We start from the raw sequence: 65,572 nt of genomic DNA, 5'->3' as shown, positions 1-65,572 counted from the left end.
GGTGCCGTTGATCGACTTCTTCAAAACGCCAAAGTGAAACTGTCCCTGTCCCGAGATGTCGTTCTCGATGGGCTGGCCCTGAGCGACAAGAGGGGCATTCCCTTGAGAGTAGTACACCTGAGTCAAGCTACGATATCAATGTCAGTAAAGCCGGCTACAGTCACAGAAGCAAAATCATGCACTCACTTCTTGCCAAAGTCCAAAGTCAGGGCAAAGTTGTGGAACACGCCCTCAGTGAACTTGGTCTTGAAGAGCTCCGGCGACGGGTTGGTGTTGGAGTTGCCAAACAGGTGGAGAACATCCGGGTCCGCCGGGTGAATGCCGATGAGATCGCCGTACTTGAGTGCGAATTGGTTCGAGCTGAAGATGGAGCTCTCCAAAAAGACCATTTGGTATTCGTGGGTTAAGTTAAGCGGCTTCTTAGGGTCCTTCATCATGCTCCAGTGGACCGTCTTGATGCCGGAGGTGGATGGGTCGGTGCCGTTATTGCTCATGGGCAGCATCTCTGCGCGGCGGAAGCCCGTTTGCACATTGGTCTCGGTGGGCGCGAAGATGGATCTGTCGTCAATGTTGACTTGGAAAGGCTTGTTTGCCGGGCCGTCGAGCTAAGGAAGATCGGTCAACTGCTGCCAGAAAGATTCATGTTGACGTGTGGCTTACCAGAGACGACAAGCCTGTCGGAATAGTGACAACGTCACTGGCCTTCAGACCCTTGCCGAAAACAAAGCCATTGTTGAAGGGACTCGCAGAGGTGTCGAAAGAGGCGGGTGTGAAGTTTGTTGGGATTCTGCCATCGAACTGGATAGGGCACTTTGCGGCATCGGCGGCACCAGCCGCGGCCACAACAAGGGCGCTAAGAGAAGAGGAAGAGAAGTGCATGGTGAGTGGAGCGAGTGTCGCGAAATAACTTGTTAAAGAATGAGTGTAACTGACTAAAAGTCTTGAACGAATGGAATAGAACTTCACGACAGACGATTTGCACAGGACTAAGCAGACTACAGTTCAGATGACAGATGCGACACTTGTAGCCGCATGCGAATCTATAAGTACTTGGGTGTTTAGTATCCCACCGGCCTACGATATTGGGTAGAGACCTCCTCTCTTCGTCAATTGGTCAGTACAACAAGGCCATGGCCATGCTGGTATGGGTTAAAGAGAGTTGTTGACGGGGGTTGTGGAGTGATTAGGGGAAGGATGCTTTATCCGGCTCGGTTTCGCTGTTGTACGAAGTTTCCGCCATTAGTCGTTACGGAACTGGCGGAGAATAAGGTGGAAGAAGAGCCTCAGCATGCTAAGTTGCGACTCGGTGGTTGCCGGTGGGATGAGTTTCCAATTTGTCTGAGACGCAATTAGAGTTTGCTTCATTCCCGAAGCTTTGGGAACTCCGCCGATCTTGAATCGTGTAAGGGGCAGGATGGAGACGGTTCATCCGTTGTCGGGCAGCCAATTTGTCGGATGGTCTGACATTGAAGTTGATGGCCGGAATCATTCGCGCCCTTCGTCACTCAAAAAGCTGCATCGCGTCGAGCTGGGGTGTATGGTTTTGTGTGCGTAACTTCATCTCGCTGCATTTCAAAGAGATCCAGGCTCAGTCTCCATGATGGAGCATTTGACTGCATACCTTACATGAAGGCACCCTCACTGTTCGAACATTGTCGAGTGCCAATGACAATGAATAGCGATAGGCTTGTTAGGTTGGCACCTAATTGACGCTATGTGTGATGACGTAGCAATTTGGAATATGTACATTGAACGCATCATGACCTGCGCATCATTCGCACTACAAAAAGCTCCATTATCTCATGGTAGCCAGAGTATCTGAGCTTACCTCGAGCAGACATACCTTGTCCGCCGCGTTGCTATCCCCTAGGCGAATTGGCAACCCAACTGCTGCGGTGTTGCTGTGACGCCAAGCGTAGCCAGAGTGTTGATAGCGTACTCGCAATGAGCCGGCGAGGTAATGTGAATCGTGTCGTGGAAAAGGTACTTGCGAGCAGTGTAGGCACAGTTGGTCGATTTGTAGTCAGGATTCGGAGGCCTGCAAGATGACAAGGCAGTCAGCGTCTTTATTCGGAAAACAACGATGTTGAACAATATTTCGGGCGTGGTGTTGGAGTTCTTCACTACTTACACGACAATGCCAATGGGCAGAGCGTCTGCGCAATAGCCGTTTCGATCAAGGTAGCCCGCGGTGGGACCGGTTGTCAGCGTGCCAGCCTTAATGGACCTCAAGCTCTGGGTGAAATCTGGTGCAAAGATGGTGATCTGCCCGCGATACGTGTTGTTATTTCTAAGTTCTGTGATGAGATTGTTCACTGCTACACGGTAGTTGTTCGCGAAGTCGGCGACCTTGTCTCTGTCTGCCTGGGGCAAAATCTGAATTCTGGGAATGAGCTCCGCCGGCAGGACAGAGAGGAAGACAAAGTTGCGAGCTCCGGCGCCATAGATCTAGGGCGAGGGGCCAAAGTCAGCCTCTAGCTCAATTGTTCTCGCGCTCTCAAGTCATGACGAAAAGTGGGTGCGTCGAAGGGGTGGACAAATGTAGCTCTTTACCTGGGCAAACTTGGTGCGGATGACTCCGATCAAATTGTTGATAGTTTGGGCTTGATTAGTGGTGGTGTTGTAGGTACCAAGAATATCATTGCCGGTGTTCGACGCCAGGAAGATAAAGAGAGAATCCCTAGCCGAAGCAGTACCTGCCGTACGAGCCGCTGTGAAAGCGGTAACGATCTCATTGATTTGATCATTCCAGTTGATGATAGGACTGAACCCGGGAAGAACTTGCGTGGGCACCGCATAGCGAGAGTCCGTTACCGCCCCGGGGTATGCAAACTTGTTGAGGACGACATTGTTTGCACCGCGTGCATTGGCGATGTAGTTTACATGGTTCGGCCCGTTTGAAGTCGTGCTGTAGCTCCTACCATCACCCTCAGTCAGCTTATTCGAGAAAATCCCAAAAGGATAAGTGAGACACGTACAAAGGACCACTTCCGATGTAGTCGTAAGATGCACCAGCTGTCCAAATGTTGCGGATTGTGTTGAAACCTCCCCAGTTAGCCCCTTGGGCATCGACTGCACCAGCGAGCAACGCGGCACACAAGGCGAGGGACGAGTTCCACTTGAGAATCATGACTGTTCCTGAATCGATTGGAGTCCGAGATCTTTATGTGAGCAGCTGAAGAGAAAAACGAATGGTGGTGACAGCTGAGCGAGTGATTGCCTGAGATGAGGCTGGTTGCGAATTGTGTAAGTGTAGATGCAGATGACATTGCTCAGAATGGGATCGCCGCCGTCCTATATATGATAATTGACCTCAAAGGCACTCCGGCATATTATCCTTGAGTAAGACGGTCTAGACCGCGATCACCGTCAAACAGGATCGCATTTTTCTGAGCCTCAAACCTCGTCCTCGGATACGGATAGGCACACAAGCCATCCATTGTGTGCTGCATGATGTGTGGGATCGCTGAATTGCCTGGGTAACAAACCTTGCCGTACTTAATGAGTTGCTGTTCGGCTTGCACAAGTGTTCCTGACTTTCATAGCCTGTTCACGCAATACCGTCCGAGGTTTTTAGCCTCCCCCGCGATCCGATGATCGGATGTTGGGAGTAAGACCCTCCTCAAGGGGCAGCAAGACGCATTGACTACGAAATTAGACAAACTTCGTCTGCCATCCGAAAACCCTAATCAGCATTATATTTTGGGAGTTGGTGTGATCCAATGTGAGCTCTGATTCGGCTTTGAGAGCATGGACGTGTTTGTGTACGATACCGAGCGAAGGAATGAGGCAGGATTTGTGTTCCTATGTGTTCACTGACTCCCCTTCTCAGACCTGAGCTGTCGCCTACGCAACCACGGGCGTGCACAGGGGCCAGTGCACGAGGCAGTTTCCAACTTGAAGAAGAGTCAACTGACCACTTACGAGTAGCCGACTGCGCGATTTTGAAAATCTTTCCAATGGTGATAAAGAACTTGTGGCTTTCTCAGACTGACCTTCCTGGGCTGCCCGACCAAAGTCGAGATGGGCGCCGTAGGAAGTTAAGGTCAATTCAACCGAGTCTTCCATCCGTGGCTGAGTTGTGACAATGGCTTTAATCAAGTCGTTATGATCATAGACCTTAGAAACCCCCTCTTTGTGCATTCTTTTATCTGACTAAAGTTCATCCTGTTTTCTTTGTGCAAATATGTCTTTCAGTCTGATAGTGAATACAGAGGAGTAGGTTCGAAACAGGCGTTGAGTCGTGAATAGAACCCTCCCCCCATAACCAAGTGGTATAATACATAAATTCGCCTGCATCATCCGTCAAGTAAATGAGACATAGTCCTCCAATCTCTTCGCAACCGAAACAACAACCAAACACAAGGGTCACCATTGTTAAAGATCCATCCACTGAGCAATCTCAACAATCACGTAGGTCAGTCCGTCTGCCATACCCAAACACAACACAACACCGAGCATACAATGTGTGAGGTCAAGCAAATCCGCGAGAGCTGTATCCGCTGCAGTGAAGTAGTTCGCCATGTCACGGATATGAAGCCTTGTGAGAACCACCTCCAAGTCAGATCCAAGAATGGGATTCTGGCTCACTGGTGCAAAGGCAAAATCACAAGAAGTATCCATGAGACATACTTTCCAACTCGCCATCCATGTAACGACGCTTCACATACCGCTGCGTTGTCGCGTTGGACTTCTCAACCAGCCAGACAACCACCGCCCTCTGGCCCCCAGCGTGTAGAGCGCCTCAGCGACCTAGGCATCCGACGTGGGAAGGTAGTAACCCAAGAGCCCCAGTGTCAGAATGAGACCTGTGATAGTCTTTGTTGTTTGGAGCATTTCGAAGCTTGGCCCGAGGCACTGCCAGAAGCTGTCAAGCAGCCCCAGACGAAGTACATTGGCCATCAACTCGATCCCGCCAAGCCCTCTCATGATTTTGACATAGTATTGGGCGTCTCGGTGGCTCGATTGGAGACACATCGAGTTTTTCGGCAGTTTAACCAGTGGCTTGATGTCCCTTCATTTCGTGTTAGACGCCTTGACGACACTGACTCTTTTTTTGATGACGATACTACTCTATAAGTAGGTGATGAGATCCAAGCGTATTGGGAGGAATTTTGTTGGTTTCAATTTGCAATCATGAGTGCGTGCTTGGATCTCGATATTGCACAGTTATGATATTGCACAGTCATGGATTGGCTCATCAAGACGATAGATTGAGGCAGACTAGGTAGGTAATAGAAGTCCTGGAAGTTGGCTTGAGGGTGCTTTAAAGTTCCAACAGTGCGTGGCGAAGGCAGATGAAGTGACCAGGGGCTCTTCTCTAAACAACCGTTGTGGTATCTCTCAGACAGAAAGTCGAATACGTAAAATTATGACCATAATCCACCTCTCAAAGTATGCAGAGGTAAGTATGATTCAAAAAAGAAATGTCGACTCATCGGATCGTTAAGAGAGCAATTGAAGACGCCGGCAAGCTGAAACTGTCGTTCAGGACTTCGTCTGCCCTTACATCGCCCTGGGGCTCCCCAGACACAGTCTCAAAACTCTGACCCGCCCACGTCCTGCTCACGACGTTCAGTAAGCTTGTAAAACAATTACAAGATGAGAAGTCCACTTACAATCCAGCATTAGCAGTCGTATTTTCCGAGAGCAGCATCTTCACCGTAGTTGATAGACCTGATCCAAGGCCCCTTAGATTGACGCTGATGCTCGGCTTCTCTTGTCCCCCGAGATGAACCTGCGTGTTCAAGACAACAATTCTGGCAAGTCGCTCTTGCTCCCATATGCCATACGCGGTAATAGTAATATTACTGGTCGGTATTTCGGCAACATACGCTTCGCTAGACTTCCCGATGGCTTCGTTGACAATCAGAAAGGCGTGATAGGATGGAAGAATGTGGGGACGAGTAATGTTTAGACCGTCATCGGAGTCGCTTGTTGGCTGTATCAGGTTGTATCTGAAACCTACCCCGTGGTGGAAATGAAGCCTTTGTATCCCGAAAGAGGCGCCGAGTAAGAGCCAATCGGTTGCCCAGAGTGCACTCTCAACAGTATTACTCAGCCCAGGTTGGCCATGGCTATAAATAAGTCCCAAAGTTAGAACATCGTCTAATTAAGACGAGTGAGACTCACTTTGCATAAGAGTTTGTCTCGCCCTATCCAGATGTCAGTAGGTAAAATGAGATGGTGTGTAAAAGACACTCATACCAATAAATAATCTAAACCCACGGATCTCACTGCTTGTATACCGGCCATCTTAGTAGTCATGTTGCCGCGCACGTATATCTTGTTCATGAGATCTCCGGGGTTGACGACACGGCGTGGGTCGAAGCCGCCAGAGTAGGCATGCTCTGTGAACTGAGTCGTCGCATTTCGAATGGTCGGGTCGTTCAGTATACCCAGCTGTAAGGGTCCTGCTGGCGTCCATTCTGGGGCGTTAGCTCCAGTAAAGGCTCCAGGCGACAGTGTGGGCCGATCTGAACCGGTGTGATCGAACTCGATCTCTCTGCTTACTGCCTCGGCATACTGTGCCCAGGTATCTGTATAGTTGGCAGTATCCCACTCAACGCCGTAGGGACCATTGTACACCGTCCGCGTCAAGCCATAAAAGTCAGGCTCATTTCCCAACTCGACGTTGACAAGTCGCACATTCTTGGTTAAGTTTGCCCGGTCCCCTTGAAAGGTCTGCGCAAGCAACCGGGCCTGGGCAACAGTCTCAGTCTGGTTCAAGGACTTGAGGTTGAGACCCCACATGAAGGGCGTTCCAGCCGGTAGATTCCCCGATAAGGCATAAAAGTCTCGGCCGATATAGATGTGGTCTGCCTCTGGGTTGGGGACAGTCTCAGTCGGTTCCGGAAAGGTTTTGTTCATGACCTCGAGGCTTAGGTCTAGAGTGGCTCTGTCTTGCGAGTTGGCTCCTACACGAAGGAATGGCATATGCCCGGTCCTCTCGCCTAGGTTTGAGAGAAGCCGGTTGAAGTATTCGTTTGGTTTGCCGACTTCTTGCCCGGCCCAGTCTGGCCAGCGGTCCATCTCTATGCTGAAAGCTGCGAGGTGAGGAGAGAGCTTTTCGGCCCATTCTGGTCGGTGGCTTGGCAAATGCAGATTGAGGTTATACTCAAGACCGTCGCCGAATGCTTTGCCCAAAAGGACGAGGAGAACTAATGGTATAGACATTTTGCACGATGCAGCGACTGCACTTGGAGGAAAAGATGAAAAATAGAGCAACAAACTGCCGGTCTATGTAAAAAACCTAGAAATCAGAACTTTGAGAGAACATCGTCAGTGACTTAAATACACTTCGGTGAAGGTGTTTGCCGAAACACCCAGCCGAACGATGATACGTCATGTCAAGATTCTGCCAACTTTCGAACGGGAACCTAGCTCATCTTGGAGACAATGGGCAGTATCAATGGCAGGCTCACGGGTGAACATATCCTCCAGACAGTCACTTTCAGCTGTATTCCCACAAATCGCTGTATTTCCGTAATTGTCTTTGCTCCCGCTGTACTTAGGTAGACGGGCAGAGCAGGGTGACATGGTTCCCCGCAAGAAGTCAAATGTCACTGCAACACTACTGCACGGAATTGAGCTTGAGCAGCTACAGAAAAGCGCGATTGGCCATGCACTAGCCGATCTCCTTTGCCGTTGTTCCTGTGTATACGCGTATTTTGACGACGTAAAGGGTCAAATTGATCAAGTGATCGCGAATGGGACGCCGAACTAGCAAAGGGCTACCTGGTGAGAAGCTGCACATGTAGCTGAAATTGCCGAATCTGTCGCACTGCGACTTCGTAACTTCGACTACAGCCCAATCACGTAGCAGCAACCACTTTGAAGGCAGCCTTATGCTTGAGAAATGAGCTGCGGACAAGGTCCCACTCAAGTTGTCTTCAGCCAAATAGTGGTTTAGACTTAGCAAGTCTTGGAGATTGGTCCAGTGTCCATGAATCAAGATTAGATATGGGGATGCATTTGAATAACATAGTTGAACAAATTTGATGGTAAGCATAGATCATAACATCGCTCAAAATGCGTAGCTTTGTGTTAATTTAGTTTGTTCTGCCTTCTCTTTGTGGCGATCCACTTGTTAAGAGAGATCCAAGATACGTGAATCACGGGTACAACGGGCTGGAGTGAGTTTGTGTGAACGTAGCCGATCCTGCCCAAATAAATCGTGGGCCATAGACTTGTTCTACAAAACAATTTTCTTTGACTCCATTGTGACTCTTTGTACCAGGACACTCGAGACTCAACCACAGGTCTAGTATTCACGAACATTACACCCATATAATACAACAGCCTCAAGTCAGTCTACGTATATCTGAAGGCTCTCTTACTATCGTCTTCCAGCTCACTTTAGAAATCACCAAACGCGAGCAACTTCAACACAACATTTCAAACAAGAACAAGAGTGTATAACCGCTTCTTTAGAGAGATAATTTTTCAAGGTAGCAAAGATGTGCATCATTTACTGCTGCACAGAAAGATGCATCCGGTGCAGACGCCCGATAAACTACTACGAGCGACGATTCCCCTGCGCAGAGCGATATTGGTACATTGATGAGATCTCTGGTGCCGAGATTCCCACGTGTCCCAATGATCTTAGATGGATTACAGGTATAGAAGGATGGCGGCCTCATTGTGGTCGGTGCCCGCTCACGAATTTAGCATTTGACAATCCCCCAGCACGGCGATAGTTGACGAGGACCGGCAGATCAAAGAATTGGGGCAAAAGTAGGCATACATTACATGATTTATCTTTAAATATTCCTCCAAAGTAATTAAATTTGTGAAGTCCAAGGCTCAATTGTGGCTCTTGTGGGTTTGAAACTCGGAAAGACTTCATCAGGTCCTCATTTGGTCTTCTTGAGTGACTGCAGCAGCCAACGATGCACTAGGTTCAGTCTTCCTGTATCATCATCTTCCACTGTTTAACTAAGTAATCCTAGAGGGCATCTCAAATTTTCATTTATCCTGAGTATCAAAACCCCGGTGCTTGTTCTTCAAATACTTTCTCTGCTAGAAAGCCGTCTTTGCTGTCTATTTTTGGACTTCAATTCTCTGTCCAGAAACTTGAATCTTCGACCTTGGACAAGACAAAGAAAAAGAACTCTGAACCCTCGATATTTTGGCTCTCTACTTTGGCTGACCTCAGACGTACCAATGGTTAAGCCTCTTTATCGGGATGGGCTGCTGACATCAGCGCTGTGCCTTGCATCTTACATGCATGGCTTGCCCAGTTGTCCCCCAACCTCACCCATATCATAGGAATCCTTTCCCATCTCCAAAGCGCAGCGATTGGCCATATCGGAAATCCCACTCGAAACCCCTCAAGGCGGTTGCCAAGCCTGCGAAGCCCAACGTCTTCTCATCTTCTCTCTGGCGGGGAGCAACGTATGACACTCGTCTCGACTTGATTGGAAATGGGATCAGGCCGAAGTTCATATGACCGTCGCAGCGGGATGTGGGAAATGGAATCAAGTCTATTAGTGTCCTGTTAACCGTCTTGACGTGTTTGTACTTGTAGAAAAGAAATTGCTGCAGTATTTGCATGCGAAACAGCGCCAGAGCGCATTTGATTGCCAATGAGCATCATCAATTTGATGAAATTTCGCGCAACAACCAGAAGACAAGTAGAGCACATTCAATCAAGCTACGGACCCTGAAGGTAGTAGTCCCGGAGGGTGCATCAGCAAGTATCCACCCGAAGAGCCGGCGCCCCGTTGCGGCATTCCAGATATCAGACCCTAGCGGCATATCAGGCAACAGCTGGAAAAAGCCCCCCTTACGGTCAAACGTATCATCAACGACCTGATTGGAGAGCGAATGATACAAGCCAACAAGGAACATCAGTTGGCCTAGATGAACCGGTCTCCAAACGAAGCCCCTCGTCCACATCTTTTTGGGCGCAAAAAGATAGCCCTAGAGGAGGATTCACGCTAAATTCTGACAGGCGCGCCCGCAGAGGATGGTGGATGAACTTGTCGTTCCTTGGATCCAAATTGGTATTAGTTTCTGGATCTTTTCCCAGGTCTGCGTAGTGCGCCACGTTGAGGGCGGGCTTGTCTGGGATGATATGTAAAGACGACATCCCTCTAGTAGATGACCGTTGAGACTTTTCTCCTCCTAGTCACCCTGGCTGGTCTGTAGTTCTGGTAGACGACCAAATCACAATCAAGCTGGTGTTCGCCAAGTTGCATCACTCAACAACCACGGCCAAGAAAGATGGCAAGTCAAGTCGGCCAAGGGCTCGGGAACATGGCGGGCAACGGTACAGCCACAGCAGGAAGCTTCCTCGCCTTCTTAGTAGAAGATGTGCAAAAGTCGACTTCCTCGTACGCTACGGTAGTGATACTCCTCGTCTTTGCGATCTTTGTCCACAAGTTCTCGTCGCCCGAGCTGGACAGTCGCGAGCCGCCAGCGATGAAGTCTCGGATTCCAGTCATTGGGCACTTGATTGGCATGATCCAGCACCAGAGCCGGTACTTCAAGGTCTTGGAGTAGGTCCAACACACCCGGAAAAAGACGTAGACAGGCGATGTATGCTGACACTGACACAGACGCCGGAACATGGGCATCGCGACGCTACCTATCCTAAATGGCAAGATGTACGGCATTTGGGACCCGATTTTAATCCAGGCCGTGTACCGAAATCGTAATCTTTCATTCGAGCCATTCGCAGTTGAGTTTGCGCAGAGGGAATTGGGCTTCAACAACGAGACGCTTAAGATCATTGAAAACGGTACCTTGTTGCCTGAGTTCTTTGAGGGTATCCACGTTGGCATGGCGGCAGATAACCTGCATCGCATGAATGCCTCCGCTCTCGCATACGTATCTGATGCGTTGGATGATCTCTGCAGAGGGAACGAAGCTTATGAAGCGAGTAATTTCTGGATATGGGTGCGGGACTTGATGACTATGGCGACTACCGAGGCCCTGTACGGGCCCGGAAATCCGCTAAAAAAGGATGCAAGCCTGATGAAGGATACCTGGTGAGTTGTATCTCGTACACTTTGTGCAACGATCAAGAGGTCTCATACAAGTACAGGATCTTCGAATCGGACCTACCGGTGCTGATGCTGGGCATCGCGCCGTCCATCACGGCACGCAGATGCTTTAAGGCGAGAGCACGGCTTCAAGCGGCGTTGGGCGAGTACTACGGAAGCGATGGGGATTCGCACAAGGATGCATCGCAGATCGTCAGGAACCGCGCCAATGTTTTGCGAAAACACGGCATCCCGGGCAGGGAGGTGGGAATATTCGAGGTTGCGCTGCTGCACGTGGCCACCTCCAACACCATTCCGACGTTGTTCTGGTTCATGGTACACGTCTTTAGCCGTCCCGAGCTGGTGGCACGTCTGAGAGACGAACTCTTGCCGGTGGCGCAACATGGTGGTAACGGGGAGGTCACGCTTGACATTGGCACCCTTGACGACCGTTGTCCCTTGCTTGTGCGCTGCTATCGCGAGGCGATTCGCGTATCAAGTAAGGGAATGGGCAACCGACGCGTGCTGGAGGATACGACGATATCGGATGGTAGTGGGAAATCATATCTCCTCAAGAAGGGGTGCAACGTGCAGATGTCATCTCAAGTCAGCCACAGCTTAGAGAAAGCTTGGGGAAAGGATCAGGAGTCGTTTGATCCAGATAGATTCATCGTCAAGACTGGGAAGGAACATGCCGAGACGGAGAAGCTGAAGCGGGCGGCCTTCATACCCTTTGGCGGTGGGAGACACCTGTGCCCTGGACGCAACTTTGCGTTTGCAGAGAATCTCGGCTTCGTGGCGTCTCTGTTGCTTGGATTCGATGTTGTGCCTCTGGACGGGAACATGGAATCGACGGCCAAGGTGCCCAAAGCAGCGGGATGTTCGATGACTGGAGCCGCCGTTAAACCCGTCGATGATGGCGAGGGTTATGGAGTCCGAGTTCGGAGGAGAGAGGGATGGGAGGGCGTGAAATGGCGGTACATTAGCTGAAACGGTTCGAGTAGATGTCTGGATACAGTCAACGTGAATGGATTGAAATCTCCCCCAAGCCGTTAAGCGCATGATCCCGTGAAGTGTCATTCCTTGATGATGTAAGGCCTGTAGGACCTTCAGTTGATCGCCAAGACCTCATGTCCGGGAACCAGGTTTAGGTATTGTCGGCGTGGCACAAGATCGTAGTGATTGGAGTGAATAAGCTAGTTCCCACGGAAATTGGGGTACGATGATGATGCTACTGCGAGATTCGAGGGCGAGACCAGGGTGGAGCTGTCATGGAGCTTAGCTGGAGCAATCTGCCAAGAAATTTGGAGCTGGAGAGCTGGAGCTGTAGCTCCGGAAGCTCAGCCACACGCTACACGTGACTGTCATCACCCATTGACGTCATGGCAGCATTGTCGGGTTGCAGCTAAGAAATGGCGGAAGGTGCGATACTTGGCCCGGCAGAGAGCTCTTTCTTCTGTTGTCAGTGCTGTTTATTGTTCTTATTCCCTAGATTCCTTAATAGAAATGCTTCCTTTCCCATAGTTGAGCGCACATTAAACACCACAAACCAGAAACAGACGTCGAAAATGAGCTACGCGTTCCTTCGCGTATGCCTGCAACTCCCTACCAGCTTCGGACCTAAGCATGGTCCGTTGCGTCAAGCTTTCCGCCCAGCCGGGCCCGGCATTGTCACAAGACAGATCCCGGTGAACAGACGCGCGTTTGGGCTCTCCACGAGACGGCAAAGTGACCTCGACGACGCCAAGGCCAAGAAGATCAGCCAAGATGACATGACCAAGGAGGAAGAAAGGGAGAAGCTGGAGCGTGACGAGCAGATTGCGTTGAGAAAGCAAGAGGAAAGGCCATGGCACCGCGCCGGAGATGAGACTGAGCAGCGAGAGTTGTGCAAAGATCCCACAAACGGCGATAAGACTCGAGGTATGCCAGCTCTAATGTCACCTGCGCCCGAGCACACGTGCAGTGCATGATTACTTACTGTGAGCCAGGACGACTACTCACGACACCAACGAGGCTCTTGAAGCTCATCCTACCGCTGCCCTTCCACGCCGAACAAGCGCGGAACATACAGTCTTCCAAAGATAACAAGGACGATGACAGGGATTCAATCGCCCCGCTTGCCCTGCTTGTCCACCCTCAGCAGCCGTTGTCCTACCTCGAAAGACTACTCCAGGCTGAAATCCCGCCAATCGACGATGGTCGCCGAGAGCGAATCCCAAAGATATACTTCCGAGCAGAGGGAGACCACAAAGATGAGAACCAGGACAAGAGCGCATCGCAGAAGAAGGAGGGCAACGTCGCCTCTTACTCGGGTCTAGGCCACAAGGGCCCAAAGAAGGACCGCGATGAGACGAATTGGGTCAGATGGAGTAGCAGTACCGAGGTTGGCGACTTCATCCGAGACGCTGCGCGCGGCCGAGAGTTTGCAATTGGTATCGAGGGTTACAAAGAAGAGTTGCGGGTAGCTGTGCCGAGCTTCAATGACCGCACATACTACATGCGCGTTCGATTGCGAAGAATGTCTCGCCGCGTCGAGGAGTTGGCGAAACTCAAGCAAGAATGCGACACCCTTGCGCACCGTGGAGCACATCGCATGGCACAGGGAGGGTTCGGCCTCCTCGCCGGTTGGTGGGGAGTCGTATATTATGTTACCTTCCACACCGATGCCGGCTGGGATCTCGTCGAGCCAGTAACCTACCTGGCTGGCTTAACAACCATCATGGGCGGTTACCTGTGGTTCCTGTATATCAGCAAAGACCTCAGCTATAAAGCGGCCTTGAACATTACCGTCTCAAAGCGACAGCAGGCACTGTATCAGGAGCGGGGCTTCGATCCCTCGGCCTGGGAGGCGCTCGTTCACGAGGCCAACTCGTTGCGTCGCGAGGTTCGGTTCGTGGCGACCGAGTACGATGTTGACTGGGACGAAACAAAGGATCTTGGCGGCGAGGAAGTCATGGAAGTTCTAGACAAAGAGAAGAAGGGTAGACGTCGGAGCGACGAAGACGAAGACGACGCCGAAGAAGAGCGAGCAGAGCACAAACGCAAAGAAGACAAGAAGAAGGAAAAGTCTGACGATGGGAGCGAAAATAAGTCAGCGTCATAGCAAGTTCCTAGAAACCTTTTTCAGGTGCGATACCCCTGTATGAATATAATAGCCACATTCTAGCATGATTAAAACAAACACGTTTCGGAGGACCCTCGGGTAGCCCTGTCCTCGTTTCGCTCTAACACTGTGGATGTTCTGATGATGGCTGACTATTCTATCAAAGACACAGAACGCTGGAGATGGCATGCCGTCCGCAAAGATCTGTCTGTTGTCGGGAGACTTGTCATGTGGCGAGGTGGTATTTCTCCAGAGTCAAATCGCGGGCACCGATCACCAGTTGTTGGGGGAAAGATTTTCTCATGCTATCGAGCTCCATCGGGTGACCGACCACCAGACTCGGTGTGTTCCGGTAAGACCTGCCGAGACGGGACGGATCGGCTTCACCGAGATGCTCCGCTTTCAACCGCTACAGCCCACCACATGCCAATTCCACAAGGCGTGCAAGGCCAAGGGAGCGAGGAAGGCCTTGAAAGGGAGGGGAGCTCTGACCCCTAGGCGCCCAGACACCAAACTGCCCAACACCACCATCCCCGCCGCCGACGCCAACGGGAGAGCTTCACCCCACTTGGTTAACGCATCATCACACCACCACCCAACCAACAGGTCTCTGTTTGTCAGAATCTCGCAACCTTCCATATGGCCCTTCACTGAATGGCTGCGTTGACCTTCGAGAAGGGACACTAGAATCCATCCCCAGATCTGACGATACCTCTCCATCAACCGGGGGACATCAAGGCCTCGTCCGACGATCGAGTACAAAAGAACGACCGCTCGATATCACTCTGAGAAGCTGATCGGCCCCGCCATTCTCCTCTTCCAGGCGTATCCCAAACGGCCACGACCCAACCCCCGATTGGACAAGAAAGACGCCTTCCTCTCTTGTCAGTCGATCCTACCTCGCCGGGTGCCTAGGTACCCTACCTTGCCTTGCGTGCTCGCCCTCCGTCTCGTCCCCCTCCACCAGAAGCTAGAGCTCGGGCTACCAAGGTGTATCCGTACGGATAGAAGCGGTGCAGCTCCACCCCGCCGCCATGGCCCCCCAAATCATCCACCTCCCAGACGGACAGAAGTTTACAGTCACGCCAGTCTTTGCAGGCCTCTTTTTCAAGTCCCACGAGCTCAACACTCACAACAACCCTTTCCCCATCGGCTGGACGATCGTGCTCAATACCGAGGATGCACAACTCGAGGTGGATGGTGTCGACGGTGAGCAGGGCGAGGAAGACCGCGCCCGCCGGCGGCACATACACAGCTTCAAACAACCTACACTACAGGGCGATAATCTCTTCATCTCGTCGATATCACAGCCTTCCAGCACCGAATTCAAGCCCGCCGCGAGCCCAACACGCCAGATCGCCATGATGCTCTGGGTGACGCTCTACTGGTACTTCCATCAACCACAACCGTCACCTTACCTCACGACCGATGCATCGAGGCTAACGCCGGAAGAAGCGCGGCCGAAGGGTGAGTGGCGCATCAATATCAAGCGAGACGGGGTATTGCGGGGCAGGAACCTCATACCAAAGCTTGAGCGCATGGGACTTATTGCATCGCTGGACTCTGCGGTTGGGAACAACCTCAAGGATAACGGCGAGGAATGGTCGCAGATGTTTGTCTCGCGGCGCATGTTTTGGCAGATCCCGGGCCGGCTCTTCTTGTTCACCCTGCAGCGTACTAGTGCCGCATCGACAACGAACCCCGAATCGCCAAACGGGAGCAGGCCGACTTCACCTGCTCGAACCGAGTCGATTCACTCAAGGCATCATACGCCCATACACTCTCCGCACCAATCCACGGGGGGCCGTTTCGATGTCGACCTCCCCGGAGGACCACCGCCGATGACCATGGTCACGACATTGAACTTCCCCATCGGACCGTTCTATTCCAGTTCACATCTCCCAACGTACTACCCGCCAGCGCCTTTGATGTATACGGTCACCAACGGCGTGCGCCACCCCATCCGCAGGAAACCAGGCCGGATGGGCGAAGTCTTTTACTCGCGCTATGTGCCGAGCGTTGGGCAATATCTGTCATTTAGGGTGGCGTCACTTACACCAGAGCCTGTCCCATACCTTGGACCCCTGGGCCCCAAGCCTGTTGATAATGGCCACCTCGCCCACCTCTCCGACACAGAGCTGCTGCAGTCATGGCTGTCGAACCCGCGAGTACAGAAGTTCTGGGGAAATTACTCGCCAGACTTTTTGAGCAATGCGCTGAGCTCCAAGCACTCGTTCCCGGTGATTGGCATGTGGGACGGAGTGCCCTTTGGATATTTCGAGATTTACTGGGTCAAGGAAGATATCCTGGGCCAGAAGCTGGGGAACGATGCTGGGGACTATGACCGTGGCATCCACGTCTTTGTCGGCGAGGAGTGGGCGCGGGGACGGGTGCCGGCGTGGCTGACCAGTTTGGTGCACTGGTGCCTGACTGACGACTATCGTACGATGCATGTTTGTTTGGAGCCACGGATAGACAACGCGAGGTAAGATACTTCAACAATATCGAGGACGAACATAGCGGGCTAACTCTGGGGTCACAGATTCCTGCAGCATCTTCAATACGCGGGCTTTGCTAAAGAACGCGAGGTTGCGTTCTCTCACAAGCAGTCCTATCTGATGAAGTTGAATAGGGACGCTTGGGAAGGGCCAGCCTTGTGATGAAATGCGTGGGTTCCTTTCTACGAGAAGTCTTGGGAAATAAGTACAACACTATACAACCATATAGTTGAAGTGAAGAAGCGATGGTGGATCGCATTTAAGTGCTTACATGTGGTAGAGCCGATGTTGTGCTTATGATGGATGATATAGGAGATACCCGATTTAAACCTCAGAATAGAGGCTAGAACAATCGAAAGAAAAAACAAACATGTCACTACATCACATCGTCTTGCACATGTACCCATGAGATCGTGACCAAAATTCTTCAGGTGCTGTTTCTCTCAGGTGAGCTGTGTAATTACCTAAGGTGCTTAACGCGACGACGTCACAGCGCAGTGCCCGAGTCGCGTGCCTGAGACGGGGGTTCCCAGTCCAGTAGCTTATGTGGGTCTCATTCCCTCCGACTACCTTATCCCGAGAACGTGGTTGGCTGCACGGCACGTGGGCGACATACCCCGGTCGAGTGCTGCGCTGAGGCACTGAGACAGCGGTTATCTTGTGACCGACGTCCGACAATCGAAACCATCGGATGCTAACGCCTCAAACCTAAACCTTTCCAAAGAACGACCGCTCGCGATAAGACGATTTGACCGCCTCTCCCGTCTCTCGATGCCGTCTTCTTTCTGGATTCAATAACAGCGCTGTGCGAGGGAACTATGACCGGCCGATCGCCTTCGTCTTCCGGCCTTCTTCCCATGCCTGGATCGCCATCGTCGTCTTGGGCAATGTACCGCGCCCGCTTATCTGCTCTCTTCCGAAATGCTGATACTCAGGTGATCGTGGCCTTTTGGCTACTGGGTGCGCTTTCTTGACCTCTTTGCGCTAGGTCTGTCTTTATGCTGACATGTGGGATAGGCCTCATCAACAATGTCCTCTACGTAATCATCCTCTCCGCCGCCCAAGACCTCGTCGGCTCGTCGGTCCCCAAAGGCGTGGTCCTCCTCGCCGATGTCCTCCCCTCCTTCTTCACGAAACTGATCGCCCCCTACTTCATCCATCGCGTGCCCTACTCCCTTCGCGTACTGGTCCTCATCGCCCTGTCTTGCTCGGGCATGCTCCTCGTCGCCCTCACGCCGCCTACGAAATCCGTCGCCGTGAAGATGGTCGGCGTCGTCATCGCCAGCCTCAGCTCCGGTGGCGGCGAGCTCAGCTTCCTCGGGCTGACGCACTACTACGGCCCCATGAGCCTCGCGGGCTGGGGCAGCGGGACGGGTGCGGCGGGTCTGGTCGGGGCGGGTCTATACGTGGTGCTCACAGACTGGTGGGGCTTCAGCGTGCGGAACAGCCTGTTGTTCTCTGCTTGCTTGCCATCCATCATGTTCGTGAGCTTCTTCGTCATATTGCCAAAGGGGCCGCTCAAGGCGGGGCGGAAAGAGTACACGGTTGTTCCGGAGCAGGATCTGGAAGAGGAGGACGTTGAGGAGCTGTCGCAGAACGCCGCGTCGTCGGCTCTGCTTGCGCCGGGACCCGCGACCACTTCGACGGCGTATTCGGTACAGCACACTGATGCGCACAGCTTCCAACACAACTTGAAGAGGGCAAAGTCGCTTTTCTTTCCGTATATGCTGCCGCTTTTACTGGTATACATTGCCGAGTATACCATCAACCAGGGCGTTGCGCCGACACTGCTCTTTCCGCTGGCGTCATCACCGTTCAAGGAGTTCCGCGAGTTTTATCCCATGTACGGATTCCTGTACCAGCTGGGCGTCTTTATTTCGCGGTCTTCGACGCCGTTCTATCGGATCCACCGCCTCTATCTACCATCGCTGTTGCAAATCGCCAATCTCGTGCTCCTGACGTGCCACGCGCTATTTGACTTCATCCCGTCGGTGTACGTGGTGTTTTTGATTGTGTTCTGGGAGGGACTGCTGGGAGGCGCGGTATACGTCAACACCTTTGCGGAGGTCATGGAAAAGGTACCGAGCGAGGACAGGGAATTCAGCTTGAGTGCGACAAGTGTGAGTGACAGCGGGGGTATCTGCATTGCCGGGTTCGTCGGCATCGTCATGGAGGTGCAACTTTGCAACTGGCAGGTTGCGCATGGGCGGGATTGGTGTCGCAAGATCAAGGTTGGATGAGAGGAGACCATCAAGATGCTATTGCTGCGCAGCACCTGGGCAGCGGCCTGTGTCGAGCGTGGGGGCCCCGCGACTGGAGAGGGTTCTGGTACGATATCTTGCAAGGAGGGGTTGTCCCGTCGTCCACGATACAATCCGGGAACGGGCGCTTAGGTTACACGGGTTCGGGCCCGGGGGTTGGCCGGACGGGGGCGTTGATTAACGACGCTCAGCGCGGCGTGACACGACTTTTATCCTCTTCCCTTTTTGATTCGAGAACATTGTGATTCACTTGGAAGCGATCTACATTACAGGCGTCAGCCACAGGATAGAACGGTCGGGGACTCCCTTGTCTCACCGGATTCGGCAATGCATGTCAATTGGGGAATAGCAAAAGACATGTGTGGATGGGCATGAAATCAAGCCAGGGCCCAGGGTGGTGAATGAGGCTGTTCCGACGTCAGACATTGTGCCACTTGCACGAGGGTCCACAAATACGTTTATAGGGGAGAATGGGCGCGCAATCGCTTGATTTTCTGGCATGACTTTTTTCTCGTCTGGTTGAAGGAACAGCTGACACAACATGCCATGATGGGTCCCCCTTTTTGTTTTTAATACCACAAATCATCAATGAGATCAATTAGATGAATCTTACTGGCAAAGGACAGATGCTAGATTCCAGATTCAAGTTTCAGTGATTTGCTCATTGCACCATGATTCATGGTGGTTGAAGAGATTTCCCGGGCCAATTGGGCGTTGATACGTTCGTTCTCGGGAGGGTCCCGGGGGGCTAACGTTAGGGACAACGCTGCATTGGCAGGACGGGACCTGATGTTCCAACGACGTTGCACTGACCGCCGGGCGACCATTTGTCTGCATTGTTTATCAACTTGGCGCTGAAAAAAATTAGTAGAGAAAAAAAACCGAACTGATTAGCCTAGGCGGACTTGTTCCGTGGCCGGTGTTGCTGCCATTTTACGGCGGTCAGCGGCTAGCGAGCGGCCAGCGACCAACCCGAGAAATTTTCTCATTCGCAGTCATTTGTCCTTCGGCGTCTTGTTGTTTTAGCTTCCCATTCGCCTCGGGGTCTTAGTCTCGGTGGTAATTGTAGCCAAACGTTGATTCATGTGGGAAATGATATTTGTTATCCGCCACTACTTTCGGTCCATTTCCTTGAAAATTTCTCGCCTTCTCTACCGTAAGGTCGCTTAAGGTGAGGCGTGCGGTCACCGGTGTAAGGCAGAGAAGGTAGTCACCGCTGGGCCTGTTCCGGTTCATCTTCGCCCAGAGTTCTGAGTTCTCTTACACTGAGATTTGGATCTGGCAGTCTCTTTTGACCAAGATTCCAGGACTCGCCTTATCTGCACGACACGATACAATTCTCCTTCCACTTCACCCCTGCTTTCATCGAACACAGATGGTATCATCAGCCCAGATACCTATTCTAGCAGTCACCGCTTTCTGATCGGGTACTACCTTATTCCCACGGTCACCTCATCCGAATACACCTCCAAGCTCCGAATAGGCCTCAGGTCTCATTCACCTCATCTAGAGCTCGACCCTGAGCTTCTGAAGTGCCAAGTGGTGCTAGATTACGGATCCAATATCCGTCGTTCCTTCCCCCTGCAACCTTCCCGCGCCCCTGCCGCAGCTTCCATTTCCATTTTCCATCCCACCTTCGACCTCGACCTGAGGCTCGGCCTGCGTTGCTCGTCCGTTGCCTCATTCGGCTCTGACGACCCAAAGCCTGAGGAAACGGAAAGTGATACCACCACCGCCCTTTCCTCTCCTTCCCCTTGGAAAAGCGCCGCACCTCGACCGGACTTTTTATAGCTTCAACTTTTTCTGAATTCTTTCAATTCTTCCACCTTTCTATCACCTTTTCCTCTCTTACAAAAAGAAGCCTCACGCTTCTACTCTTCACACCTCTTCCATTCACACATATTCACATCCGTAAGCGCTTCGGGCACAACTACACAATGGACGAGACAGACGAACACAACGGCATGGGTGACCCGCATCACGACGTGTCACATACCTTACCACAGCCCGCTTCTCTCATCACAGACCTAGCAGACCTAGACCTCTTTAAAGAAGTGAGGCCACGCACATTCCACCTCTTCAAGGACCTTCCGCCCGAGATCCGCACAAAGATCTGGCGTCTTGCGGCACCCAAGCCCGCTGTCGTGGAGCGCATATCCAACAGCACGACCTTGGCCTATGGACTTCACCGCCCTGTCCCAGCACTCCTGCAGGTCTGCCAGGAATCTCGCGCCGAGATGCTCTACGATCCTGAGAACCCGCGTGGTCTAAGAGACGAGCAGTTTGAGATGCTGCATCTCTCCAGAGGACACCAGGCGCAAGGCAAGGGTGTGTACATGAATTATCGCCATGATACACTCTTGATCTATAGAGGTGAGTTTTGCCTTTCACCCAGTTATCTCACTTTCCAAACAAAGAGGGAAATCTTCAAAGACTAACACATTCACAGGACCGGCTCAGTCAATCATGCCCAGTGCTCTCTCCTTCATCAACCTCCGCCATCTCGCCATGGAATGGGGCCTCCGCCCCTGCTGGGTGCAGGACCACTGCCACAAGGGCGTCCGTCTCCTCCGGCAGTTCCCCAACCTCAAGACGATCACGCTCCTTGTCACCTTTCATCTCTTCAACGCGCTGCCTCTGGGCGAGTCAGGTAGAAAGCACCGCGAGCAGACGCAGAAGCGCCGGGCGCTCAATGAGATCAAGTCGTGGGTTCTTGGAGAGATTGATCAAGCTTTGGAGCAGGACGCCAATGCTCGTGTTGCTGCCGCTGCCGAAGCTGCTGCCAGCAATGACGCCAATATCGATACTAACTATGGCCCTTCATCTGAGTCTACATCCACACCATCAGCTGCGCCTCAGTCTTCTACACGTACCACTGCGTCTCCGGCTATCTGGAACCCGCCCGAAGTCAGAGTCGTCCCAAAGACAAAGTACTGGAGCATGCCGGCGTCGGCCTAGAACGCCCCGGACGACATTGCTTTCCAGACTGCTATCCAAATCTTAATCGATGGATCTCGGGCTCTCGGCGAGCCAAATATGGATATATATATCCCATGGGAAGTCATCAGCCGTGTTCATCGTTAGTGTTCCGCCAGTCAGCACTCCCTGGGGGTTCATGGGTATTGGCGGCGGAATGATACCCGTAAAAGAGGGAGAGGGCGGCGGTTCTCATGGCACGGTGGAAATCATAAGGAAACATGATGATCTGGGTTATGGGGACATGAGGGAGCGTTATTCTCTTTGAAAGCATAGCATTGGGAAGGGCTGCGGCATCAATGGGGCCCAGGCAAAGGGCCATGGCTTTTGCATTCATGAAAAAAAGGGCATAATGGGGCGTTAACCTTTGATTTTCTTTGATACCAAGTCGATAAATGCATCGATTACACACACAACACCTCTCAGTTCTTACCTCTATGGCATATTGATGGGAATAATGCCCTATCCTCCGTACATGTATCGTTCCGAATGCATTGAAACGTTTGACATCTGAGTGTGTGAGGGTGTTGGTGAGAGCCTCAGGACGGGTACGGGTTGTGACGCTGTTGAGTATGACCATTCAGGGGAAGGGCCTATCGGAGGAGGGGCTGTTGTACCGCTGCAAGTACGGCCTCGACCGACTTGGGGGCTTTGGCAGTGTGGTACGGATACAATGCGCAATGCACTTCAGGCACCGGGTGGCCCCCACGCCAGCGATACCAACACTGAGAATCGCAGCCAGAGTGCATCTTGGCAGAAAGTACGAGGTGTTTTGGTCCAGGCTGCTCACCGCATTCATATCGAGGATTGATTGTCTATCTTCTAAAACGGGATTTGGTTCCTTGCCATCTCCGAGATTCAGGTACGGCAGGCGCCTCGGTGCAATTTTCTCGTGCGAGTGCGAGGCGCGATAGGGGACCATTGTTCGGGAATACGATGGGTGGGTTCGGAGGACGGAGGGGGAGCTCGGTCGGATCTTGAGGGTGCGTTATTCAGATGGGGTCTTTTCGGATTGTGTTGGTTTTTGAATGGTCTAGGCTTGTTTTATGGGTCATGCTCTTCTAGGGTACTAGGAGGCTACCATGGGATAGTATGTTGGCTAGAACGGAACAGAGGGTCTGTACTCTTTTTGCTGCATTCGCGCATTCGCATATGTATTTAGGTTTCGGTGAAGGGCCTGGTTGGTGAGCTGTCGCGCGATGAAGGGGCGTGTTAGTCCTGTTGGTGGCTATTGCTCTTCGATTGGACTGCTAACACTCAAGATCTCCTGTCTTACTGCAAAAGGCATAGTAATCGCCCTTCTGCACCTTTCTAAATCCCTTCCCTCGTTGCTATTGGGCTCCCTATATAAGGGGGCCAATATAGATATACGCATCGGGAAAATCTGGGGTGGACAGCGGTGTCTCTCTTACGCATCGTGACACCCAAGGTAAAGAGCAAAGATCCAACGACAGGCCCGCAAACCGGAATCTCTCTTCATTTGCTCAACTCGCTCATCGAATTGTTCTGGAAAGCTTCCACGCATGTTCTTTCGGACTTCTACAATCGTAGAAATTTGGGGAAAAGGAAAGGGAGGCATACTAAGAAGGTGGTGCTTGGGGAAAGTGATGCACCTATGACGCACCTGCCCTCACCTTACGCTCTTTCCCCAGATTCGCTCAAGCGTCTTGGTGTCGTCACCGTCCAATTGCACGGCAGCCTCCAAACTTCAACTTCAACTTCATCGCATGGTCTAGCCATTTTGACGCACAACACTGAGATCATTCACTGCAAACGCATCCTGTCGATAAAAAGAAAACCCTATATCAAAAGAGACCGGGATCAAACAGCTCCTACACTCTCCCTCATAACACCACAATGATCCCCGCAAGACCTCTCCCCCTCCGCCGCCTCGCGGCCGCGCGACCCGTTTCCGGACTCGGAGCCACGACGGCACCCTTCGCTGCGGCGCGCCGGGTTGAGGGCCAGGTCCGGTGGAGCACGCATAACCCCAAGGAAGGCGACCTCGGTGGACCCGGTGGGCAGGAGCCTGTGCCGTCTACGAGCAGTGCCGCGCAGAGCTGGTGAGTGCACCCCGTCTCATGTGACAAGATTCTAGAGGGAATTCTCTTGTTGTTGGAGGTGTGTCCATGGTCCTGTGTTAACGTGTTTTGGGGACTAGGCCGACGTTGGTCGCTATTGCTGCTGTTGGACTCGGTGTTGGGAGCTATCTTGTTCATATGACGGGTAAGTCCAAGGGGCAGGGGACGGTGATGGAGAAGGGGGAGTTTGATAAGTTAGCGGAGAGGGTTGCGTCGAGGAAGTAGAGACTGCTGGGTTGGTGGTTGGGTCTGAATGGGCTCAAGCGTGGGTGAGGTTTGAGGGATGTTAAGGCCAAAAGCTGTAAAGGATCTGTGTAATTTCGAGATTGTGAATGAGCTCGCAGGATTTCCGGAGAAGGATTGAGTCTTTCTAGCGACGGAGGCCGATTATTTGACGTTCAAGAGGAGTGCTTCATTTAATCTAGTTTCGTATTTACTGGTGGCGACAGTTCTACCTATAGCACCCAACGTAAGCAAGACTTGTCAACTCGTTGTCTTGATTATCTCACTCGCTGTGGTTTGCAGGCTTGGAATATTGACATCGATACCACATTTCACCTCACCAGTCCCACGGCGATCTTTTTATCAGACTCCAGACGGGAGCAAGACTGTCTGAGAAGCATCTCCACGCTGTCACCCCGTCGCCTTTGAGAATTCCGGCATGAGCATTCTATTACAAAGCGAGGATCCAAGTGGAAGACATATACAGTAGAAAGTGGCTTGGTTTTTCTAAGCGAGGGACCCTGAAGGGGTCGTATCTAAATACCGTACGAAGCGGGCTGTTGTCTCGTAGTAAGTGGTATCGTACGGCAGTAAGGGGGGAACGCCACGTGTGGCGTTGCGACACATTCCTATAACGGAACTGGATCTGTATTTGAGTGAGCCCCTCGTCAACTGCTATCGTTTCTTACTCTGAAGGAGAAATGCGCTCTTCCAGCGGATGAGTGAGCTTGGGGACCAGTCTAGCCCCAAGGCAGGCCAAGGTAATAGAGGCCTACCACTCCCCGATAACCCCACCTCATGCTCCTTTAGCTTGCTGAACTTGACTCACTTAGGAGTTCCATGAATCCTGTGGAGAATTGGTCTTTCGTCAAGGGTAATGTATCTTTCGCAACTGACTTATTTACAAAAAAGGGGTCGCCTTGTTTGGTAAAACCAGCCGTCGGCCTCCCGGATAGCTTCGCCTTCGATATTCAGGGACGTCGCGAACACTAACAAGTGCTTCTCTCTATCTAATGTACATGATTGCCTGGATTGACGTTTGAGTTGTGGAAGGGAGAAAAGCCGAGGGGAGCTCAAATTGGATGAGGAGGAAACAGAGGCATAGCCGCAGATTAATGTCCACTAGAAATTCTGCATTGTTTCGTAAAGGGGGGTGCTGTGAATGATTGTGACACCAAGATCTACCGAACTTAATAGCAGCGGTATAAACCAAGCATGTTCGTCTCAAGTTCACTGCTCGAAGTTTCCTTGGACATGGGTTCGTTCTTTCTTGATGTTGTCAGTGGAGCATCCGATGCTTATTGTTCTCTTACTTAAGCGGCAACTCATCCAGACCCAGTCGAGAAACCCACCTCGAAAAGTTGTTTTCGGCCCTTTATTCATTCAACAACTCAAAATGCAAGCATGACACACATGGGGCTTAGTATTCTCTTAATTCCCTTGATTGCTTAGAAAGCCATAGCTTAGACCCGTTGTTGCTTGTTTTTTTGAGGGTTATGCCCACCTTCTCTATCTGTATTTCCGTAAACCCGTGATTTTATCAGATAGAACTTGCAGGAGTGTTGCTAAGATCCATATTTGCGAGATCCTTTCTTGATGGACATCACTTGGCGGATGCACTTGGCAACTGAGCTTAAAATTTAGTCGCCGTACCTTAGTGCACAGCGCTATATCGAAGCGACGGTCCAGAATAGCACTTTGAGCATGAGAAGGCCTCCATTGCGTGAGGTTGCAATCGTTCTCGGGCATGACGTATTATGCCAAAGCTTTCCATGGTTTCCGCCCTCAAATTTGGACGACAGTTGTCAAATCAGTCGCGAGAGCATGATTCAAACGTCCGCCACCCTGTTGCGCACTCTCCCCTCTACTCAGCCCTCATTGGCCTTACGGGGCTATGCTGGTGAGCCATGAGTAGGGGCCCCCCTGCAGGGGTCCCGCCGATCTACGCAGATATTTCCGCAGCGACGGATTCCAGATCCCAGGAACGTTGGGTTTCTGATGGTTGATAAGCATCTCGCGCCGCCAACTACCGGTGGATCGGTCCGATCAGATATGCTCTCATTGCTCTCAGCGGTTGTCGACCGGCCAATGGCATTCAGAACCGCTGAGCCCCAATTGTAACTCGGCTTCTGCGGCTACGCCGTACTCCACCCTGCCGAGTCTTGAGTAAGTTGGGCCGTATGGATTGCACTGACGAAATGGTAGGGAGCGCATAGCTTTTTCGGTCAGCTCTCGGAGGGTCATCGCAAAATCCGGTTTAACGGGGATGGTAGCTGTTTGTATCCGCGCGGGTGACGTGATTGAGGGATTTCAAGAGCTTGGATTGGTTACGATATTGTTGAATCCTCTCCTTTGGTGTTCAATGATATAAACGCTGGCCTTCGCCTTCGAGACTTTGGCGTTGGTTCGACAACCATCTCAGTGAACATTCTTTTGCCGCACTTACACTAAATCTAGACTTCAACCTTGTTCACACAGCTATGCGGGGCTTCCTCACCACATCTACCCTCCTCTCTGGAGCAGCGGCCTTGGCTGTTCGCTGTAACAACGGTTCCAGCAATGGCTACGACTACATCGTCGTCGGAGGCGGTACCAGCGGTCTGGCTGTCGCCAACCGTCTCTCAGAAGACCCTGCCGTGTCTGTCCTGATCATCGAGGCCGGTGGCTCGGTTTTCGACAACGTCAACGTCACCAACCCCAACGGGTATGGTCTTGCCTTTGGCACCGACATCGACTTCGCCTTCCAAACGACCAACCAAACTTTCGGCGGCAATTCAGTCCAGACTATGCGTGCTGCCAAGGCTTTGGGAGGAACCAGCACTATCAACGGTTTGTGGCGATCATCGGTTCAAAAGACTGGACTCAGATGCTAACAACTTGAAGGACTGGCCTACACCCGCGCTGAAGCCTCCCAGATCGACGCATGGGAGCAACTTGGCAACGAGGGCTGGAACTGGGATTCTCTCTTCCCCTACTACCTCAAGAGCGAGCACTTCCAGACCCCTGAGCCCGCCCGTCAGGTCGCCGGCCGTCTCGAGTACGAGGTCGATGTTCACGGCGAAGACGGACCCCTCCTGACCGGCTGGACCTACGGCCAGACTAACGGAACCATGCCTGCCGTTCTGAACTCGACCTTCCAGAATCTCGGTCTGCCTTGGAATGAGGACGTCAACGGCGGAAACATGGTTGGCTTCTCCGTCTTCCCCCGCACCGTCGACCAGGCCAACGCCGTCCGTGAGGATGCCGCCCGCGCCTACTACTACCCCTATCAGAACCGAACCAACCTCAAGGTCCTTCTGAACACCAGCGCCCAGAAGCTCACCTGGAAGAACACCGCTGCTCTCCCCACCGCCGATGGTGTTCAGATCGTCTCCGCCGATGGCTCCAGCAGCGTCGTCAAGGCCAACAAGGAGGTCATCCTCTCCGCCGGTGCTCTTGTTTCCCCCTTGCTCCTCGAGCTCTCCGGTGTCGGCAGCGCCAACGTCCTGAAGCAGCACGGCATCAAGACCGTCGTCGACCTCCCTACCGTCGGCGAGAACCTGCAGGACCAGATGAACAACGGCCTCTCCTTCGACATGAAGAACATGAGCATCGACGGCACCCTCACCACCGTCGCCTACCCCTCCGTCGCCCACGTCTTCGACAACGCCGACGAGGTCGCGGCCCAGATCAAGGAGGCCCTCCCCGCCTACGCCGCAAAGGTCGCCTCTGTCAACGGCAACGTCACCCGCGCCTCGGACCTCCTGGAGTTCTTCCAGCTGCAGTGGTCCCTCATCTTCGAGTCCCAAATCCCCATCGCCGAGGTCCTCGTTAACGCCGGCTCGGGATCCTGGAGCAGCGAGTACTGGGGACTCCTCCCCTTTGCCCGCGGCAGCGTCCACATTGGTGGCAATTCCACCTCCCGCGCCGTCATCAACCCCAACTACTTCATGCTGGACTGGGATCTGCTCGAGCAGGTCGAGATTGCAAAGTACATCCGCAAGCTGTACAGCAACGCACCCTTCTCCACATACACTGGCACCGAGACCCGTCCCGGCACGGACGTCGTCGCTGCCGATGCCGATGATGTCGCGGGCTGGGAGAGCTACATCAAGGGCAACTACCGTTCCAACTTCCACCCCGTTGGTACCGCTGCCATGATGCCCCGCGAGAAGGGCGGTGTTGTTGACTCCAGCCTCAAGGTCTACGGTACCGCCAACGTCCGCGTTGTCGACGCCTCTGTCCTGCCTTTCCAGGTGTGCGGTCACCTTGTCAGCACCTTGTACGCTGTTGCCGAGAGAGCGGCGGACCTTATTGCCAAGAGCTCGTAAAGAGGCTATAAGTTCTCAAGACGACTCGACTCGGTCGAATTCGACCATTCCTTTTTCACATTTCTCAGTAAATATTTTAAGCACAATCAGATGTTCATATCCATAGAGTAGAGTGTACAAAAGTCACGCGACTTAGTCAATCAAATTCGAGTTTAGATCGTATCTCTATATCCGCATGGAAACCAATCCAAGGTCACTGAATCCTCGCATGGCTGTCGAAGATTTCTTACAGAAAGCTCCTAAGAAACGGTATAGACAACCTTCTCTCCACTAACAGGACGCATGTGATCCTTCGGCGGCTCATTGACCTGCTTCGGACCAAAGAGCGGGATGCCTTCCGATGCGATGTTCTCTAGTCCTCCTCGCATCATGCGAACCGGGTTTGCCTGCAACTTGACCTTTCCCAACGACGCTTCCGATCCGAGATAGTTATAGAACTGTGTTGCAAACTCACGGGCTTCGAGGTTGGCTGGGAATGTGATGCCTATAGATTGTCAACCAAGGAGGCCCATCATGGATCAGTTAGCAAAAAGCCTGAGGTCACTCACCTTGGAACTGGATCTCTACGCCAAGACCCTCCCAGACTGCACCTGTCACCGGCTTGATACTGAGCTTCGATGGATCAAACCCTGCGAGGGCCGGTGCTCGGAACACCGCCAGCTTTCCCTCGCTGACCAACGTATCGTGCACACGTTCGACAGACGGAGTCTGTGAGACCGCGTCTATGCCGTAATGAACTCCGCCACTTATGCGACAAACTTTGCGTACCGTTGCTTGCCATTCAGTATCTCTGTAGTCAACTAGCTCGTCGTACGAGTAAGGGGCTTGGCGCAGCATGCCGTGTTTTGCACTGCTGGCGGCACCGATGAGACGGATCTGAGTGCCGAAAGTTTTCTCAGCCAGGCGCACAAGCTGTGCGGCAAAGAGACCTAAGGATGTTGTTGCCCCGTAGATGAAGACATTTACGGGCTCTTCGTTGGCGAGTCTGAGGTGGTCGAAACTTCGGGGTTGGGTGAATGGCCCCGGGAGCTCGAGTCGGCTGAAGACACCTTGCGCGGCTGTAAGTCCACACAAGCTGACAGTAGCAGCTTCTTGGAACGACATCTCGATGGGAATATTCCATGTGAGGTCATAGTCAATGACGACGTACTCGGCAAAAGCTCCCGGGCGGGAGTTGACAGAACAAGCTACATATGCATAGTCAATACATCAATGGTCTATTCAAACGTCCTGGGTTGTTCAACTGACCGCCTTGAACGAAGCCAGCTACATGTGTTCCAATCTTGACACGGGGATCATCGATGTTCTGGATGTCTGTGCCAACACTGGCGACCTCCCCAGCGAAGTCACTACCGACTACACGGTACTCTTGTGCCGCAATTGGCTTGTTTATATAGAGCGCGTCTACATGATTGAGCGCAACTGCTCTGACGCGGACGAGAATTTCTCTTGGTCCAGGTTCCGGAGCCGGGATATCTTGTACAGCAACGGATTGATCCTTTGATTTTAAAATCAAGGCTTTCATGGTGATATCAGGACCGCAACTTGAGGCTCGTTTTCGGGATCAAGGGATTGTGAATATCGAATGAAGTTTATTCAGATTTTCTCCAAGATGGATAATGATAGAATCTATATATGACTAGGTACTTAGGTACTTTACTATAGACTTAGAAGAAATCAAAAGCTAGATCATACGATCAAACAACTTGGCTTTCGAACTCGGTCTACCGATGTCGCGAGAACGAGCAAGTCCGCGGACTTGATGTGTAAACCCCGGTCTTCAAGCTGACGACATGGACTTAATTGCCCTGCTTTGTGAATTTAAGTCCGACCTTGTCTCCAGCACGCATAAACGGACCTTGCTTGAGTCAGTTATCGCGAAGGCTAAAAACTTGTAGTCTTCTGATCTTGGGAACCTTGAGAGGTTGCCACAAGACTTCACTGTTTAATCGCGTGGAGGTAAACAGCAACTTCAGGATTGAACATGCGATCTTCGACAAGGTAGTCCGCTGCCTCCACCAGCCATGTTTGGCAGTCCTTGAGAGTGGCCTTTTTACCTGACGTATCCTTGAAATTTCTGTTAGTCAAGTATTCCGAAGGCATTGCAGAAACAGATGTTTGCAAAAAAGCACCTCTGAGGACCTGCCTACTAGGCAATCATACACGCATGAAGTGGTCTGTTCAGAGGTATTGCAGCCATTTGGAGAAGTCAAGCGAAAGCCTCACCTTGTCTTCAACTGCATTCAAAGTTTTCCCAGGGGCCTTCGCTTTGTACGCACTAGCCTCAAAACCGCAGACAGGCCTCTCATCAATCTCTTCCACTCCCCAGTTGAGCATCGCGTCTTCTTTAAAGTGCTGAGCATCAACCCACTGCAGCGAAACTCTTTTTGTAGGGATATCTGAGGTGTTTGTGAGGTCATGACTGCGTTTGACCTCGAATTTGAAGCCATTACGCACATCACCGGTCGCGTGGATCTTGACACCGATATCATCATCGGCGCGAGAGCGTACAAAGTATGCCCAGTGATCTTTGAATGGCGAGCCATTGAAGATCAGTAATTCGACCAAGAAAGCTCCAGGGGATCCTGTCGGGGGCACGGTTGGCGGCGGTGGGGCCGGAGCCGGAGTTCGAGCCTTTTCGACAAGCGGCCGGGGCGGAGGTGGCGGAACATCGCCAGTGTGAGAGAAAGACATTCTGAGATAATTGGTGGCGTTTTTAAGTGTTTGTTACTAATGCCTTGTAAAACAGCTGACGTGAGTCTTCAATGTTGAAGTTGAGGCTTCTTGATCTTGTTGGACACCTTCGTGCACAATCAGGCAGCAACAGCACGCGCTATGGACCTCAACACAATGTCTCAAGATTTCTTTGTTGCCTAGGGATCGCTTGAGCCACGCCACGCCATTGGCTCAGTGGATTCGGCCTGTATGTGTAGCCTTCATCGTCGTGTCTGGATGTTATAGTGACTAGAAGACGGTCAACGGGTGGAATGTGAAGATGAGCAAGAAGCTGCCAGTTGTTGAATGTTGCGGGAGACAGACTGTGCTGTGACGAGCATCCGCTTTGTCACTGCAGCTCATTCATCTGCGGCGCTCAATGAAACAGAAGATGTCTAGGCGCTCTTATCTATTTATTCAATGCTTGGTCGCTTGGTGGTAATCTGACGTCTACTCTGTCCGAGGCTTCACCGAGAACTCGTTTCCACGAAAGTCAAATGAGAGGATTCGAAAACTTTACTAGGTTTGCAGAGGAGGCTATCACGTGAAGGAATTGTTTGTAGACTTTTTGGTTTAGGATATTGAGTCTATAAATCTACCAATTTCGTTGAGGATATCCAAAGCAACGCTCGCTATATAAAACATGACATATTAAGATATTGGTATGATTTTCCCATGAAACATGAAACTGTAATGGTTGAGGCCATTAACTTATTGGGCCGCCGTCTCCTTTCCCTTGGACTCCTTCTTGGGCTTGGACGAGCCGGAGTTCCACTTCTTGACGCGGACGAGGTAGTAAGAGATAACAGCAATGAAGATGTTGAAGAAAATGAAAGCCCAGACGATACCGAAGTTGCGCCAGCGCTCATCATAGAAGATGTTGCTGCCGGCCAAGTACTGATCGGCATTGCTGAGAGAGCAGTACCGGCAAGCCTCAGTAGCCTCGGGGTTCTGGAGCTGGCCGGGGGCGAGCTTTAGGTAATCCGCCAGGTACTCGCCGCATGTCAGGTTGGCAGGCGGGTTGAAGACAGAAGTCTCGGTGGCGGAACAAGTGACGGGTCGGCCGGACAGTTGGGTACCCACGATGCCAGCAACCCAGTAGGTGAAGGGGGACACGCGGTACATGAAGATCCAGAAGCCGGGGAGGGCAGTCGGGGACTGCAAGACACCGCAGAAGGTCAAACTCATGAGGACCAAGAGAGTAACCACGCCTGAGGCGGTCTGGGCATCGGGGAAGGCAGCGATGGTCATGTGGGCGAAGGAGGACGCATAGATCAGGAGCTGGATGGCGTAGAGCATGACCAAGACCTGGCGGACGGAGCCCTGGATGCCGATGATGGGGTAGTAGAAGCAAGCCCAGATGAGGATACCGGTGACGATTTGGTAGGGGATTTCGACAATGATGTTGGCGAACATGAATGCCTTCCAAGAGTAAGCCTTGCTGGGGCGTTCGCGGACCTCGTAGAGGGCACGCTGTGTGACGAAGTGAGGCTGGATCTGCTGCACGATGGTGGAGAAGATGGTGATGACCATGAAGACACCAAAGACAACGTTTTGCATGCCGGCCATGGTACCATCGGCCTTCCAGAAGGAGAAACCAATGAAGAGACCTGCAGCGATACCGAGGAAGAACTTGGCGAAGACGTAGTTGGGCATGCGCCAGTACTGCTGGAAGACACGACCGGTGACCTCCATAAGCTGGGTGCTGAAGGGCATGGCAAACTCAGAGTGGGCACCAGCATCTTCGCTACCAGCGACCTCCTCGTGCTGCTTCTCGAGGTGGATTCTCTCGATCTCGGCCTCGACGCCGTGGCGTTCATTGCTAGATTTCCAGACGCTGTGCCAGTCTTCGCCCCTGGAGTTGGTACCGTTGTTGACAATCTCGAGCATGTACTCAGCGGGGTTCTCCTCATCACCGCATCGGCGAGCGCCGTGGCCCTCGAAGTAGTTGAGAAGGGTGCGGGAGTTGTCGCCGATATCACCAAAGTAGACAGTCTTACCGCCGCGGGCGAGGAAGAGCAGGCGGTCGAATTGCTGGAAGAGGATGGCGCTGGGCTGATGAACGGTGCAGAGAACGGCTTGACCGGCATCGGCCAGCTTGCGGAGGAAAGCGCAGATGGCCCAGGAGCTCTGGGAGTCGAGACCACTGGTAGGCTCATCAAGGAAGAGAAGAAGCTTAGGCTTAGCTGCCAATTCGACACCGATGGTAAGAAGCTTGCGCTGTTCGACGTTCAAGCCCTCGCCGGGAACACCAACGACGGCGTCGGCAAAGTCGCGCATGTTGAGCATGTCAATAACCTCCTCGACGAAAGCGAACTTCTCCTCCTTGGAAACAGTCTTGGGCTGGCGAAGCATGGCGCTGAAGCGCAAGCTCTCGCGGACGGTGGCGGTAGCCAAGTGGAGATCTGGTTAATGTTAGTTGAATGTTCAAACAATGTTGAGAAGGAGAAGCCGCATACCTTGCTGCTGAACGTAGCCAGTCTTACGTTGGAAGCTGGCGTCAAGAGGCTTGCCGTTGACAAACATGTCGCCAGTGATGACACCCATGGTAGTTCGCTGAGCCAAGACATCGAGAAGAGTCGTCTTTCCGGCGCCGGAGACACCCATGAGGGCAGTGAGAGTTCCGGGCTTCACCCAGCCATCGACGTGGTCAAGCAGACGACGGGGTTCACCCTTGATCTCAATATCGTAGACGACGTCTTTCCAAGTGAAAATATCCTTCTGGGGCGGGATTGAGTTGACGTTGGCCTCAGTCTCCTGGTCCTTGGGAACAGCCATCTCCTCGTTGGTGACGCTGCGGTTGACGCCATCCTGAAGATGAGCAGGGACGCGGCCACGCTGGAAGACGAGAACCTCGGCGGCGCTGGTGGTGGAGGAGTTGAGCTCAGTAGCGACGAAGTAGATGATCATGAAGAAGAAGAGGAAAGCCAGCAAGATGCCAAAGTTGCGCCAGACGTGGGAGTAGTAGTACTGGTAGTTGGTCTCGATGAAAGCATCGCCACTAACGGTGCGCTGGCCAGCGACAGCGCCGACAGCCGAGCAGATCCAAGAGTCGCCAATCAGAGGTGTGTATGCGGGGATAATCTCGGAGCAGACGAACTCGCGGCCGTGGAACTCGTTGGCGATGAGAATCTCGAAGGCGTAGAAGATGGGGTTGATCCAGCGAATCCAACCAAACCAGTCAACCATCTGGGGAACTCTGATGACAAAACCAGTGTAGATGACAAGAGCCAAGACAAGCACACCAGCCAACATCATAGCCTGAGAAATAGTCTTAGTGATGGCTGCCATAGTTCTGAAGACGGCGCTCATGACGAAGGTGGAGATATAGGTGATCAAGAAGTACAGGAAGAATTGACCGGGTTCCCGACGCAGACCAGCGAGGAAGTACAAGATGAGGTTGAAACAGGTTGCCGTGACGAACTTGATCGGGATATCTGCGACGATACCGGCGATAGCTTCAGCTGATGGATGATAGAAGGCGTAGGAAGCATGCTTTTCGACAATGGGCCGCTGATCGTATAAACTGTTGATTTCGGAAATAGCAGTGAGAGCGTTCATGAGAATAGCCTGGAACAAGACCGAACCCTTGGAGTAGAAACCTGAAGTAGCGTCAGGAGTGCCGTAGAAGACCGAACCGATGATGAGAGCCAAGATGATGTTGAGAACAGCCGCTGTAGCTGTAGCCGAGATATCGTTCCAAATACGCTGATAAGCGCGCTTCGTGGTAAGTCGCACTTGCATCGCCAAACTGATGAGGTAAGGAGACTTGGGGCGAACATGCTTCGCCTGTCTGTCGTTCTTCTGCTGGCGAAGCTCAGTGAGAGCATGACCGTGGGGGTCAATCGGGTTCTCGTCGGTGTGCTGCTCGATCTCCTGGCGGAGAGCTTGGTACTCGGGAGATGCACGCCAGTATGCCTCAAAGTCCTCGGGGGTTCTGGGAACCTGGTTCTCCATGCCCGGACGAGCCTTGCGCTCGATGGGGTTGGTGACCGAGGTCAAGAAGTCTCCTGTGGTCTGACGCTGGGGGCATTCCCAACCCATGCGCTCGAAGTAGGACTTAGCAGCAGTGGCAGGGCCGAAGAAGATCTGGCGACCTTCGTAAAGAACGACAGCCTTATCGAAGAGGTCATAGATGGCCTGACTGGCTTGGTAGATGGCAACAGCGTTGGCACTGCCGGTGAAGTCGGAGGCAAGGCGCAGCGACTGAACGAACTTCAGAGCGGTCGCGGAATCCAAGCCACGAGTACTGTTATCCCATGCGCACATGGGAGAGCCAGCAAGCATCATCTCAGCGATGGAGACACGCTTTCTCTCTCCGCCAGAGACGCCACGAACGAAGTCGTTTCCGACCTTGGTATTGTAGGTGTGGCTGAGACCACAGACTGCCATAACAACCTGGGCTCCTCTCTTGTGAGCCTCCTCGCGACTAAGACCCAAGGGTCTGTTGGATGGTGTGCGAACTGCGCCGGCAAATTCGAGTGTTTGACCGACGGTAAGATGGGGGAAATGTTTGTCAACCTGTGTCGAATGTTGTTAGTGAATATCAAACAAAACATTGGGGCGTGGGAACGAACCTCCTGATTGTAAACGGTTTCTCCCTTAAACTCCTTCATCATCTTCTTTTGTGGGATGCCGTTGTAGTGGATAACGGACTCGTCTCCAATGCTCAGACCCTGGAGTTCACCAGTCATCGTCTTCAGGAGTGTACTGCATCCAGAACCAGGGCGACCAAGAACGATCAAAAGCTCGCCGCTCTTGAGCAGGCCATCGAAGCTGTTGAGAATCCTCTTAGGCTCCTTCTTTCCGAAGCTAATGTGCTCGCCGATTCTGAGAGGTGCTTGAAGGAAGTCACCAACGGTCTGTTGCAGCTGCAAAGCAGCGCCAGTACCAGAAACGTTGAGATCCTTGTAGGCGACACCAGCATGCTTGAGGGTGATTCCCTCATTCTGCATGGCTCGCATGAAAGCCTGGAGCCATTTTGAAAGATCAAAAGACTTGCTTGCAGGGTCCAAGGCGGGATCGTCTTGGCCGTAAGAGATATGTGTCGAAAGAGGACGGCCATTGCTGGCCAAACTTTGATGCCGCGAAAGGTTTGTTGCGATTCTCTGAAGTTCCCTCCTATCCTCCTCATCGATCATCATCGTATCGCGGTGGGTATCTCTCGTAGGGCTGGAAATGTCTCCATATTCTTCATCGGAGGAATCGCCATTCTTTCCCGTGTTGATGGGAGCAAAGCCGCCAGTGGGCTGCTCGGATGATGTTCGTTGTTCTCCGTTCATTGTGACTGAAGAGGTAGTTGTGCCGTAGCTGCCTCGGGTTGCTGTTCTGTCCTCCATGGTTGTAGATGTGATGACCAGGGGCGAAGCTCAGATGAGCTGGAAATTAAGGTTGTTGGTATTAGTCGCACAGCCGATTGGTGATGGTGCTGGAGTGTTTGCTAAAGTATGTTGCAATGTGTAAGATGCTCACAGACTGTATGGAATATTCGATGAAGACTAAAAAGCGAAATTGGGATGTATGGGTTTCGGATGACTATATTATATCAAGAACCCATAGTAGAAGCAGATCTACGGTGTACGCTTGCGGACATGGCCAACCTCCCGGGGCCACCGAGCTAGAGCCGTGATCCCGCCAAGCCAGCTGGGCTCTGAGTTTGTTGCGCGACTCTAGCAGACGGCCGAGACCAGTTGGTGCGGAGTTCGCAGTGCTCCCGCCGACCGGCCGGCCGGTGGCTATGAGGTCACCCCTTGCCAAACATGAAGGCATTCTCCCGGGTCAGTACTCTAACCCCGAACTGTTGCGCACAAGATGTGTAAGCTAGGGGAGAAAGCGAGCGTGTTCCTAGCGCACGGAGTGCATGTTGGGCTTTCCGAGTTCCCACCAGCATGGATGGCGGAGCGGGCGGGCTGTTGTCTGCCATCACAGTCCGTCCCCGACTCGGGGACTTGGAGTGACCCGAGGGGCTCGATAACTCTTCTAGCTTGGGTGCAAGAGCCATGCTGCGGCCCTAGAGACGAGTCAGAAGCTAGGCTTTGCTAAGCTTGCTAAGCCCTTTACGGTCAGAACATGGGCTAACTGTGGTCGAGACGCTCTGCTGTTTTCCGATTGCATCATGGTGGCTCCCAGTTTGGCCCCGTTTTGTCTCTGGCACTCAGCCAAGCATGCGATTCTGTCGCGTAGGCCCACCGTACATCTCTGCGTTGCTCGTAAATCTGGCGTCACATCGGGATGGGGCCACCGGCAGACATACGGGAGATTTACGCTGGGCAGGGCTGCGGCTGTTCACAGCGCACCGAAATGAAGCTTACGCAGTAACGCAGTACGGATACGCATTCCACCAACGGAACACCCGTCCCCGAGGTACCGATGATTGTCACTGAGTGGGTATTTTGTGTCGGAGTTTGCAAGTTGTGGATTGTTGATTGATAAAGACCAGAAATTTCCCCCTTACTTCTAGAAGATGCTTATCGTTTCTGTCGCTGTGTTGCGGATTTTAGGTTTCGATAACCCAGCGCAGTTGTTGTGATCAATTTGAGAAGTTGAGCCAGATTCTCCAGCGAGCTAAACAAAACTGCGAGTCCGTCGCCCCCAAGTAGACGTCACTTTGCAGCTACCGAAGTTCGGTGCATAAGACTTAGATGTTAGACCCATCGTTGTGAGATTCAACTTCAGATGGAACTAGGGATTCCGACTAGCGAATGTGCATTATTATTCAGCATCATTGAGTGTTTCCACGTGAGGTGGGCGAAACATACATAATTCTCAACTGATGTGAATCACCCCTTTTTGATCCTTTTCCACATTCTCGGGTCCCGGGGTCCTGCAATCGGCTGAAATATCAGACCGCTGAGTCAGGTCTTGCATTGCAGGTCAAATCGTATGTAGTGCGCTGCGCGACGACGCAGATCGTCCCTCCCGAACGACCGAGAATTTCCTAGGAATCTCCCCGCAGCATAAGCTTCGACTAGAGGGGAAGTCCAGAACCTCTTTTTGAGCGGCGTTGACGTGGTTTTCTCTTCATACTTCGGTAAGCATTAAGATGGCATCTCTTGGCAGAAAAAGTCCGCTGCCAAGTAGAGTTTCCGCTGCGTCACTGGAAACTCTGTTGGTCATCTCGCAAAGCGAGAAGCTTCTGGCTGGAGAGGAACGGGGAGGGTTACTCATCAACCCGTTTGCTCCGTTGTCCCGGTAGTTCCCCCAATTCCCCTTTTTCGGTTTCCTATTTACTCCTTTTTGACACCCACTTTGCCGATCTTTCTGAGTCCCCAAACCGTCACAAACAAGGTTGCGCCGTAAAGCGCAAAGCAGTACCAAAACGACGCCCGGTAACCCTCCAACAACGCCATCGGGCTCTCCTTGTCGGCGAGGTTCGACCGGGCAGTCACGGCACTCGCAATGGCGCCCGATGAAGCCAGCCCTACGCTTTTACCGATTTGGGCAATGGCGTTGTATACTCCTCCGGCCACGGCCTGCTTCTTGGCCGGAAACAGCGATGTGATCAGCAGATTAGAGATTGTGAATAACGTGTCAGCGCCAATAGCGTTCATAAACATTGCCCAGAAGACGCAGATCCAATAAGACCACGCGGGGTCAGCGATCGCCATCAATAGCGGCGACAAGCACGCCAGGGCGACGGCGATGAGAATCGCTAGGTCTGCCCGGACGCGGTGGACCACGAGACCGGCGACGATGTTGGCCAGGACTCCGCCCACGGGAGCCGGCAAGAAGCGCACCGATGTGTCGATTGCGGTGAGCCGCTGCACGTATTGGAAGTAAAACGAGCTGAGCTGCTCGGTCGCGTTGAAGGCACCCCATACCATGAAGACACTGATGCAGATGCAAGTGAAGCTGCGGTTCTTCCAGAGTGAGTTTGGGATTATGGCTGGTTTACCCAAGCGCTCTTGTCTTTCTACCCAGGCAACGAACCCGCCGATTAGCACGGCAGAGATGGCGAGTAGCGCGATATTCTCTGGTTTCTTGATATCCTGAGTGCTGTCGGTGATCGCACTGTCAACGTCCTGTTAGTTGATCTCGCTCTCCAAGCAGAGGGCGCATGCCAGACTCACGCAAGCACATAAGAGACCATTGAGAGGAAGGCACTGGCTAGGAATGCTCCAACCCAGTCAACCTCGGTCCTGAACCTGTGCCAAGTGACCGGATCTCTCTTGCCGATGCCAGGCAACCACTTCAGCGCAATAAAGAAGATGATTGTGTTGATGATTGCGGCGATGTGGAATCCCCATCTCCAGCCAATCGTGTCTGTGAACACACCACCAACACTGAGGCCAACAGAGAACCCAATTGGTTGGCCTCCGCCCATTGATGCAAAGGCGATATTTCTTCTCTTGCCCGTGGGGAACGCGTGCGTTATGATACTAACGGCGGATGGGAGGCACATGGAGATGGCAATTCCGGCAAAGGCACGGAACATGATGAGCTGGATCCCCGTGTTCGCCAGCCCACAGGCAAGGGTGAAGACTGATTGCAAGAAACATCCCATAAGATAGAGTGTTCGAGCACCGTAGAGATCGGCCATGGCGCCAGACAGCAGTAGTGTGCATCCGCAGGTCAGGGCGTAAACAGAGGCAGGCCTTGTTACTATCAGAATGAGTGTACAACGACATGGGTCTTTTAGCATTAGTCCCTACCATAAGAGAAGGTTGCCATCAAGATGAACATCTCGAGCCATGGCCGGAATGCAGACAGTAACTATGCCGGCCAGAAGGGAGCTAATGCCTGTAATACAGGTCACTGAGGAGATGACAACCATGGTTTTACCCTTTGAAAGGTCGCCATTTTGACCATTCTCGGGGGAAACAGTAGTCGGGTCCAGCGACTGCGATAATGTTGATGTGGAAGCTGAGAGTTGTGGCAGTGGTGTTGCTGGTGCGTTGACCAGCTCCACTGTGGTCGTGGTCGACATCGTGAGTTTCTAGTTTGGTGGTTGGTGACTTATGGCCTTGAACCACCAAGCAGGCAGGCTGCACTCTTCACTTATTCAACTGTGGACTGAACAGAAACAATGGGGATACTGTCATTTCAGAGGGAGTACAGGGCGCAGAAGACGCATTTTCATTATGCAATTGCGCAAATTTTTGACCAACCTGCCCGATCTCGGCCGAAGTGGACGGACCACCGAGTTGGCCCATTTTCGGGGAGGTAGTAACATAATAACATTGACACCGTTCGAAATTTACTGAGTCGCCATGACTAATGGCCACAGTCGAAATAACCACCAAGGTAGATTGGTATTTCTGTTGGTGTTCACGGGGTAGAGATGCCTGAGTCTTGCTGGGAATGCAGCGACTTTAAAGGGCGTTGATTGATTTTGGGGGTCTATGGGATGAGATAGTATCGCGCCATTATATTATTAAACTCCTCGGGACCAAAACAACCCAACCTTTATAGTCATGTCTCGTAAAACTAGGTCGTCAAGCAGTCATAAACATCCATCTCGAGACCTGCCTGCTTTCCTAATACACTTTCCTACGATCGGAGATTTTTACAAACATTTCAGCATCCGAAGGCTGGAATTCAAAGTTCCGAATGAGCTAACGCATAGGATTAGCACAAGCAGCCGTATCGTGCAATCAGATCAGGATGAATTGCTCACCTGGACAAATATCTTGTTCAATTCCAAGAAAGCCACAGACTTGCCTGTGCATCGCCATCGGCCAGCGCCAAACACGAGCTCAGTCTGTTTCTTCCACGACTTGACCGTCTCAGCATCGGCCTCAAGCCATCACTCAGGCCGGAATACCTCAGCATCTTGGCCAAAGAGTCTCTTGTCGTGGGTCGCCGACGTCACGTCGTGCCCAATCCTGGTGCCTGCAGGCAGCTTGATACCATTATAGATATCACCCTCGGGCCCAACCTGCTTCATTACCAGACCAGCAAAAGGTGGTTTCACACGGAGGGACTCGTATATGATTGCCTGTTTTCGACAATGATTAGTAGACGGTTTCAAGGTAAACTGAACAGACCGGCTCTTCCTACTCTGACTTACTTGAAGATATGGCAGTTCCTGAGCTTCTTTATATGTGATGGGGTCTGATATCCTTCCTTCTGAGACTGCGTCCTCAACCTCCTTTATAAGCGACTCATACACAGAGAGGTCAGAAAGAATATAGAGCATCGTCCATTTTATGGCCTTTGCTGCTGTGTCAGAGCCAGCAACCATCGGGAACATGATTTCGGACTGTGCTGAGCGCTGATCAAGGCCGCGACGTATGAATGACCCCTGTCGAGTTCGCGTTAGTGGACTACAAAAGTCTCTTTAGGCCATCTTAAAGCAGTTGATAACTTACAAGTAAGTCAGGCTCATCCTTCCCGTCAGGACCAAATCGAGCGGCAACGTGTTCTTTGGCAAGTCTGTCCACATTAGTTTTGTTATTCTGGCAGAGGCGACGGAACAAAACATGCATAGCAAATGCAAAGACTTACCCCATGATCTTTCCAAAGCCATTCTTATCTGTAGCCTTGGGGCCAAGAAGCCGTAGAGCAATATCCGATGTGAAAATCCGTTGGAGCGGCGGAATATCCGTGAAGAACTGCAAGATGTCTATGGCCAAGTTTGACATAGCAACCAACCCAAAGACGTCTGAATTTTTCCGAAGAAGCCCAAGGGGCTGTCCGAACGACATCCTCGAGCGAGCATCCATAGCGTAGTAGTGCGCCAGTCGACCAAAGTCAACAGGCTTCTGCTCCGGAAGCCCTTTGCTCTCTGCATTTTCTGCTCCCAGAGGAGAGAGCTTGGTGGCATAACTTTCTCGAATCAAGCTCATCAAATCCGATATACCGGAGTCAATACTGGCTTCTAACCCAGGAATATCTTTGCCTTGGTATCCCGGTTGAAGCTTTGTTCTCAAGGCATGATGGACAGACTTATCGAGTACGCTGCCCATCATATCGTGATATGGGTCCAGCCGGGTGGCTTTGTACCAGCTGCTCCGTCCATAAGTTGACTTGGCCGCCGACATGCGCCTGATGAGTTGTACATCAGACGTAATCAAGTCATTGGGGCCAATGCGGACAAGCTCGCCATATTTTGTCGATAGGTTAACGTACTCTAGGTACCCTCGAGAGCCTCGAGTGCGGATCCGAAACATAGACCAATAAGATAGGGAAGAGAGAAAAGGGCCAGGGATATGCGATAAACGAAACCACGATCTCAAGGTGGTGATAATCAAGTACACGGAAACTATGAGACCGAGGAATTGGCCAAGCGATTTCCAAGGTAACGTAATTGCGGACTGATACAGTAGAGGAAGCATTTTCTCGATATAAAATTGTCAAGGACGACTCGAAATGAGAAGCGGGGATGCCTTCCGATTGAAGAAGACGAATACAGAGTTTAGGCATCACTTTAGAACTTGCTATAAAGCAGGCAGAAAAATCAATATTTCCAGTCCATTTTGGTACCCCTTGTAACCCAACACCCATGATAATATTGAAGGAGTGGATATCGCGATTATCCAGGGCTAGACCGGCTTACGCCGAGCTAGCGCGCTGCGTCGCTGACCGTAAGCTCGCACCGACAACCTATGATAAGACGAGCTGAGAACTATTAGTGTGATGGGGATGCATTGATTCCTTCCTTCCGCATACCGTGGGGCCTCATGTCTGCAAGATGGAAGATTTGAGGCAGCCAATATGCCCCTTTGCGGCGGTGAAGAGACAGGGTCCATTCCGTGTATCCGTACTGATCAATGATATTCAGGCTGTATGACTCGGGGTGGCTCCTCTTCAAACGACAAAGACTTGAAAAGATACAGTGGGCCTTGTCTCCTCCACTGGTTGGTGAACTCGGACTTTGATCAGCATCACAGACTGCAGCCTATGTGATAGCAATATGCTTCAACCACCGATGGTAGTCCAGACCGATCAACTTGATCAAGGCGCGGATCTTCGGCAAACGCTGTCATGTCTGATCCCCACGTTTCTAAATGCCATCAACTACGTCTCGCCTCCAGAAGTTGACAAGAAAGCATTGAGGACAGCTCTCCTCGACAGAGCTCTCCGGGGCGGTGTCCATCTCGAAGCCGACGATGCCTCGCAAATGCGATTCGAGGCCGGACTAGCTGTCGCTGCCGTAGGCTCTACATTAACGTGCTCCCCTTGACACTTCTGAACTCTCTCGATAGGAAATGTATCCTCTCCACCCCCTCGAAGTCCAGATCCACATCGGTCTCTTCACCTGGTACGGCTTCATCATCGACGACAAGAACGTCGAGCTAGGGCCAGACCTAGAACAATTCCAGACACGGCTTCTGATGGGAGAACAGCAGCCCTCGGCAATTTTACAAGCTTTTGCCGAAGTGCTCAAGTCGACGAAGAAGTACTACGACCCAATAGTCGCCAACTTAATCGTGCTATCCGCTCTAGCCTTTGTCAACTCCAACGCTATTGAGATCCGGCCGCAGTACCACACAATCGTCCTGTCAAAAGAGACAGTCAGCTGGCCCTACTATTTTCGAGATAAAGAGGGCCTTCCAGAGGTGTATACCTATTTCTGCTTCTACAAGGAGACATGTCCGGATATCGCGTGCTTCCTGCCGGCTGCGCCCGAGATGGGCAAGTTTATCAATCTGACCAATGACATATTATCGTAAGTGCTCGTCCCTTCACTTATGATGACCGAAAAGCATCTAGAATCCTAACATGGAATTGCAGATTTTACAAGGAGGAAAAGGCAGGTGAAATCAGGAACTATATCCATAAACAAGCCTTGAGTCTAAACCAAAGTCCCTTGTCTATACTAGAATCCGCCATTCTGGAAACCGTAGTTGCGTACAATCGGTCCAGGGCAATTCTGAAGAACAGTCATCTGTACGAGGGCATATGGCACGCTTACGCCATGGGATATGTAGCTATGCACTTGAATACCCGGCGCTACTACCTTTCTGAGATAGTACCGTAGATTTCTCTGCCGCCTAATAAACCTTTCTTCAATCCAAAGTATAGCATACTGTATAGATAGTCACGTTCTCCACAAATGACAACTGAGTAACTTTCTATATTGGAGTCTCGTTTAGCACCAGGCACAAATCCCCGGCGCCATGGTGCCAAGTAACGTCGGACTGGCTGCGGGTGTTCGGCTCTTACAGGATCCCGATCTTCGCCCCCGGGCCCCTGCAGCCGTCGCTGTCCATGTCGAGACCGGAACCGAAAGCGGGCGTGCGCGCGTCGGGATGCGTCTGGGTTTCCACGCCTGTTATTATTCGCGCGATGACGTGCGAATTGCATTTCGTGGGTGATTTCTCATTGTTGATGGCGTTCTCCGAGGCACCCTAAGATGATGTGCAAAATATACTGTTGAGAACTTGGTAGATAAGACTTCCAAGCAACAGGGGCCCATACGAAATTTTGAGATGGGATCTCAGCCCTCAGCTCTTTACCTTCCCCCAGATAACTATTAGTAGTGAGAGAACGGCTTCGTTTGAACGATTTCCGATTGTCCCATTCACATATAAACTGCAGAGTCATTCTTGGGTTACATCTCGGAGTGAAAATGTTTCCTCGAGATGTCGGAGGAGTGACAGAGCATATCTGCCTTCGCGGACTTTGATAGTGACGAGAGTTGGTTCGTTCCAGCTGAGGCTGCAATGTCATGGTTGCATCCATTTCAGTCGACAACGTCGTGAAGAGATTGTCTGAAATTGAGTAGTTCTTTCTTGGTGGTCCCTGGGATATCCTTTCTACAAGACAAGATAGATACGCCAGTCCCAATGCTGCAAGTATTTGTACATTATTACACATCTTTATACACTCTCAACCGCCTCTCGCGTAGGGAAAGCCATCAGAGCCCAGACGGAAGCGGTCCAATGCCCTCCTCTCTCAAGCTAACCCAACACCCCTCAAAGCCCTCATCTTTACGCCCTCCCAGCTATTCAGCTTCGGCCTCACGTCCAGGTAGAAGCTGGGCTTGCCGCGTGCGTCGGGGCGTCCGGCGTAGAAGTCAATGACGTACTCGACCTGTACGCCGCAGCGGTCGACGACCCAGTCGTGGCGGTCAAAGGGCGGGGTGTAGCCCAGCAGGGTATTCACGCGCGCCTTGGGGGACATGTTTGTGCTGAGGCCGAGGAAAGAGTGTAGTTTGGGGCCGTCGCAGCTATGGGCTTGTGTTAGGTCTCTTCTACTTCGTTCTTTGATGGTGGACGGGCTGGATTGAATCTAGAACCATGGTAGGAGACATGACTTACGCTGTGCCTTCGAGGTAAGGCGCCTCCCACTCTTTAATTTCCTTCCACGCCCTCTCGTTGACGGCATTGTGAATCGGCACCACGGTCGCCATGTCTTGCGCGCGGGTATCGTGGCCCTTGCGCTTCATGGCGTCAAAGAACATCTTTTGGGAAGGGTATATCCAGTTCCCCGTCGCCTCGTCCGAGCCCGTTTCCTGCTCGTGGTTGGAGGGGCGGCTGGTGCCCGGGTACGCTGACGTCGCAGTCCTAGGAATCGTCGAGACTTCGCGCTCGGTGTCGAGGCCTGATTTGGCGGGTGTGGATGGTGGGAGGTCTGGTGTGTTTGATTGTGTGATTATTGCTGATGAGGTGAAGGGGATGTAGGACTTTAAGGACTGCGCCCATGATTGCGAGGGCTGTGGTGATGATGGCGCGGCTTCGAGAGTGTGGTGGGGGTGTGGTGTGTGAGGATTTGAGGAACCGTTCGCGGCGGAGGCGGTGCGGGCTTGTTCGAGCCAGGCTTCGCGGGATTTGTGGTCTACGGGACAGACTTCAGCGGCGGCATCGGCGGAGGCGGCGGGAGCTTGTGTCGCGGGGGCGTTCGTAGACGTTGGCGGCGGCGCCGAGGAAGAGGAGAAGGGCGTCAGAGACAGTAGAGACTGCGTCCAGGACGATGATGACTGCGCATCCTGGGACTGTGGTGACCCCGCCTGGGTCGGGGGTATCGGGTGCGGCGGGTGAGGAGGTTGCGCAGCGTCTGGGTTCGCGGCGCGGGCGTGCTGGAGCCAGGCTTCGCGGGCCTTGTGGTCGACGGGGCACGTCTCGGGTGCGGCGCCGTTGCTGGAGTCTGACATTGTGTGGTGAGGATGGTCTTCGTAGTCGATTGCGACGGAGGAGGATATGGTAGCTGCTGAAGGTTGGAAGCGGGTTAGGAAAACGAGGTCTACGAGATCGGCGTTCATTGTGGAGGTTTGGTATGTAGTTGAGTAAAGGTTGTATGGTTCATACCAGTCAGAGATATCCAGCAATGGAAGCCCTCGAAGAACGAAGGCAAAGAGATCTGATCCTTTATGAACCCCTCGATAGGTTTGGCGGCTTGATAGGTAACCAGATGCGGGACGGGGGCCTAGATCCAGAACCCGGGGATAGGGTTGCAGTGGTGTTTCTTTCTTTGTTTGTCTAGATCTTGGGGCGTCGTAGCTGGGAGGGGTCTTGCGACGGGAACCGCATTGAATGTCTGCGTTGGCGCAGCTGAAAGCCCAAGGGAGAGGGCGCGTTCGTTTCGTTGGTTCTTGGCTGGTTTCGTGAAGGGGGTTGATTCACGATTCCGCGACGAACGAGCGGGATGCAACGACTTTTTAGGTGGAGACTTTTTCTGTCTGTGTCTTCCATGCGCATCTGTTAATTTTTATTTTGGGATGATGTGATTGACGCCGTTTGATTGGGCGGTTGGATGATGGGACTGTCTGTCGGGTGCTTCCGATGACGCCGGGATAGCCACGGTCCATGGAAGCTCTGGCGGATTGATGTGTCAGCAAATTCCCGAGCTGCTGGATCCACGATCCGATATTCCACCGACAACCTGTGGCTCAAGCTATCAATATGTGGCTGGTGCATTTACACAGAGATCGCCTCAGTCAAGCCTGTTGATGCTATCCCTAGGATTTCTGCCTCGGTGAGCTTTAGTGCTTACTACCACGTGATACTACGTAGGTTCTCTCTACTTAGCATGATCTGTTGATGAAAAGAAAGTCGGAATAGATTCGTGCCGTCAGACTACCTTTAATTCTATTGATATTGCTGTTGGATGCCTTGGGTAAAGTCAAAATGCAAGCAACCATGTCGCGCCAGTTCAGACTCCCCCATCTATTCCCGCTATTCGTCGCAATCGCCCACGCCATCGGCGGCATCGTCCCATTCTTCGCCCAAGATGCTGGAATTCGTTCCTTCGGGCTGCCAGAAAGATTCGCAGAGTCACCCATAGCACAGTCGTGCTTCATCCTCGACGGCGCCCGCCTATCTGTCCTAGGGATGGTCCAGCTAATCATGTATCTTCGCGGGGACTACGTGGGGGTAGACATCGTCATGGCTTTGCTGGTGTACGTTGGGCTCGTTGACGGGTATGTTTGCTGGCGGGAGGGTGAGCTGGGATCAGCTATGTTTAGAGCCACGTCGGGGATTGTTATTGGGGCATGGGGTATGTTGGGATTGACTTCCAAGCTGTAAATAGTTTGAGATTACCTGTATTTCTCAGAAGGAAAGGTAGAAGAATCTGATTTAGATATACGATGTAAGTACCTGCAAGACGATATTTCCTCCAAGGCGGACCGAATTCCAAGGACATCTAGTCGTACTTTTGCTCCTGTGAGTGGCTATAGCCATTGTTCACATGTGTTTCTTTCCTCTGATTGTCTTCCATAGACCATGAGAGCCTCATAGTTGAAGCAACCGCAAAGCGGTCCTTGATATCATTGAGATTCATAAAATCATTGTACATCTAGACACGTACGGGTGCCATTCTGCACGGACCAGCAACCGACGTCAAGCCTCGGACACAGCTCACAATGCAAAAAATCGGTGGCTGAGGCTCCAAGCTCGGGTGGACGCTGGCAAGTCGGCTACCTCGGGAATTGACGGAAGCGGGTAGCTCAAGCCTCCAGGAATCTATCGGATGAATTTTACGTCCAAGCTGCCTTTTTGCTTAGGTGCCCGGTAGCTAACCTTAGGATACCTAGTTATAACACCTGCATGTGCCTATAGAAACAGACCAGAACTTCCCCATGGGCCAAGGGAAACCAAACGTGGCACGATTTCCCCAAGCTGTTCCCGGAGCTACGGACGCAGGGTGCGCGTTTCTCCAAAGCTGCGGGAGAGAGAGCCTATCACATGCGGGCCAACTAGGTGGTAAGCCGCGCCTGCTAAGCATTGGCTCGTAGTTCCGAAAGACGGTTACATTACATTAGCTGCAGGTGCTTCACATAGACTCTGAATAGTCTCAGGGAAGCATCATCACATGGGATTGATTTCAATGAAGCTCGGCTCGGCACACATGATTACGAAAAGAGTTCGGAAGATGTTGAAGTAAACTTGCTTTTATGCACGGGGTCTGTTGGTGTGGTGACGAGTCTAGACTATCGGTACAGGATCCTGACGTCGACGATAAAAGGAAAAGTTGAATACTAGGTATAGAAAATGGCCAAAGCAAGAGACAGGTCTTTGATGCCTGTGTCCGCTTGGGTGTTGGATGAACTCTCAGTAGAAACTCCCATAGTATCCCAGCAAAGCTTCTTACTTGACGGATGGGAATCGCTTCCACTGTAATGGATATCACGAAGCCGCCATAGTAAATCGCTTTTGTAACTTTTCCCTTGCCGTTGGTCACGAGCGTGCCGTGACGAATCAATATTGCCGACTGTTCCGTGTCCTGCCGAAGGCCCCAATCCCGGGAGCTTTTGTGGTCGGCGATCTACGCGGAGGGTGGGATGTCCACCGTCGCTGTAATCTCGTCGTTTCGTACACACGTGTTGTCATCGCCTACTTCTGTGAACCTCGCCAACTCTCCACTCCGTTCCGTCTCTTCCTCGTCTCCGCGCCATCATCGCTCATTTTTTCGTAGTCCAGCCCGCGGATGTCATGGTAAATAATGTCTCCCTTAACCGTGAGGTCACAAGGGCGCGTTCCGTTTTCCGTTCGTCGTTCCGACATCACACTCAGCCGAAGAGGGCAGCGCCGCCGGACTCGACAGCCTCAATCTCAGCCATGTCGAGGGGCTGGCGGCGGAAACGGGCAGGGAGCTCGGAGCGGTCGAAAGCGACGCCAGAGGGGGGAACGACGGAGCCGAGCTGGTGGCCGGTAGAGCCGCCTACGCCGGAGCCGATGGTGCGCTGGAGGGGACCGTGCTGCTGGGCGTGGTCGCGGTAGGAGCTGAAGCTGGTGTGCTTGGGGGAGGCGGAGCCGTTGCCAAAGTTGGCGGGAAGCTTGCCGGTGGGCGAAGCTGGGTGAGGCGCGGGGCTGTGGTCGATGGAAGCTGGTGAGGTCTTGTTAGTATCGTGGGAACGGACGTTGGTGAGGACTTCTGGTAGAGCAGACGTACAAGGAATGGAGCGGCGGCCAAGGAACTTGATGCTCGGGGTACGCTCGGCGTGAGCGGCGGCCTGGCGGAGGACTCTGGTAGCGAACATTTTGAGGGTATAAAAAATGAGTCGAGTGGGAAAGGTCTCGAAAGATATGCTGGAGTGGTGATTCCGAAAGGGTCCGAAGCTCGTCCGTTGGTGTGGGCGGTGGTGGACCGAAATGTGTAGGAGGGAAAACGAAGTTTGGTGGTTGAGCTCTCCTCCTCGCCTGTGATGATAAAGCTGGGGTGTGTGCGGTACGCGCTAGCGACGGGTATCAAGGGTGGTTATAAACTTTTGGGTGCCTGTGGCTTTTTGTGTATTTGACGGAAATGCAATTGGGGTGTCTGGCGCGTGGCAGAACTTTATCAGCAGGGAGGAGAGCGATTTGGTCGGTTTTGGTGTTGAAGGAGGGAAGAAAATGAAGAGGTGAGAAGAAGGAAGAGAGGAACCAAAGGCGGGAAGGCTGATATGGAAGGCAGACACGTCTTATTTCAGTAATCAGCACTGCACGCTGCACAGAGGTATGGGGAATTTTCTTCACAGGCCGAGAGACACCGCGCCGCCTCCGCCGCCGGCCGTGCCCGCCTGCTTCTGAGGTACCTCTACCATCCTGGCGGCGGCGTCTGGCGCTCTCTCACACACTCTCTACGCAGCAATGGTAGTTTTTTTTTTTCTTTTACTCCTCCAAGGTTCCATTCTGTGTTACAACGCTCGGTTGGGGGTTAGCTGGTGGGTTCACTGGGTTGGGTGTCGCTGCACGGCCTGCTCACCACAGCCAGATGGGCGGCTTCGGGAGGAAAGGCGACAGGGAACGGACAGGGAGGCAGGGGATGGCAGGCCGAGCTAGCGGTGCACGCTGCAATGTGCATGGTGCCATGGTGGTAATGGGTGGTGGAGGTGGAGGGAGAGGAGCACAGGAGCACAGGAGTACAGGATGAAGGCTGCAACGGAGGAGGGGAACAGACGATGGGGGTGAATCTTGTTCTCATGTCTTAGCGCGTCAGCCCCGAAACCCGAACCTCGGGCAGTGATTCCCGTTGTCAAACAAGTCTTGGAGTTTCTAGAGACTCTGGATGTGGTGTCCAGAGTTGCAAGCCCCGAGGAGACTCTCGGTTCGGCTGAGGAAAAGTTGCCATTGTCTCTTGGAAGTTGCAGTCCAGGCGAGGTTTGCTACATGATCAGAATCAACAATGTCCTCTCTTTCTCCCACATCTTGTTGCTATGGTCAATAGTTGAGCAGGAACATGGAGCTCCTCATGGGCTCTTGGGCTGCCATTCTCACGCAACTCGACCCAACTCGACTCGGTGACATTCGAAATCTTACAAACCTCCATTTCTAACAATCGTCTAATGTGCTCCTCCCCCGTTTCAGGCAATCTCCACAAACCCCAAGCGTCCTGGCTCGCGTCCCCAAGTTCCAACGTCGGACCGACCACGCCATTTCCAGACCACCTGCGGGGGACCTGCATAGGTATTGGACAATGAGACGCCGTCCACATTTGGGAACCCCGAACGCGTGGGAATCCAGCGGTCCCCGATCCCTTGCTTGTTGTCGGTCTTTGACTTGGGTCTATCCAGTCTCCAAAATGTCCTAACTCAATGACAATGATCTGTCTAGGACTCCAGATTCCAGAGCCTAGAGGTGTTCACTCTTCAACGAACAACTGCCCCTCCTCGTCGTCACTCCTCCGCTCTTCCGTCGAGTCGGAGCCCAGTAATTAATCACTCTGTTAACTAAAGTCTAACTAGTGTTAGTTCTCCGCCCTGAGTAGCCCTGACCGCTGACAGGACCTCAGTGACAGGCCACCGCCGCCGCCGCCGCCGCCAACCAGCGGACAGCCAGCCAGTCGCCGTAATGCGGGACACATTGATTTTACACGTGAATTGCACCTTATCTCTGAGCTCCCGCGTCATGGCACCGGCATCGAACCATTTTCCCCTCCTCCACCCATGCGAAAAAGTCTCCATGTCCCCATCGTACAGAGACAACGGGGACCAAAGTCCACACACACTAAATTCAAGAGTCGGATATCCGTATTCAGAATGTGAAAAACACACCGTCTCAGCCTTTTGGGGTATGTGATTGCAATTTCGTCTCTTGTGCTCAAAACCGTTTCTTGGCGGCGGCAACTTTCATATCTGCTGTAAGGAGTATCCTTTGTCTAGCTAGACTCTACCTAGATTACGGATACTTGACGTGGCCGACGAGGAATCCCACTCATCGAACAGACATTGTTAGAACCGCAGCATCGCAAACCCGGTCTCTTCTGAGCCAAGCAAAATTTCAATCTGCATTTCGGCATACCACCTCACCTAGGGCAATAAGCTCTCGAGGTCTGCCAAGACACATTTTCGTCCGACCTTTTGTGCGAGCGAAACCGAGCTCCAGTGGTCACCCTTGAACTTCCCCAGACTTCTGGCACAAGCCCAAAATCTGGAGATTAGACTTTTTTGCGACTCTGCAGTGTCTCTCCTGCTCTCCCTGGACTCCAATGTTTGTACACTGTCTTGACTGTCACTGTAACATGCTACCAACCCCCCAGGGCACTCGGCCGCGAGTGACAACAACTGCCGCGGTGTCCCGCGGTGCGGCGGTCGGTGTTCGGGATTTTTAGCCTATTGGTAGCTGTAGCCTGTTAGGCCTGCTTGGGATTCGGGAGATCAGTGATCAACATGGCGCGGGGAAAGGGAAGGGGGAAGGGAAGGGATGGTGATGCGACGACCCCAAGGGACCAAACCCATTGGCGAATTAGCAGTATTATCAATATTATCAATCAACTGAAAGCGCCGGGGAACGGTTCGCGAGGACAAAATGTCACATCCGGGGGAACCGGCGATACGCGATACTTTGGGGAAAACTGAGTGAACAAGACGAAGAAGGCAACTGTTCAGCAAGGAATACGCAGTCCTCCTCCATGCTTCCCGATCCCGGTCCATCCACACCGCAACACCCACGAAACCTCTTCACGCCCAAAAGGGACAGGACTCGCAGTGTAGGAGAGTCTCTTCGACGGAGATGGGCGCTCTGCATCGAACGATTCTGCGGGCGACCGGGACATGATCTTGAACCAGCCAGTTGGCACGAAACCGCGACCGAGACACAACTTCTTCGCTTCTCTTCAGGCAGAGCACGCGAGCAACAGAAAGAGAGGGTGTCCTCGTCAATGAGACTTGGTCTCGCTGATGTGCGAGCTCTCTGCCGGTCGTCACATCTGTACGGAGTACATCTGCCTCCCCCGGGCAGTTTTTGCCCAACACGGCAAACCCTTCCCACCGGATCTAAGCAAGCCCACCTCCAACTGAAGTCCAGCAAGCCGGACAAACCACAGCGAAGCCAGGAGTGACAGACAGAAAGACCAGCTGCAAGTTCAAACCCCCACGGCACGGACGCTGGGGAAGGAGAGGTGAGGTTGCAGCAGACGGCCAGCAGAGTGGACTTGGGATCCCGGGCCCTGCATTGCATTGCATCAGCGCCGCTTGCGCCGCTTGCGCGTGCGGCGCGCTGCTCTGTGTGCCTGTGTGGGAGTCTGTCTGCCCTTCCCGCCGGGGCCCTGGCCGGTTTGAAAGGGTTCTGGATGGTTACCGGGCCGGCTAACGAGGTAAGACGGCGCGAATTGCAAGCCGCTGGGCACGTTTTTTCCTTTCTTGGTGGGTTTTGGTCTCGTTGGGTTGCTTGTCTGTTACTAGTGTTGCCTCGACTAGAATTACCTTCTAAAATGGGCGGCTACTGTGAACCTTTGGCGTCTGTAGCTCTCTTCTGCATAGGAGAAGACGCTCGGCTCCGGTTCTTGCTACTTTTTCTTTCGGTACTGTCCTGTGTAGGATTTCTTGATCAAGAGCCTTTCCTGAATTGCGACTTGTGGATAGGGCTAGCTTTCCACCATCAGTGAACTGCCCGGACTTCTCTCTCTGCCAATGTCTCCATGATCCATCTCCCTCTCCAACCGATGACGTGCTCCCGAAATTAAAACGTCTATTCCCCCCTGCCTGCCGTCTTCAAGAACCGAAAGCCGGGTGTCGAACCATTCCCGGCGCGAATCGCGCTGTGGGATTGCCACTCACTATATCCGTAGCAGTCCATCCCGATCCCGGTTGTACGCAATAGCACACGGAGCACCCGCCGCACCGGAGGTGTGGACGTCTACTACGCAGTATGGTGGTCCGATAACGGCGGCGCGGCTATAGTATGCTAATTAACTTGATTTGCAAGGCGAGGCGGAGCGCGGAGCCCCCAAAGACACTGCACACAATGCGGCGATTCGTGCGGCTAGGGAAAAGAATTCTTGAGGGTCCGCTTCAGGAAATGGGAAACGCTGAACCTAGTCCCCTGTCGCGCTTCGGGCTGCCTTTCCTTTTTTTCCCTCTTGTCTAGTGGCCTGAATTGGGCAGGCTGCGATGCGATCGGAGCCGAATTGATCTGCATGTCTCCGTTCTGGGGAAGATGATCCTCGGGATCTGTTTCCCGTATTGTCGCTGTCGCTGTTTCGAATTTGGAACTGCTTCATCCCAATTTGGTGTTCAATTCCCATACTCCGTGAGGACATGGTGCAGTCTTTGTTGTTGCTAACTTGCTGCGAACGCCTTTCTGCCTCGACCAGCTCCGTAATAGGAGTATGTTGCTGGAAATGCACAATGATGTCGGGTTTCGGACATGACCTGGTACGGTCTTCATTCTATTCGACATGGCAAAGGAAGAACAAGAAAGGAAAGGTCGGACAGCCTAAGAAACTTCGAGTAAAGATTGCAACTCAAGGTCACAGTACTTGCATCCTCCTTCTCACCATCGTTCATCAGCCAGACAGCCCTTTGCTTGGTTGTTGTGACATCACTTTCCATCGCAAACAAAGTCCAGTGTACATCGAATTGAGTTGTTCGCAAAAGTGACTGCCTCAGATCGGGAAGAGGGTCACAGGTATCATCAATCATACATCATGAATGTCATCCATCCCAATCACCTAGTTTCCCTTGAGCCAATCATTGTCTCAGCCATTGTCCCTTTGTATATTCCATCAGACTACAGCTCCTTCTTGTCTTCGAAGCCAATGCTGATACGCGGAGCAAAGGCGTCTAGGTTGGGCTCGTTGACATCCCAGCCCGCCTGCTCAAGTGCCTTAGAGTCCAACTTCTCGTTACTTCCGCCAATCTCGATCTCGTCCACGGGAATAGCGCCGTGGAGTAGCTTCTGACTGCCAGTCTTCGAAGCCAAAGTTCTATCGTGGGCGAGCATGGTAGCGTAGTACCATGCCATGAGGGTGTCGATGTCGTTCGCCTCCGTGGGGGACTGGTCCCCCAGGAGTAGGATTCTGATCGTAGCGATGTCTCCTCTCTCGCAAAGGCAAAGAATGAAACCCGGATGAGCCTTCTGACCTGCCTTCTCGGTAGACTGCTGCTTGGGCGTGACAAAGCGGACGCGAGCGCTCTTGGGGTCCGCAGTCATGGCGTGGGCATAGCTCTTGGCAAAGCCAATCTTGGTGATGACCTCCCCGCGATGATCCTTGATAACGGGCGTCCAGAAGACGATACTCTCGCGCGAGGCGACCTGAGCGGGGGAAAGAATCTGCTTCGTCTGCATGTAGTGCTTGAAGAGGATCGTAGCGCGTTGCTGGTTGAGGACGTTGAGCTGAACGCAGCGGACCCCGAGGTAATTCATGCCGAGATGGACAAAGACGAGCACGACCATGAGTGCAAAGACGGCTTCCCTACTCTCAACGTAGCGAACGACGATGGAGCCCACGAGCAGACCGACGAGACCGACAGCGGTCTCCTGAGATGCCTCCTTCGCATTGAGCTCGCTGAGGTTGTTGCGACGAGCAAAGTGCTTGGAAAGAGCGGCCTTACTGGCGCCTGCAGCAACGCCACACATTGCGCGAAGAGCTTCTGCGAGAACGAGGGCGAGGACTTTGGTCCAGGGGTCGAAGTAGGGGCTGAAGAGGTCGAGGAAGAAGGCGCTATCGTTGAAAATATCAGCGAGGTAGCGGTATCTCTTGCACTCTGGCTCAATGACCAGGCCAAAGCGGTAGGCGAAGACAATTGTGGCGACGCGAGAGATTCCATCCTTGAGGATTGTAAGGAGCAGGGCGTATGTCGCGGAAGATGAGGCGTCGCCAACTCCGAGGCCTTGAAGAATGGCCCGATTGGCAAGAAGGCCGGTGATTGTAGAGAAGAAGGCCTGGAGAGAGTCGAAGGTCTGGTAGCCAATGTAATCAGGAGTAACCGAGTCCGGGTAGCCGATTGGCAGGAATGCGTCGTAGAGAATCTGACGCATGTTGGCGAGCCCGGCTGTCGTTGAGGTAGCGAGGGCCGTGGTGAGAGTCGGGATGGTGTTTTGGTGAGACTGGCGCGCAAGTGTTATTTTTTGTGAGGCAGTATTGTGCAGCCAGCGGTGGGTAATTCTTCCGGTTCCATCTCTTTCCTCAATGAGGACTTCTTTCTCCTCGGCTCCTGCCATCCTTTTTCTGGTTTGTTGTTCGTTTGAGGAATCTCGCAGAGGGATGGCCAAGGAAAGAGCGATGTGGCAGGAAGGCAGGAGTGAGGTTGAATGAGAAAAGTGGGTCCGACCTTGAAAGCAAAAGGGAGAACTTTCAGGACGAGGAAATGCTGCCTTGCGATACGTCAACCAGCAATTTCTCTGAAATAAGCTCTCAAAGGCGCTGAGTTCGAGCTGATGTTCTTGCAATCCCGGTTCTTGATTTAATTCCTGTCCAGATGCTTGGAGACTCTGTGCCATGCTCGGCTGGCATACTCAAAGCTGGCGACACATGCCATTTAGAATCGCGAGAGAGTACCCATGAGATATTCACTATTGTCTGTGTCTCACTGACGACACAGTCGCCAATACTAGCAGGAATTCGAAATGGTATTTAATTAGGTGTTTCTATACGCACAAAGAGAACTTTTGAGCAACTTGAAGCTTGTTTAGATGCCGCCAAAAATGGACTAAACAGATCATCGCTTAACCGGCTCACCATCCTCGCCAACAAGGTAAATATCCGACTTAATCGGGCCCTCACCAACGCCAGTCTGGATAACACGGCTGACACCGCTCTGGATGATACCAGCAACAGTCTCGTCCAAGGCCACAGAGGACTTGAGATCCTTGGCGCCCTCCTTCCATCCACCGACGGATCCCAAGATAGGGGAGAAGGCACCAACGACAGCAGCAGCGTTCTCCTCGAGGTAGTAGATGACAGCGTTCGGGCCGGCGTCAAAGGTGTACGCAGCAATAGTCTTTCCAGCAGCAGCGTTGATCTGCTCCACGGCGCGAATGGCGGCGCGCGAGACGTCGTTCATGTAAAAGATGGGAGGGTAGGTATCCGCGCACGAGGAGTGGAACGAGTTGGAGTCGCGCATGGTGACTTCGGCAAACTTTTCGAAGTCGCGCTTGGCAATAGCCTCCTCCATCTCACCCATGTGCTTCGGCACGACCTCGGCGACGCGCTGCTTGAAGAGGCCCGACGTCGCGACCGTCTGCTGCATACCCGAAGTCGACGAGACGCCCTTCTTGGCCGCGCTGACGACCAGGATCAGGGCGCGCATCTCGGGCCAGTGCGACGCCTCGGCGACAAGGTCAGCCTTGGAGTCCGTGCCGTCCGCCTTGTCGCCCATTCTCCACGCGACGTATCCGCCAAACAGACTGCGGCACGCGGAGCCGGAACCCTGTCTCGCGATGAGGGACAGCTCGGAGGGGGACTCGGGGAGCTCGTAGAGGTCGGCGATGGCGCGGACGAGGGCGGCGAAGCCGGCGGCCGAGGAGGCGAGTCCGGCGGCGGTGGGGAAGTTGTTCTCGGTGACGATCTTCAGGGGCAGCTTGGAGAGCTTCGGGAGAGAAGGGGTCTTCTCCTCGAGGGCGGCGCGGCGGGCGCGCAGCTCGCGGAAGCAGGCCTGTGTGCGGGCGCCCGAGACATCGGAGGCTTCGCCGTTAAGGATGAGGCTGTCGCCTTCGGGATAGGAGGCGGAGCAGGATGCCGTCGTCAGGGTTCGGAGGTCGGCTTGGGAGAGGGTGACGGAGAGGGAGCTGTTGGTGGGGAGGTTGAGCTTCGGGTCGCGCTTACCCCAGTACCTACGTTTGTTAGTATTGAGACATTTTGAATACACATCTGCAGCTTGGTATAACACACTTGACAACGGCAATGTTGACAGGTGCCGTGGTGCTGGCACGATAGACCTTGTTGTTTGACATATTGCAATCGAGTCTGCGGTCTGCTAGAGGCGGTCAGTGAAATCTAAGGCGGGGCAAAATTAAATGAGGTGATATTGGGATGCATTGAGAGGCAAAGAGAACTCATACCTTGTGGAAAAGAATGAAGACTTGGGGTATCACAAAGAATAATCAGTACTTGGAACTGTGTTGACTCCCGGAGGTTCGAATCTCTGCGGACAAGAACACTGGGATGGAGTTGGTGATAACTTGGCGGGGTTGCGAAGCTCGTCCCCTCACAAAACAATAGGCAAACAATAATTAGCATCAATTTCCAGGATGGGATTACCTGCGGTCTTTGCCTGAAGAGGCTTAGTGCGGGGTCCTCAGGGGAAATGGCGCTTGGACCCTGCCAAAGATACGTACTCACTCTTCATTCAGTGAATGTCTCACAAGCTGTATTTTCAACTTCACCTCCCTCATTCACTTGATAACTCAGAAACACATTCACTTTGTTCAGCCTGTTCATATACAACTTGTCGTATGCAAGGCGCAACCATCAGAATTATGCGTCTATGAATTCCAAATTTTGTAATGACCAAACGCCGATGCAATGCTCCAATACTCCAAGCGATCCCAGTTGCCTGATGCAAAACCCCCGTCTAATCATCTAGTCATGTCTCATTGCTCGTATCTCATATGCTCGTCGTCATATCATGAGACTGCTGTGTCCCGTAGTCACCAAGAATTGTAGGGCTTGAGCACCTGGCTCTGTTTCCTTGTGTTGCTTGCCCTCCTCAGCAGGCCTTCATGCTCTACATCATCATGAGCTCAGGAGGAATATTCTCCTTGTTCGACTCCTGTTCTTCATCATTGCAGAACCAGACACTCTGAGCAAGAGTATCTATGGCTTCAATAGCGCTGAGAACAAATGGGTAATCGAAACTGACACTGGCTTGCATCGCAAGGTCTTCAATGTCGTCAACGGTCTCAGGCAGCTCAACCTCCGGCGAACTCTCGTCGACGCTGATGCGGTACCTCAAGAGCTCTTGGCGGCGTATATCCAGCAGCCGCACGATACGGCGAAGGACCTGACGATCTTCGTAGATGAGGGGATCGTGAAGTTGGTCGATGGCGTCGTCCAATGCGAGCATGCGAGCCGAGCGTTCGACTTGCTCGGAAGTGAGGTGTCGGCCTGGGGTACCCTGTTCGGGGTTTGGATGAAGATAATGAAGAGATGCAGAGACTTCCCTATTGCCAGACGCATGCTCTTTGGTCATGGTGGCGGGTAGTCGACCGTAGTGTCTGTTGTGGTCGATTGCTCTGCCCATGATGTTGGGGTGTCGCTCTTGGAGAACGCCGACGGTACCTTGCAGTTCTGGGATTGTGTACCTCGATCCATCTTCGAAGCCGATGTTGATGTCCCCATTGGCTGGACGGAATTTCTCTTCAGACTCATCACAGAAGATGGTAAAGTCATCGTTGCTGAAAGGTTGTTGCTCCTCAGACAGAGTGTTGTCTTCATCATCACCGAAGATGGCGAAGCCTCCACTACTGGTAGATCGTTGGTCCACAGAAGCGCCGCTGTCTCCGTCATCACAAAAGATAGTGAAGTCATCGCTACTGAAAGGCTGCTGCTCATGATGAATAGCGCTGTCTTCGTTGAAAACAGGGACATTGTTAAGCGGCATGCGACGGAGAGTGGTTGTTGTGTCCCCCTGAGCCCTTGAAGCAGAGGAAATAGTAGCTCCGATGGAAGGCATGTTGATTATGGCAATAGAAGTTAAGGTGGGTTGTAAAGAGAAAAGAGCCGCAGCTAAGACAATCTCGGGTCTTTTTGTATAGGAGCCAGAGATATGAGATGAGATAGGCGGAAGTGGAAAGTGAGTGAATCGCCGCAGTAGCCAACTGAGAATGAGATGAAGGAGTAGAGAGTGGATTGTGTTTGCTTGAGGTGAGCCTGCAGAAGGAAAGGAAAAAGAAGCAGGGGATGGGCTGGCTTTTATTCCCAATTCTAGGAGGAAGAAAGTTTTGAAGTGATTTGGTTGAGGCATTGTGGCAGTCAAGGTCCTTCAAGTCCTTGATATCGGAGATAGCAGCCGACGATGTATGTACCCTTAGATCGTAACAGCCGGCTTAGACCGCAACTGTATACCGCAGTACCTTCATGTTCGAAAGCCGTCAAGGTAAATGAAGAATTTCCATAGGGTGAAAGTTAGCCGTGTGGCCTGAAACTTCTTTTTTGACCGTTTCGCCCCAGAGGAAGAATAAATATGTGAGTCAAGTGTTTTGATACCGGGTTTTTCTCAAAGTATCGTGAGTGATTTTGAGGGCATCGTTAGTTAGCTTCAGCGGGCTGGGGGGCCACACACGGGGTTTTATGTCGCACCTTTATAGCAAGGGCTAGAATGAAGAATGACCTTGATGGTGCTGTGGAATAGAGACACCCAGAGGCTGGTCTGATACATCTGGAACTTTTATACAGCACATTTGATCTCCATACCCGAGGTGGGTAGGACTCTAGTAGGCAGTCAGAAGCTCAGCTCATCTTTGCGTTTTGCTGCCAAATGCATTGGAATCGAAAATCAAGTACATTTCTTCGAAAAAAAGCGATTGTATAGACTCACTTCTAGTCTTTCTGACCAATAGGTGGGAAGGTCCTTAGTTCCAAGGAAAGGGTTTTGGGGGCCTGGGGAGGGGGGGGGGGGGTCCGGACCATGAATCTAACAGATCTCAAGAAATGCATCACCGCATATGAACCGTGCGATTACCACCTAACATGAAAATCTCCGTGTTGCAGCCAACGAGGTTAAAGCTACCAGGAAAGAAACCAAACAACATTGACAGAATTCCCTGTCAAAGGGACTCAGAGACGTCGCCTCGTCTGCATTTTGGCTAGGCTGACAGTCGATAACTCTTCGCCATAGGGCTAATGAAAGCCCATCTTGACCTAGTTCTTGATGATCTTCTGCTCAAATCAGTCAAACCTGACCTACTTAGTATACCTTGCAGCACCCACATGGCAATGGTCGCCTACCGCGTCGTCTACCGTGGTTACAACCTAGTGGGCTTTGTCAACCCAAGCATCCCGCATTGCCTCAGGTTGTCCTTTGAAAAGGTGATCGTCCGCGGCATCAGCAACAAAATACAGGACACTAAATTTTGTCGCCTATACCTTTCAAGCTGAAATATGAAGCATTGTCCAGGTACTCTGCCGCGGTTCGAACTTTGAAAGCCCATAAACCATGAGACAGGGGCCAGCGAGCTGTCGTTGGGACACCCGGGTCCGTGAAGACTTTCTCTGCTGCAGCAAAGTCCTGGACTCCCGAGTATCGAGCCAGGCCCTTCTCGGCATCCAAGACGGGGATACCCATAAGATTGTATAATCCATCGATACTAGATACCGCAGCAATGCGGTGGGCGAAAGCAGCAGCGCGGGCGGCAAGTAATTCTGCCATCGAGTTTCCGACAATCCCAACCTACTTCATATTGACGATTGGTAGAGTCTCCAGGAAGTCCAGAACAGGGGAGACGACTGTTTCCCACTCGTGGGTGAAACCGATTCTTTGATAACGGCGTGCACAGATCTGTCCTGGGCCGTCGTAGCATAGCACATTCCAACCACGCTCTAGAATTCCGGCGCCATACTGGTGGTGCATTTCTTCTATTGAGCCATCGTTTCATTACCCAGGACGATGGTCGGCAACTTCTTGTCGGCAGACCTACATGCCGGGAAGAAGATGACGGGTATGTCGAAGCTCGGTTCCTTGACCACGCGCCTATAACCAGGAATAGGCAACCGAGAGTTCGCCTGGTCAAGACACGACGTCTGCTTGTCGCAAGAAGATAGTACGCGAGGATCTTCCTAGTCGCCGTGTAGGTAGAAATCGGTAGCTCTGTAATAGGTAGATGCTCGGAACATGGCGTCGCGGATTGAAACCGGATTCGTCAATTTGTTTGGTGAAGGTTGAGATCAAGAGCTTGTTGAAGAGAGTTAGCTTCTTTGTCATCACCTATGAGTTCGCAATTACGCAAAGAGGCTTATCAAAAGATGACCATAGGCAACTTACTGTTACGTCGGACGACAAGACCATCGGATCGTCAGTAAGTGCGACATTATGAAGCCGGTCATCACGACAACGCCGAAGGGCGAGTAGTTTCCCATCGGGTTCAAGTTGAACAGTCCGCGTTTGCGAAAGTACTTTTACTGGCGAATGATATCCCATCACTTGCTTGGCAGCTTTGGCACATCCGCCTTGAATATTTCTCTAGTTAGGCTCTTTTTCAAGATTGTTCATGCTCGACTATGAGGTAAATAATCCTTGTGAAAGTAGATGTACTCATGTCGATGCCATATTGGAGTTGGTTGATAAGTATGACGATTCGATCCTAGTTCAGTTGTTCCTGCGAAGCATGAAGTCAACCAAGGCATGAGTTAGGAAAAACTAGAGATGAATTTGCTATAGTCCACTTGCACCCGGTGTGATAGTAGGAGATGGCCAACCTTTCAAGGGAATTGAATCCGGATTTGTGGTAACCCCGAGACGCGATGAGTCTCGAAGCCCCTTTTGCTCCCGACACATTGGGAAGGGTTTTTGCACCAACATCAGCGACCCTGACTCGCATATACTAGCCAAAGCCGGCTAACAAGAGCACACAGATACAGCCCACCTACTTAGGAAGACTTCCTAGTCACGTTGGGACGTAGATAGAGAAGTCATGGTTGGTACAACGTGGTCTAGTGGGTTTATTCCGGGTTTATAAACCCATAAGACTGTTCTAAACGACAGGGTCTGGCTATCAAGGAAAACGACTCATCAGGTACGGAAAATAGTCTAATTACACGATGTCCACGTTGTGCTTCAAGCTCGCGCTCAACTCAAAATAGTAATTTAGAAATCCCGATGCAGTACAAAACTAGGGAAGTTACCATAGCTACTATAACATTATCACTTTTCTATACGTTTAACTACTAATATTAATATCCCTATAATAAGGTAGTTAGTTCGAACCGTAAGTAACGAAGAGGTTAATTAAACTATATAAATTTTTATATAAATATAAAAAAGAGGTTCTAATTATAGGTTAAGCTAGCTATAGTAATTATAAATAGGGCCCCTAATTAGCCCCTATATAATTAGCTATATACTATAGTTAAATTAAATTTCTAATTTAATACTAACTTTCTCTTTTTTTTATTAATTTATTTATTATAATTAGAAATATAATTCGACCTTAAGCCCGTTTATTAAGTCGTCTCCTTTTCTCCCTTTTTTTTACTCTTTTTATATAACTTATTTTTTTATTTATATATTAACTTTTTTACTACTTACAAATTACTCTAACCCCTTATTAAGTACTACTTTTATAAAAGTATTAATAAAGTTATTATTATTATTAATTTAATAAATCTCGAGGATCTTGCGCTTTTTATATAATTATTTAAAAACTATAATATTAATTATAAACCTCTTTTCCTTCGTTATTCTTAATTTAATAAAATATTCGTATAATAAATAAAAATTAATATAAATAACCGTAAGGATTAGTAAAAAATTAAATTAATTAATAATCCTCCTTAATATTATTAAAATTATATAAATAAGGTTAACGCTATTAACTATACTATAAACTTTTAACGCTAATATACTTCTTATTACCTACTTACTTTTAGTTAATAAATAATAAATTATATTACTATATATATTAAATTCGCTCTTACCTATACTCTTATTAACTAAGATAATAATATATTCTAATTATAAAATAAAGTTATTATTATTTATAAATAACTTATTAATAAAAACGTAAAGCTTATTAATAATAAATTCGATTAGATAATAAACGAGGCCTCGATCGAGATTCGTTTATTATTACTTAAACTACTTATTAAATACCTTAATATCTCGTTTATTTAGATCTATAGCTTATACTACTTTAGTATAGTTAAAAGTCACCTTAAGCTAGTATATACTTATAATATATACCCCTTATATAAGCTTAGCCTTATATTACTTTTTAATATTAATTACGTTTAAATTAATAAAAATAATTTTCTTATTCTACCTCTTTTATTAAAAAATAACGGTTTCCCTTTTAATTATAAAAATCTTATTATTAAATATTAATAAGTTATTTATTATAAAGACCTTTTTTAACTTAGTAAAAAACGTATAGGGTATAGAGGACTCTCGTAGTACGGTATTTTAAAAAAACTACTAATACTTATAAAAGTAATATAAAATACCTCCTTTAATTAGGTTAATACGGCCTTAATTAACGGAGTTATAATTAAAAGAGGAGGATAGTATTAACTAAATTAAAAAAGTAGACTTCTTAATCGTTTTATATTATTATATTTAAAAATAAATTATTAAAAAGGCTTTAGTTTAATTTTGAAAAAGTATATATATAATTAAAATAAAAATCCGTACTATTTAACTCCTTATTTTTAATTAGGGCCTTTTTTTTATATTTTATTCTAATTAACCCTTTTATAAATACTTATACTTAATTAATTATAAAAAGAACTACTAGGACTAATTACCCTACCCTATTCTAATCGTCCCCTAATTTCTTCTTCCCTAATTTTTTATAAAAAGAAATTATTTTAAATTAATTTAAATTATTATATATAGTTAATTATATTAAGCCTTTTACTTACTTTTCTTTTTTATAGCTACTTTCTTTACTTTTTTTACTTTTTTTATTAGCTTTACTTAGTTCTTATCCTATTCCTCTTTAATAATTTCCTAATCCTAACCTTTACTACCCTAGTTCTTCTTAACTTTTTTTATTAATAATAATATTTAAAAAATATAAGCTAGAGTTATATATATAACTTTTATAATTAAGTCGTCGTACTAATCGACTTATTATTCCCTTATACTCTTATTAATATTAACTTTACTTTTATATATATTATAATATTATAAAAAGTCCTAATAAAACTTAGCTAGTTCTTAATATTAACGTTTATTATTCTCTTATATAGCTTAATTATACTTAAAGAACGTATGTTTAATAACTTCTTACCTTAACTAAACCCTTAGTACTTTAATTAAAATCCTCGTAGTAGGGCTACTCTTATCCCTAATTAAAATATTTAAAAAACTACTTTCTTAATTACTTAGACTAGCTTTATTAAGAGCCGGACTAAGGTATAATAATAATTTAAATAATAATATATTTAATAAGGACTACGTAACTTAATAAATCTTAGGAGTATTAATTAAGTATATAAATTAATTATTAATAATAGTATCTAAACGCTAGTTAGTAACCTTTATTAATTTAATTATTTATAAAGTCCGAATAAGATTATTACTTATTAAAGATCCCTAAATATTCTTTAGTATTTTTAAAGATTAAAATAATAAAAATAACTCTTTAAGGGTAATAAGCCCTTATTTAAAGCTTTTAATTCTTCCTTTCGTTTTTTTAAAATATATAAAATTAATTAAAATATAATAATTATAATTGCAGGGGTTATAAATTCTTAAATCCTAATTAGTAAACCCTAAGCTAAATAAATAAGAACCGGACTTTTAAAAAGTTAGTACCTTAGGGGTATTAATTATACCGTAATTAAAATTATTTAAATTAGTATAAAGCCTATTTTAAAAATCCTAATCGTATATTATTTTTTTAAAAAACCTATTTAAAAGAGGTTTTATTATATTAAAAAAGTAATTACTATTATATTAAAATTTATAACTAATTTACTCCCCCCGACGGAGCAATCCGCCGGGGCCGTACCGTGTATTACGTATTGGGGAAAACTGGGTATATTGCGCTCCATACCTAACTACTAATCAAAACTCCCAACCTTCCGCCGCAGTCCTCCCAAGTTCCAGCCGCCTACAGGGCGAGCTTCACCCACTCCAACGCGCACAGGACCTCCTGGTGCCAGCCCGCGTGGGCAGCCAGGTCCAGCATAATCTGTTCTTTTATATGGGTATTATCGTTACCCGGGGGGTCCCG

The 65,572-nt window shown here is 51.0% G+C and overlaps 26 protein-coding genes across 26 annotated transcripts in view; 11 read left to right on the top strand and 15 right to left on the bottom strand.

The window, feature by feature from the left end:
- Positions 1 to 879, bottom strand: part of CTAM01_10172 (uncharacterized protein) — a gene marked incomplete at both ends in the record, with an annotated part of 990 nt that extends 111 nt beyond the window's left edge. The window contains 3 exons of the mRNA XM_060526188.1: positions 1 to 127; positions 187 to 605; positions 661 to 879. The exon at positions 1 to 127 is cut by the window's left edge and continues 111 nt beyond it. Of these exons, the coding sequence (XP_060379133.1) occupies positions 1 to 127; positions 187 to 605; positions 661 to 879 (765 nt within the window). The remainder of the gene's footprint in view (positions 128 to 186; positions 606 to 660) is intronic.
- Positions 880 to 1,866: 987 nt separating this feature from the next.
- On the bottom strand, positions 1,867 to 3,130 carry CTAM01_10171 (fungal cellulose binding domain-containing protein; the record flags this gene model as incomplete). The annotated part of the gene is made up of 4 exons (XM_060526187.1): positions 1,867 to 2,038; positions 2,132 to 2,448; positions 2,554 to 2,917; positions 2,979 to 3,130. 4 exons carry the CDS (start codon positions 3,128 to 3,130, stop codon positions 1,867 to 1,869), a joined length of 1,005 nt encoding a protein of 334 aa, XP_060379132.1.
- Positions 3,131 to 4,464: 1,334 nt separating this feature from the next.
- On the top strand, positions 4,465 to 5,079 carry CTAM01_10170 (uncharacterized protein; the record flags this gene model as incomplete). The annotated part of the gene is made up of 1 exon (XM_060526186.1): positions 4,465 to 5,079. One exon carries the CDS (start codon positions 4,465 to 4,467, stop codon positions 5,077 to 5,079), a length of 615 nt encoding a protein of 204 aa, XP_060379131.1.
- A 355-nt stretch (positions 5,080 to 5,434) lies between these two features.
- On the bottom strand, positions 5,435 to 7,176 carry CTAM01_10169 (uncharacterized protein; the record flags this gene model as incomplete). Its single annotated transcript, XM_060526185.1, has 4 exons — positions 5,435 to 5,561; positions 5,619 to 6,077; positions 6,133 to 6,155; positions 6,238 to 7,176. The coding sequence occupies 4 exons, from the start codon at positions 7,174 to 7,176 to the stop codon at positions 5,435 to 5,437; spliced, it is 1,548 nt and encodes a 515-aa protein (XP_060379130.1).
- Positions 7,177 to 10,227: 3,051 nt separating this feature from the next.
- On the top strand, positions 10,228 to 11,978 carry CTAM01_10168 (uncharacterized protein; the record flags this gene model as incomplete). The annotated part of the gene is made up of 3 exons (XM_060526184.1): positions 10,228 to 10,502; positions 10,563 to 10,994; positions 11,051 to 11,978. The coding sequence occupies 3 exons, from the start codon at positions 10,228 to 10,230 to the stop codon at positions 11,976 to 11,978; spliced, it is 1,635 nt and encodes a 544-aa protein (XP_060379129.1).
- Positions 11,979 to 12,556: 578 nt separating this feature from the next.
- On the top strand, positions 12,557 to 14,091 carry CTAM01_10167 (uncharacterized protein; the record flags this gene model as incomplete). Its single annotated transcript, XM_060526183.1, has 2 exons — positions 12,557 to 12,908; positions 12,977 to 14,091. 2 exons carry the CDS (start codon positions 12,557 to 12,559, stop codon positions 14,089 to 14,091), a joined length of 1,467 nt encoding a protein of 488 aa, XP_060379128.1.
- A 1,034-nt stretch (positions 14,092 to 15,125) lies between these two features.
- On the top strand, positions 15,126 to 16,751 carry CTAM01_10166 (uncharacterized protein; the record flags this gene model as incomplete). The annotated part of the gene is made up of 2 exons (XM_060526182.1): positions 15,126 to 16,576; positions 16,634 to 16,751. 2 exons carry the CDS (start codon positions 15,126 to 15,128, stop codon positions 16,749 to 16,751), a joined length of 1,569 nt encoding a protein of 522 aa, XP_060379127.1.
- A 656-nt stretch (positions 16,752 to 17,407) lies between these two features.
- Positions 17,408 to 18,829, top strand: CTAM01_10165 (uncharacterized protein; the record flags this gene model as incomplete). The annotated part of the gene is made up of 2 exons (XM_060526181.1): positions 17,408 to 17,549; positions 17,607 to 18,829. The coding sequence occupies 2 exons, from the start codon at positions 17,408 to 17,410 to the stop codon at positions 18,827 to 18,829; spliced, it is 1,365 nt and encodes a 454-aa protein (XP_060379126.1).
- Positions 18,830 to 20,787: 1,958 nt separating this feature from the next.
- Positions 20,788 to 21,808, top strand: CTAM01_10164 (uncharacterized protein; the record flags this gene model as incomplete). The annotated part of the gene is made up of 2 exons (XM_060526180.1): positions 20,788 to 21,223; positions 21,300 to 21,808. 2 exons carry the CDS (start codon positions 20,788 to 20,790, stop codon positions 21,806 to 21,808), a joined length of 945 nt encoding a protein of 314 aa, XP_060379125.1.
- Positions 21,809 to 21,914: 106 nt separating this feature from the next.
- Positions 21,915 to 22,625, bottom strand: CTAM01_10163 (uncharacterized protein; the record flags this gene model as incomplete). The annotated part of the gene is made up of 2 exons (XM_060526179.1): positions 21,915 to 22,389; positions 22,444 to 22,625. 2 exons carry the CDS (start codon positions 22,623 to 22,625, stop codon positions 21,915 to 21,917), a joined length of 657 nt encoding a protein of 218 aa, XP_060379124.1.
- A 1,058-nt stretch (positions 22,626 to 23,683) lies between these two features.
- On the top strand, positions 23,684 to 24,132 carry CTAM01_10162 (uncharacterized protein; the record flags this gene model as incomplete). Its single annotated transcript, XM_060526178.1, has 2 exons — positions 23,684 to 23,889; positions 23,988 to 24,132. 2 exons carry the CDS (start codon positions 23,684 to 23,686, stop codon positions 24,130 to 24,132), a joined length of 351 nt encoding a protein of 116 aa, XP_060379123.1.
- Positions 24,133 to 26,609: 2,477 nt separating this feature from the next.
- Positions 26,610 to 28,439, top strand: CTAM01_10161 (GMC oxidoreductase; the record flags this gene model as incomplete). The annotated part of the gene is made up of 2 exons (XM_060526177.1): positions 26,610 to 26,958; positions 27,013 to 28,439. 2 exons carry the CDS (start codon positions 26,610 to 26,612, stop codon positions 28,437 to 28,439), a joined length of 1,776 nt encoding a protein of 591 aa, XP_060379122.1.
- A 239-nt stretch (positions 28,440 to 28,678) lies between these two features.
- CTAM01_10160 (uncharacterized protein) lies at positions 28,679 to 31,133 on the bottom strand (the record flags this gene model as incomplete). Its single annotated transcript, XM_060526176.1, has 5 exons — positions 28,679 to 28,923; positions 28,988 to 29,626; positions 29,688 to 29,990; positions 30,497 to 30,506; positions 30,666 to 31,133. The coding sequence occupies 5 exons, from the start codon at positions 31,131 to 31,133 to the stop codon at positions 28,679 to 28,681; spliced, it is 1,665 nt and encodes a 554-aa protein (XP_060379121.1).
- A 732-nt stretch (positions 31,134 to 31,865) lies between these two features.
- On the bottom strand, positions 31,866 to 36,493 carry CTAM01_10159 (ABC-2 type transporter; the record flags this gene model as incomplete). Its single annotated transcript, XM_060526175.1, has 3 exons — positions 31,866 to 33,559; positions 33,614 to 35,675; positions 35,732 to 36,493. 3 exons carry the CDS (start codon positions 36,491 to 36,493, stop codon positions 31,866 to 31,868), a joined length of 4,518 nt encoding a protein of 1,505 aa, XP_060379120.1.
- Positions 36,494 to 38,380: 1,887 nt separating this feature from the next.
- On the bottom strand, positions 38,381 to 40,080 carry CTAM01_10158 (uncharacterized protein; the record flags this gene model as incomplete). Its single annotated transcript, XM_060526174.1, has 3 exons — positions 38,381 to 39,164; positions 39,224 to 39,748; positions 39,806 to 40,080. 3 exons carry the CDS (start codon positions 40,078 to 40,080, stop codon positions 38,381 to 38,383), a joined length of 1,584 nt encoding a protein of 527 aa, XP_060379119.1.
- Positions 40,081 to 40,630: 550 nt separating this feature from the next.
- Positions 40,631 to 42,136, bottom strand: CTAM01_10157 (benzoate 4-monooxygenase cytochrome P450; the record flags this gene model as incomplete). The annotated part of the gene is made up of 6 exons (XM_060526173.1): positions 40,631 to 40,708; positions 40,771 to 40,869; positions 40,918 to 41,091; positions 41,164 to 41,397; positions 41,465 to 41,528; positions 41,601 to 42,136. The coding sequence occupies 6 exons, from the start codon at positions 42,134 to 42,136 to the stop codon at positions 40,631 to 40,633; spliced, it is 1,185 nt and encodes a 394-aa protein (XP_060379118.1).
- An 872-nt stretch (positions 42,137 to 43,008) lies between these two features.
- On the top strand, positions 43,009 to 44,076 carry CTAM01_10156 (longiborneol synthase; the record flags this gene model as incomplete). The annotated part of the gene is made up of 3 exons (XM_060526172.1): positions 43,009 to 43,248; positions 43,301 to 43,764; positions 43,830 to 44,076. 3 exons carry the CDS (start codon positions 43,009 to 43,011, stop codon positions 44,074 to 44,076), a joined length of 951 nt encoding a protein of 316 aa, XP_060379117.1.
- A 917-nt stretch (positions 44,077 to 44,993) lies between these two features.
- On the bottom strand, positions 44,994 to 46,299 carry CTAM01_10155 (cytochrome c/c1 heme lyase; the record flags this gene model as incomplete). Its single annotated transcript, XM_060526171.1, has 2 exons — positions 44,994 to 45,267; positions 45,359 to 46,299. 2 exons carry the CDS (start codon positions 46,297 to 46,299, stop codon positions 44,994 to 44,996), a joined length of 1,215 nt encoding a protein of 404 aa, XP_060379116.1.
- An 877-nt stretch (positions 46,300 to 47,176) lies between these two features.
- On the top strand, positions 47,177 to 47,563 carry CTAM01_10154 (uncharacterized protein; the record flags this gene model as incomplete). The annotated part of the gene is made up of 1 exon (XM_060526170.1): positions 47,177 to 47,563. The coding sequence occupies one exon, from the start codon at positions 47,177 to 47,179 to the stop codon at positions 47,561 to 47,563; it is 387 nt and encodes a 128-aa protein (XP_060379115.1).
- Positions 47,564 to 49,047: 1,484 nt separating this feature from the next.
- CTAM01_10153 (uncharacterized protein) lies at positions 49,048 to 49,518 on the bottom strand (the record flags this gene model as incomplete). The annotated part of the gene is made up of 2 exons (XM_060526169.1): positions 49,048 to 49,364; positions 49,431 to 49,518. 2 exons carry the CDS (start codon positions 49,516 to 49,518, stop codon positions 49,048 to 49,050), a joined length of 405 nt encoding a protein of 134 aa, XP_060379114.1.
- Positions 49,519 to 50,120: 602 nt separating this feature from the next.
- Positions 50,121 to 50,390, top strand: CTAM01_10152 (uncharacterized protein; the record flags this gene model as incomplete). Its single annotated transcript, XM_060526168.1, has 1 exon — positions 50,121 to 50,390. A coding segment is annotated over one exon (270 nt), but the record flags the coding sequence as incomplete, so codon positions are not given.
- A 4,076-nt stretch (positions 50,391 to 54,466) lies between these two features.
- Positions 54,467 to 55,900, bottom strand: CTAM01_10151 (uncharacterized protein; the record flags this gene model as incomplete). Its single annotated transcript, XM_060526167.1, has 1 exon — positions 54,467 to 55,900. The coding sequence occupies one exon, from the start codon at positions 55,898 to 55,900 to the stop codon at positions 54,467 to 54,469; it is 1,434 nt and encodes a 477-aa protein (XP_060379112.1).
- Positions 55,901 to 56,397: 497 nt separating this feature from the next.
- Positions 56,398 to 57,631, bottom strand: CTAM01_10150 (diphosphomevalonate decarboxylase; the record flags this gene model as incomplete). The annotated part of the gene is made up of 2 exons (XM_060526166.1): positions 56,398 to 57,511; positions 57,570 to 57,631. 2 exons carry the CDS (start codon positions 57,629 to 57,631, stop codon positions 56,398 to 56,400), a joined length of 1,176 nt encoding a protein of 391 aa, XP_060379111.1.
- Positions 57,632 to 58,404: 773 nt separating this feature from the next.
- On the bottom strand, positions 58,405 to 59,352 carry CTAM01_10149 (uncharacterized protein; the record flags this gene model as incomplete). The annotated part of the gene is made up of 1 exon (XM_060526165.1): positions 58,405 to 59,352. The coding sequence occupies one exon, from the start codon at positions 59,350 to 59,352 to the stop codon at positions 58,405 to 58,407; it is 948 nt and encodes a 315-aa protein (XP_060379110.1).
- A 1,392-nt stretch (positions 59,353 to 60,744) lies between these two features.
- CTAM01_10148 (uncharacterized protein) lies at positions 60,745 to 61,047 on the bottom strand (the record flags this gene model as incomplete). Its single annotated transcript, XM_060526164.1, has 1 exon — positions 60,745 to 61,047. The coding sequence occupies one exon, from the start codon at positions 61,045 to 61,047 to the stop codon at positions 60,745 to 60,747; it is 303 nt and encodes a 100-aa protein (XP_060379109.1).
- Positions 61,048 to 61,068: 21 nt separating this feature from the next.
- CTAM01_10147 (uncharacterized protein) lies at positions 61,069 to 61,511 on the bottom strand (the record flags this gene model as incomplete). The annotated part of the gene is made up of 2 exons (XM_060526163.1): positions 61,069 to 61,181; positions 61,463 to 61,511. The coding sequence occupies 2 exons, from the start codon at positions 61,509 to 61,511 to the stop codon at positions 61,069 to 61,071; spliced, it is 162 nt and encodes a 53-aa protein (XP_060379108.1).
- Positions 61,512 to 65,572: the final 4,061 nt, after the last annotated feature.

The sequence above is a fragment of the Colletotrichum tamarilloi genome (assembly GCF_030869305.1).
Source record: "Colletotrichum tamarilloi strain Tom-12 chromosome Unknown Scaffold_45.1, whole genome shotgun sequence".
In the NCBI taxonomy this organism is placed as follows: domain Eukaryota; kingdom Fungi; phylum Ascomycota; class Sordariomycetes; order Glomerellales; family Glomerellaceae; genus Colletotrichum; species Colletotrichum tamarilloi.
The sequence above is the reverse complement of the archived record's forward strand: the minus strand, read 5'-3'. Positions and strand labels throughout refer to the sequence as shown.